General features: G+C 37.8%; 2 protein-coding genes and 1 long non-coding RNA gene across 3 annotated transcripts; 1 reads left to right on the top strand and 2 right to left on the bottom strand.

Moving 5' to 3' along the window:
- Window positions 1-15,496: 15,496 nt before the first annotated feature.
- Window positions 15,497-16,095, bottom strand: LOC122475159 (eukaryotic translation initiation factor 5-like). Its single transcript, XM_043566876.1, has one exon. The coding sequence runs from the start codon at window positions 16,089-16,091 to the stop codon at window positions 15,636-15,638; it is 456 nt and encodes a 151-aa protein (XP_043422811.1). The 5' UTR covers window positions 16,092-16,095; the 3' UTR covers window positions 15,497-15,635.
- Window positions 16,096-19,184: 3,089 nt separating this feature from the next.
- LOC122475158 lies at window positions 19,185-39,935 on the top strand. Its single transcript, XR_006295103.1, has 3 exons — window positions 19,185-19,291; window positions 31,754-31,761; window positions 39,924-39,935. It is a non-coding gene; the product is annotated as an uncharacterized LOC122475158 (long non-coding RNA).
- Window positions 19,506-39,794, bottom strand: TYRP1 (tyrosinase related protein 1). Its single transcript, XM_043566875.1, has 8 exons — window positions 39,617-39,794; window positions 38,722-39,184; window positions 37,295-37,617; window positions 34,016-34,220; window positions 29,979-30,146; window positions 26,944-27,123; window positions 22,066-22,212; window positions 19,506-20,967 (listed from the first exon to the last, which is right to left on the bottom strand). Exons 2-8 carry the CDS (start codon window positions 39,104-39,106, stop codon window positions 20,762-20,764), a joined length of 1,614 nt encoding a protein of 537 aa, XP_043422810.1. The 5' UTR covers window positions 39,107-39,184; window positions 39,617-39,794; the 3' UTR covers window positions 19,506-20,761.
- Window positions 39,936-72,089: the final 32,154 nt, after the last annotated feature.

The raw sequence follows: 72,089 nt of genomic DNA, 5'->3' as shown, positions 1-72,089 counted from the left end.
AATTCTAAGGACATGATTTTTATATACAACCACCTTTCCACCTCTCTACCTTTCCTTTCCTAAAGGTGTTTGTTGTGTTGCTATTTATTGTAGTACACACAACTGGTTGCTCATCTAATTTCTTTTCTCCTCAACAATTTTTTTTTTTTTTTTATTTGCACTCTGTCATCCACCTCAGCCCTATTGCTTCAGGGCTGATATTTTCCTATTCCAGTCCTGAAGTTGAGCCTTGTGGGTTTTAGGATAAATCCACTTTTTATTTCCAGGCATTAATTCAGAAACACTGGTCTCTACTAAAGTATTGATGACTTCTGACCCACCACAGGAAATGGTTCACAAATGGGTATATGAGACATGATAGAGCACTTGCTGGGGCACTCGAAGAGCTGGTTTCCGTTCTGGTTGTTGCTGTGTTTTGATGCGAGGCCCAGAACTGCTGATCTTATCTCTTTGCCAGCCAGAGGACTAAGCAGACCCTTGGAGAAAAGCAGGGCCAAAAGCGTCTCAGAGGAATGGAGCCTTAGCTCTGATTGAACCACAGCTGAATGGTAGATTTTAACCGATTGTGTAAGCTTTAATAACCCACCTAATGTTGTTCTAGCCATTTAAATTGGATGCCCTCTTTTTTTTTTTATTTTTTTATTTTTTTTATTAAATTTTTTTTTTCAACGTTTTTATTTATTTTTGGGACAGAGAGAGACAGAGCATGAACGGGGGAGGGGCAGAGAGAGAGGGAGACACAGGATCGGAAACAGGCTCGAGGCTCCGAGCCATCAGCCCAGAGCCTGACTCGGGGCTCGAACTCACGGACCGCGAGATCGTGACCTGGCTGAAGTCGGACGCTTAACCGACTGCGCCACCCAGGCGCCCCTGGATGCCCTCTTTTGATCAAATTCATCAAGCTGATACTTGATAGAGGAAAAAAAAAAAAAACTACAAATATCTTAAATGCCCATCAATTGAGAACTGATTCAATAAATAATCACAGATTTATTTATTTATACAATAGAATAGTAAGCAGGACTAAAGATGACACTGTAGAAGATGACATAGAACAATATTCATAATATTTTTGTGTATAAATGACTTAGAAAACAGTATACATATGATCAGTCTTGGCTTAACATCTATATTTTCATAGAAAATGAGTGAGGACTTAAAGAGTGCTCAGTACAGTGCTTACAGTACAGCAAATATACAGAAAATGCTACCTACTATTATTTTATTTAACACAATGTTAATAGTCATATTTAGGTGATACAATATGGAAGACATCATTTTCCTATCTTGGCTTGTCTGTACTTTCTAACTTTAACATATTTCATTTTGTAACAGTAAGAAAAAAACACCTCTTTCAAAACGGTTTAGATCTTAGATGCTACTATATTATCATCATCATCTACTTTAAAAAAATTTTTTTAAACATTTATTTTTTTGACAGACAGAGCATGAGTGGGGGAGGGGCAGAGAGAGAGGGAGACACAGAATCGGAAGCGGGCTCCAGGCTCCCAGCTGTCAGCACAGAGCCCGATGTGGGGCTCCAACCCAGGAACCATGAGATCATGACCTGAGACGAAGTTGGACGCTTAACCGACCGAGCCACCCAGGGGCCCTATCATCATCTACTTTTCAAAGATCAATACATCACTGTGACATAAAGAATTCTGATAAAACCCCTGCCTATCTGCTTCTTAAAAGCATTTTCCAGCTGACTTCTCATTCTTCAAGCATTCGCTTCCATTTGAATACTTATTTTCCCTATTCTCTTTTGAAACGTTTATTTCCTTTTCAAGACACAACTAAAATACTGCCTTTTGCATATATAGCCTTTCCAGGCCATGCTGATCAGATGTGGTTCCCTGCTCTTTTGAAAACTATATGAATAGAATTGGCAAGCTGATTTTTTTTTCTTTTGTGTTTTGTGTATATATGTACTTTTTTAACTTGTATAGTTTTCTTTTTTTTAATATGTAGGCAATACCAATTAAATATTGGGAGATTTCCTCATAAGATAAGCATTCTGGATTTTCTTTTGAAAAATAGTGAGACCTGATAGTCTCACACCTGTAGGATGACTACGACAGTCAGCTGAGATGGGACAGCAGCTGCCCTTTGCAAGTTCAAATGCTTCCTGAAGCACCCTTTCCTTTGAGTGACCTCCTGACCCTAACATAGATTGTGGGACTATAGCACCTGCAAGGTTATTTTGGTACTTACTTGCATATCCTAAGCTACTTTGCATGGTTGTTTTTCATACGTAGATATCCTAAGCTGTAAATTTCTTGGGGCCCAAAACCCATGCCTTGCACATATTTGTAAACTTAGTGCTCTTTGCCCAGTGGGCTTGTAATTCATTACTTGCTGAACGAACCAGTGAACAAATAAATGAAACCTTTGCCACATCTTACAAATTCTTTAACTGAAAAAGCTTTTTTGCAGTTACTTTGATTAGTCAACTGGAGAAAGCATATAAGAAAGCCACGTTCGTACACAAATAGGAAAATTGCATCATGGATCGTGATTCCTGAACATGCCTCTTGTATCGCTGAATTTCAACCAAGTGGTTGGTTTTTAAAGGTGATACGTGGGATCTGATCTACCATTGAACTAACAAATATTATTTGCTTACAAAGGTTTGGATGAATTCACTTTTGTTCCTTTGCTGGTAGAAATGTGTTTACCTCCTGGAAAACAAGACAGTGACAGAAATGTCGAAAACTCCAGGATAGCACCATCACTTTTGGAAAATGCCATTAGTTCTGTCAAGCTGGGTTCACAGTGGTGAACTTGGGGAAAGAATCTTAACAGCAGTCAGTTTCAACTTCTATATTTAATTTTGTGAAGGAAGGCAGTGTAGTATCATATTAGGTTCCCTTACAAGATCTCTTATAATTATAGTTGCTTTAAGTTGGGGAGGAAAAGGGTGGAGAGCAAGTGACATAATGTTTGGTTGCGGGGAAAAGTTCATAAAGTAACTCCTGGTTATGATATTTTCTGTGAACACTCAGCTTCCAAAAGCCTAGAATTTGAAACATATTCTTGAAGATCCTTACATATACGAAATCAAGCTTATTAACCTGTGTGGAAGGACAAGGGAGAAAGATCTAGACGTATGGGTAAGAGCTATAAAGTTGAGGTTGCCATTTTAACAAACGGTTCCTTGTTTAGAGTTCCTTTTCTCCGAACTGTCCATAACCTGGCAGCTTTCTGGCCATATGATATGGGACAGGCAGTACATCTTACACTGGACTGTGACATTGATAAAGTCAGTCTTGTCTTGGTCTTATAGTCTGAACTTTAGAGATTATATATATATGTGTGTGTGTGTATACATATATGTATATATATATATGTGTGTGTGTATATATATATATGTATATATATATATGTGTGTGTATATATATATATATACACACACACATATATACATATAGAGAGATACAGATATTATATATATATAATATATATATATATTAGAGATACAGATTTTCATCTGAATACCAGCTCTGCTACTTGATGTTTAATGGCCTCTCTGAGCTTCATTTTATCTGTAAGATGTCAATAAATATCTTAAAAATATGAACTTCATAACGTGGCTGGGAATACTTAAAATCATGGCGTTAGTGTACCGCAGTCTCCCCATTGTCCTGCAGGTTTTGGAACCTTTTTGCTTTCTTTACCTTCGTGTTTTCAAAGTGTGCTCAGTGGGGGAAGGGATCTGATAAGATCACTCATCTTTAGATGCAAATATTTGATAAGGCCTCAAGAGTCATCTGCCCTTGGATGTGTTTACCAGGGGTCAAAGGTTTTAAGTCAAAAGAATGAATCTTAACTGTGGAATTTTAGGAATTAACTACTGATTGAGGGAGATATTCATTGCTCAGATGTTCACTTCCCCATGCTTTTGTGTTCCAATCATGCAAACGGTAGGCAGTCTGCATGCTTCCAGTAGCCATTACCCAAATAATGGGTATGGGACATAAAAAGATATTATATATAAAAAAATACAAAATTAAGGGCACCTGGGTTGAGCATCCAGCTGTGGCTCAGGTCACGATTTCAAGTTTTGGTTGGTGAGTCTGAGCCCCGCATCGGGCTCACTGCTGTCAGCTTGTCAGCCTAGAGCCTGCTTCGGATCCTCTGTCCCCCTCTCTCTGTCCCTCCCTCGTTTGCACTCTCTCAAAAATAAATTTAAAAAAACATAAAAAAAAAGTTTTAAAAAATAAAATAAAAAATTAAAATATTATTGAAAATAATAGTAGCTATTAGTATTAAATATTAAAATATTTTAAAGTATTAAAATGATTTCCTATGTTTCTATTTTAAAGACACTGGGTTTCTTCTGTTCCTTCTATGGTTGCCTGATACTTAAGAAATAAGTATCTAATCTCTGTTGAAGAAAGGCAGAACTCCAAAATAAAATACTATTGGTAACAATGACATTGTTATCAAACATTTTTTTCACTCAACTAGGGGAAGCACCAGAACAGAAATTAAGGCAGCATCTGTAGGATGGAATTTGCCAGGTAAATAAATATACAGAGTAAGCCAAGGGCTTTGTCTCCTTAAAGGGAAAGAACACCTTGAAGGTGGGAGAGATTACTGAATATACAATAAGCTTTATTTTTAAAGCCCATTGAAAGATCCTAAACATTATTTTTTGAATCCAGAATCAGTGGGATCAACATTTTTTTTATTAAAGATTTTTTTAAGTTTATTTTTTTATTATTTGAGAGAAACTGAGACAGTGTGAGTGGGGGAGGGGTTAGAGAGAGGGAGAGAGGGAGAGCGACAGAATCCCAAGCAGATTCTGCCCTTCCAGTGCAGAGCCCATGCGGAGCTTGAACTCACGAACCCAACCATGAAATCATGACGTGACCAAAACCAAGAGTTGGAAGCTCAACCTACTGAGCCACCCAGGCGCCCCGGAATCAGCCTTCTGAACTGAAAGGTGAGGTTTGGACTATGGGGACTAACGGATAGAGCTTTGGGCAAATAGAGCTTTTGCCACATCCTGTATTTCTAGCACTCCTGCTCCACCATTACCATTAGACTTGTAGCTAATTTTGAAGTCAACCCCCCTAACAAGCAAATGAGGCAGAGATTTCCTTAAGATCCATTTTATAGCCGATAAAAATGAGGCCTACATGACTTGTTACACATCAAAAAAGTGGCTAAAATAGATTCCAGCCTAGGCAACCTGCCAAGATGAAAAAGCACTTCGATTCTTTAAACTTGTTAAATTAAAGAAACAAGGAGGCTTCATGTAGCTCAGTAGAGCTATGTGATCTAGATACCCACATTGGTCTAAGCCTGTAAACGCCTCAAGGTTGTGAAATCAAAACACTAAGGACAACCAATCATTAACAGCCAAAGAGGCTTTAAGCTGTAACCAATCAAATAATTTCCTTTCTTTGCTTCCGTACTTTCTTCACTCAGGTCTTTACCCTGGTTCCTGCAGGCAGGGTGCCCCTTGCCACTTTCAGTTTGGCACTCCCTGCTTGCAAATAGATTTTCGGTCAAACTCTTAAAAAATGTTTAATATGTATCAGTTTATCAATTAACGAACATCAAGGCCGCATGAATTTTGTAAATCTCCTCATCTATCTAATTTCCTAAAATCATAATCATCGTATCCTCTGTTTCTTCGCTGTGCCAATACTTTCAGTGTCTTATAGGTTGTGCAATGTTTAATGTTTCCCATCAGAATTTAAAGTTAAGCATTACTGTCCAGTGTTTGTACTTGAGACTGTGAATGTCAGGGAGGTAAAGTTGTACCCAGCAAAGGCTCTTTGCTCATAAGCCCCCTGCAGTCTTTCCATTCTGTTTCTCTAGTTGGGAATACCTTGAATTATCGCAAGAGTGGCCATTCACTGTCATAACTACTCTGAAAACCTTTGGGGGCTAACGCTATCAAAGAAAAAAATATACCAGGTCCTTTCTGTTTAGGTAGATTGGCTATGATAACTGCCCAGTAATTTAATATTTTTTTAAAACTCTGCGTTTGTAAAGATCAAAAAGGAGACACCAAAACTGACGGTCCATATTTTGCTTTGATGTAAGCGGTATCAGTGAGGAGAGTTCCACTCTGCACATGCACAGACACGTGCGGGATCTATACAAATACACTGAACACGGCCCTTGTACTTCCGGGTGTTGGGATTTTTTTTTTTTTTTTTTTTTGTCTCTGTTGAAAATAGAATAGTGCCACCCCGTGGAAGTTAGGAGATGTGCGAGCAGCTCCTTTAAGTTCACTCTGCTCAATTGTGTTCAGTTTAGTATGTATCTACTTGCTTCTACCCTGCGCTAGGTAATCTGCGGAGTACCCGGTCACAAAAAACAAGTAAGACATAGTTTCTGTTCTCAAAGAATATGTAGGATCGCAAGGCTGCTAGCATGGAAACTGCCAAGGATAAGCCTTGGTCAAATTGCGGTGCAGAGTAAGACTGGTCAGGTGCAGAAAAGGTGGAGCAGAGAGAAGAGCATGAACCATAGCCAGAAGCAAGAAAAAACATGCTTTTTTTGAGAAAAGCCAGTGGTTGGTGGTCCTAGAATTTAACCTATGGGAAGAGGGCGAGACAGCTTGCAAAGCTGTCCCAGACTGGTTGCAGAAGGCACCAAAAGGCATGCTAAGGAGATCGCACTTTTACTGACTCTTTTAGGTGGGGCAGGGCATAGTTAAGATTTAGCAGAACAGTTTTGTAGGAAGAGGAAGAAGTGAGAGGGGGGAGGAAACAGTGGTTGGTTAAATTTCAGGTCCTATCAATGAGGGAGAGGCAGGGCAGAGGGAAGTTCTAGGAAGGAGGTGTCATATCGGACTCACATTCACAAAGAACCTCAAACATAGATTAATATCATCTCCAAGTAAAATTATGCATTCAGGTTCAGGTAAACACTGCCAGGTTTGAAAGAATATGTTATGAAGCAGTTTTAAACTTGTGTTCCAATATTAGACATATTTCTTATAATAGAGTCTCAATTTTCAGTAAGTCCTATAATTTTCCCACAAATAGCACAGTGTTACTTGCCCTGAAAGCATTACTCAACCTATGTATTTAATAAATGCTTTATGGTTTGTAACTGATTTGGCTCGTTAACATTCTGAAAGTCTCACTAAATGAAAATATCCAAGTTCCGGAAAAATTCAGCTAGGCAGTGGTAAAAGGATTAAAGAAAGGGCAATGAAAACTATTTTGGGGGACAAATGAGCAGATATGGTGTGGATTAGCTATAAAGATGATTGGTGGCTGGCTAGCAGATGAAGGAGAAAGGAGGAATCCAAAATGGCTCCCAAGGTTCCAAGTGACTTGTAGATGGCAGCACTTTTATGAAGCATTTTTTAGCCCGCAGCTACATATATGAAACTGAAGCTCATGGCAGGGGCTAAGGTTAAATATAGGGATGTGGGCATTAGCCACATTGAGAGGGAAATGAAAAGTAGAAGGGTTGAGACCCCTTGGAGAGTTTGTAGTCTGTAAAGAGCAATGGAATGACGATGCCCCTTGGGACACTTTTTAAGTCTGAAATATATTTTTACAAGGGCAAGTGACTTACCTTTCTTGTGAAACTTGTAATATATAAAGCCATCTTGATTGCATGGAAGTTTAAAGAAAAGGGGGACAAAAAAAAACCCAAGAAACAACTAGGATTAAGAGGAAGAATGTGAACATTTCTGCTATATGGTTAAACCAAAATGTGTATTCTAGAAGTATTAGAAAAGAAACATAGCAGGAAATGAGGAATCCAGGTAGAGAGGAGGGAAAATAATTGGAGAGCAGGAAGCTTCGTGGAAGATTTATGAGGATATAGCAGAAATCCTCAGTCAATTTTCCAGTCTTGATTCAGTGTCCTCTATCATTGCTGAAAGAGAGGCTAAGGATAAAATTTTCATGGCAGTTTAATGAAGAAAAATGTAGAATTTGGAACTGGCTAAATTTTTCTCTATTGGTAACCAGCAAGCCAATTTCTCAAAATGGGCACACAAAGAAAGTATTTATGGTCAGCTGGAAAATGGCCCTCAAAGATATCCAGGTCCTAATCCCTGGAAACTGTGAATGTTACCTCACATGACAAAATGGGTTTCGCAGTCTTGATGAAATTAAGTGTCTCAAGATGGTGACATTATCCTAGGTTATCTAGGTGGTCCTTAAATGCAATCACAGGTATCCCAAGTGGAAGATTTGACAAATAGAAGAGAAGAAGGCCATATAACCAGAGAGAACCCTGCTGGCTTTGGAGACGGAAGAAGGGGCCATAAACTGAGGAATGCAAGGAATAATATTCTCTAGAAGCTCGGGAAGGCCAGGAAAAGGATTCTCCCCTAAAGCCTTGTGAAGGAGCACAATTCTCCCCACACCTTGATTTCAACCCAGTGAAGCTGATTTTGGACATCTGGCCTCCAGAAGCGTAGGAAAATAAATTTGTGTTACTGTAAACCGTCAAGTTTATGGTAATTTGTTACAGTGGCAAGCAGGAAACTGAAACAGTATTTTAAACTTATAACATAGCTTCTCTAGAGATCTCCCGAAATATTCTTCAATAAGAAAAAATCCTTTACTTAAGCAAATATAGAAATATTTTTAAAAGTGTTTTGGCACAGTACAAAATAAAGCCTCAAAAAAAGTGGGCATAGTTCCAATTTAATTCTCTGAAGAACTTTTGTAAATGAACTTTAACCTTCAGCTATAAGAATGACATGATCAGTAGAGTTGGCCAAAGGGCTGTGGAAGCAAATTGAATAACTGAAGATTTGGTGTCCAGGATAGGGTAATAATTTTTCAGCCATTCAAACAGACAAATTAATAAATATATATTAATTTCTTTAGTAGACAGTGTCACTTCCATCACTTTCATTTATTTCCTCCCTCTCTCCCTTCCTTTCCTTCCTTCCTCCTTCCTTCCTTCCTTCCTTCCTTCCCTCCCTCCCTCCCTTCCTCCCTCCCTCTTTCCTTCCTTCCTTCCTTCCTTCCTTCCTTCCTTCCTTCCTTCCTTCTTTCCTTCTCTTCTTCCTCTTTTTCTTCCTCTTCTCCTTCCTCTTCTCTTCCTCCTCCCTTCCATCTCCCTCCCCTCCTCTTTTCCTTCTTTATTTTTTTCCTGAAATTTCTGTCACTGGGGCGCCTGGGTGACTCAGTGGGTTAAACGTCCACCTTCAGTTCAGGTCATGATCTCACGGTCCGTGAGTTTGAGGCCTGCTTCGGGCTCTGTGCTGACAACTCAGAGCCTGGAGCCTACTTCAGATTCTGGGTCTCCCTCTCTCTCTGCCCTTCCCCCCACTCACACTCTGTCTCTCTGTCTAATGAATAAATGTTAAAAAAAAATTTTTTTTTGAAATTTTTGTTACATTTGATCAGAGAGGGAACACTTTACATTTTGCTGTAGATGAAAGGAGTTGTCTGTGATGTCATTAGAACCACCTTTCTAAATTTTCCAGTGATGTCTTCCAGACCCTTATAGTTCGGTAACCCAGGCCATCTAGCTTTCTCCGTAATTGTCTCCCTCCTCAGATGATAAGATAATGTTAGTGATGTAAGACATGAAGTGCCTGGCTGTTTGGAGGAGACCGTGGTTGTGCGAACTCTGGAAGAGATCCTGTCATCTTCTTGTTTCCTGACTGCCTTGTGTGTCATTATCTGCCTGATTCAGATCTTCAGCTATTTTTTGGGGGGGGGAGGGGGGCAGCTACAAATCATACCACTGCAATTGGACACATACATCATACATGCAGACTTCCTGTGTCATGTGGTCTCAGAAATGGGCTGAAGATGAAATGTGCGTCAGTAGCCATGGTTTTGCTTTTCCAATCATCTGAGGACTTGATGTTTTTTCAAATAAAGTTTGGAGAAAAATTAAGAGGTAAGCTCTAGTGGATTTCTGAAATGCACTAGATCTGTAAGTTTAGAGATGTCACTCTTACTTCTCTGGTTTGATCCTTGGGAGGCATCCAGAGGACAGATACAGCCGACCGAGAAACTTAATTTGGAGAGAAGAGGAAACAAAAAATGACCTGACTAAAGGAATGGGAGCTTTCGTAGAGAGCATGCTTTGATACGTATCAAATACATACTCTTCCGAATCACTGTATGTGGCTGTATTACTTTTTTTGAATGTAAAATATTTTTATTTACTTTTTTAATTTTTTTATGTTAATTCCAGCAGAGTTACCACACAGCGCTATGTTAGCTTCTGGGGTAGAGCTTAGTGATTCAAAAGTTCCCCGTATTACTTGATGCTCATCAAGATAAGGGTACTCTTAATCCCCTTCACCTTGCATTACGTTTTAAACTCTGTGTTAGTCTCATTAAACAAATCTGTGCTGTTGGTGAGAAAGATGTAATTCAAGACTCCATGCTGATGGGCTTGTTGAATTGAGTCCGATTACTGTAATAGATAGCAATAATGACCTCAGATAAGGTTTAGTGAGTTTCTAAAACATTATGTGTCTGGAAAGGAGAAGATAATTTATGATGCCTAAGAATGAATGATAGGGCCTTACAATGCCAAAAAAGGTATGGAAAATAATGTGTGTTTGCAAAAATGTATCATTGCCACATTTTGTTCCTTCTAGTACAAAATCCATTCTGTCATCTGCAGATGAACATTCACGGTTGCAATTTTAGCTCAGTTTTCAAAAGAAAAATCCTTCAAATGTATAAATAGTATAGACTGGCATAAACATATTTATTTTACTGTGCTCTTTTTCCATTAGCACTAAAGTTTGCAAGTTCTGGGACTATACTGACACCTAGAGGAAGTCAGTCTTAAGCAACACTGGCAGTGGCTTTCACAGTCCCTTGTAGGTAAATTTCCCACCCTTGGGGCTCATGTTTAATGATTTATGTTTTTCCTTCTTTTCTAAGAAAACTTTGAGTTTGGTTTCTGTAGAAGCATCTCATATCATAAAGTACAGTATAAGACAGCGAGAAGAGAGGGGCAAAATGAAGAAACCTGAACTATTTATTAATGGAATAAAAATTTATACCAAAATTAAACCGCATTCTTGTTACTTAGTAACGCACTATTGCAGATTCCACAGTGCTTTGGGAAGTTAGTAATTTGAAGATAATTTAAAAAATTCGAATCAAGTTAGTTTTACTTTTTAAGTATCTGTTATGCAGCATAGTTAGAAGCATAAAGTTTGTAATAGAACAAAATTATAGTATTATACATGTATGCCTAACAGTTTAGGATTTTGTGTCGACACGTGCTTTAAGCATTTATTTATGTATTTTATTTTATTTTATTTTATTTTATTTATTTATTTTTTCAACGTTTTTTATTTATTTTTGGGACAGAGAGAAACAGAGCATGAACGGGGGAGGGGCAGAGAGAGAGGGAGACACAGAATCGGAAACAGGCTCCAGGCTCTGAGCCATCAGCCCAGAGCCCGATGCGGGGCTCGAACTCCCGGACCGCGAGATCGTGACCTGGCTGAAGTCGGACGCCTAACCGACTGCGCCACCCAGGCGCCCCAATTTATGTATTTTAAAACTCAATGGGGGAGTCAGTTAAGGAAATGCGTTTCCCCTTAGTTTGGTATGTGTAGTCTGATTCTGTCTTAAATAGATGTTCTTTTGGAGTTTCCACTGTACAGGGTGTATTAAATGTACTGAGAAGAGTTTCAGCTTTTCCGTGGCAAAGGGACATAAATACAACAAGAGTAGGGGAAAGATCTATTTTGAGGTTGCCTCACAAAGCTGTGAAGGCACAAAAGAGGCAGACGGTGCCGCCACAAATGAGGCTTCTGAAAGGAAATGTTGCCAAACCCAGGAGCTCCCATAGCTATTTGCATAAGTGCTAGCAAAGTTCCTCAGCCGATCTGGTCCTGCACCCCAGACGCAGGAAAGCAGATGAGGCAGCAGATGACCGTTTACATTGCCAGAGTGTGTGAACCTGCGAACATCCCCCACATTACTCACTAAGTAATGAGGAGGGGCCTCAGATATGTTCCACAATTCAGATGGGCCTGCCAGTTGGCCCCTGGGCTTCATTCTGTGTGATCCATACACAGCAGAGACACTCAGGAGGCAATGCAAATGAATCAACAGACAGCACGGAGGTCCCAGCAGCAGCAGGCAAGGTACCGCCTATGCAACAGGGCGCGATGACAGATAATTAGCTGTGACATGCCCCTCGATGGCAGTGGGATGAGAGCGTTCATTTGGAAACCAGTGTGCAGCATGGCATCGTGAATCACGAGATTTAAGTTTCGGGTGTAAATTCCTTTTTTTTTTGGCCAGGGCTTTTTTTATGGAAGTTGTTGGAAAAAGTGAAGTTTTCATGATTCTAGGGAGGGAAGTGAAATTTTATTAAGCACATACTACTTTCCAGGCATCAGGAGATGTACTTGCCATGCACTGCGCTTTTAGTGTTCTAAAAACCCCTGTTTTGTAAGAACTGCTCTTCTTTTACCGACAAGACAACTGAGGCTTCTAGAAGCAATTGGACTTGTTCAATGACATATTGCTAATAAAGAGACATGAAACCAACCCAGGACTGTTTGGGTGCAAACTTGGTTGGTTCTCTCATGTTGCCCGTCACATACAGATGTTGACTACCTCTTCTTCTCCTTCTTCTCCTTCTCCTTCTTCAAGAGAATTCCATAGAAAGTCCTCATCTTTCTCTTTTACCCACCTCTTTGGATTTTATTGGCTTTATCCAACTCGAGTGGTATGTTTTTCTTTCTTATGTTTTTGGCATTTTTATGTCATGCTATTTTTATTTCTTCTTGAAAAAGTTGAAGCAGTTATGTTTTTTTTAAAAAAAATCACTGTAGAGGACTCTATTGGAACTATCGGACCAACTTAATAGGGACTATATATTAGAAAATTGTACTGTACCATGTTAATTTTCCTGAATTTGACAGCTTGTTGCAGTTGACAATTTGTTGCGGTTATTTAAGAGAATGCCATTATTCTTAAGAGATACATGGAAATACAGGACAAGGGGTCCTGATAACTGCTACTTTCAATTTGTTCAGAAAAAAGAAAAAATATATATACAACATATAGGTATATATGGAAATAAAGTGACAAGGAAAACATGCAGAATATTGACAATCGGTAAATTTAGGTGCAGTGTATGTGGCCGTTTATTGTATTCTTGTAACTGTTCCATAAATGGGAATTTTTTCAGAGTAAGTTAAAAATGAGTTGTAATATTTTTTGTAGCCTTCTATTAGACCATTTTTTTTAAAACATTAGGTGTACATTTACAGAGTTAACCGTGATTTTCATTATTTGTAGTCTCAGTGGCTGAATGGAGCTGATTCCCATAGCTGCCTAGCCCTTTCACCCTTGTCACAAATGATCAGTGTCTTTGGTGCTGGCATACTAATCGATTGTATGCGAAACCATTTGGGTGACATGCCACTCACTCTTCATTTTGTGGCCTGGAAGGGCCTAATGATAAGTGATCATGATGAAGGAGGATAATGTATACAGGAGAATTCTAGTCAATAAGAAGACACATTCTGGTCATTAGGATTTGGTTGAGACTTTCAGCCGTGTGCAAACTACTAACCTCGCAAGCCATTTTTTTCCAACAAAATGAAAAAAATTGCATTTATTCTGCTTTCAAAGATCACATGAACATTTTTTAAACCAGAAGAGGAATGGCAGATGTCTCACTGTTCATTTCAGTTGGAGGCATTTTGATGTTCATAATCAACATTTTCAAATACGTTCAAAGCTGCCATCTTGTGGTAATGTTGTATTCAATTTTTAGCAGCTATATTGATAAATGTCTGGCTAAATCTGAATACCAAAAGGAAAGCTCATTGCAGAAATATATTTTAGGACATGTCAGAAACCTGTATTTTGAAGCCTACACACCGAGACCACAAGAGTGTATTTTCATGTGTAATTTATTTAATCCAATTGATTAATAAGGGACTTACTCATTTTGTGAACAGTTTCTATTTGAAGACTATGACAGATTTGATTCATTGTCCTTTCTTACCCTCTCCCCAAAGTTAAAGTTCTAAAATTTCCTATTTTGTACAGGAAAAAAAACTTTAAGAATAAACTTTTGCTGAATGATGTCAATTTTGACTCAGTCATTCTTTACTGAGATTTCCAGAAGAATCACTCTCTTCTTTTTGCCCTTCAGTGAGCACCTGGGTGGCTCAGTCAGTCAAGCGACCAACCCTTGATTTCATTATCCTAGGGTGGTGGGGTCGAGCCCTGTGTCGGGCTCCGTGCAGAGTGTAGAAACTGCTTAAATTTTATTCTCTCTCTCCCTCTGCCCTTCTGTCCCACTCACATGCTCTCTCTCTCTCTTAAAAAACAAAAATGAACAAATTAAAAACCTCCTTTCAAAAAGTCAAGATTCACGAAGAACCACAAAGGTGCTCTGCTGCCCCAATCCATGCCCCACGCAACTCACACTTTCTGGATATAATAATTTGCATCTTAAGTTGCTGCTTCTGTTTTTGCCTCCATATTTCTAAATAGTATGTTAAAGTTTCTATTTCTAATTTTTAAAAAATATTAGAGGAACATGTTTTGACATTCCACTGTGGATAATGAGGACATAGCTTTTATCCTAGCCCTGTTTGGTTAACTTTTCCAGCAGTGTTCTTGTCCTATCATTCAGCTCGACTTCACTTATTCAGCTAATCTTCCAATTCATTTGTTTAAATTAAATAGCTTCCACCGGAGGTTTTTGTTTGTTTGTTTGTTTTCATTTTGTTTTATTTTGTTTTTATAAGGAAAACACACTGTGTGTTTCTTTCATACTGCTATAATTTTTGTCTTGATTTTTTGCTCGTTTATTTGTTGTGGCAATACTCCAAGTTGCCACAATCCCAAATATATTCTCTCTTATCCCTTACTATTAGAATTCTGACTTTATTCAGGATAGTAACCAGCTAACAAACAACAACAACAAAAACAAACAAACAACACCCCCCCCCCAAAAAAAAAGAGGAGTTCCTAGATGGCTCAGTTGGTTGAGTGTCCAACTCTTGATTTTGGCTCAGGTTATAATCTCAAGGTTCGTGAGTTGGAACCCTGCACTGACAATGCAGAGCCTGCTTGGGGTTTTCTCTCCCTCTCTCTCTCTCTCCTCTCCTTCACACATCCATTCTCTCTCTCTCAAAATACATAAATAAACTTTAAAAACAAAAAAAACCGTTAATTTTCTATACTCCCTTTCCATGTAATAAACTTCTAATGAGATATAGGCAGAATTCTTGGGTGGATATCCACTTTTGAACAAATGGAAAATTTCCGTGTGGAGTAGATACAAAACCTGGTGATGTAACATCCATATTGCAGCCCCAACAGTATAAATAAAATGATGGAGACCACATAAAAAAAATTTTTTTTTTAAGAATGACCAAAATCAAATCTTTATTTTTTAACTGTATAAATGTGATCTAAATGTGTCCACCACTAATTTTTCAAAAAGAAACATGCTATAAATAAGCAAACTATATCTGCTCACTGATAGGTGTATGGACTCCCTAGATGTCTTGTTGGGCTTAATTACAGACCACTCACAGCAATACATTTTTAGTAGAAAGTGTAGCATGATGTTAAGCCATTTTAGCTTTTGCACATACATGTTGCACTTCTGGCTGATGATGCAGAAAGATTTGCAGCATTACACTGTTAAGCTGGGCTGCACCCACCCCTTTAAATGGCATCAATATCAATGTCATCATCCTTGTTGTCAGACTTCACAGCTTCAACTTTAGGTACACTGGCAGTCTTCGAATACACCACCTCAATATTCTCATCTTCATCATCTTCTTCACCACCAGAAGATTCCTCCTCTGCTTCCTTCAACCATTTTATAAATGGTTCCGCTTTGACACGAATCTCTTTGGCAAGGTCTTTTGAAACATATTTCTTAGATGCCTTTTCTGACCAGCTGATGATGACTTCTTCTTCCAACAGATCTGCATCATACATCTCCTTCAAGATATGGGGAATCTTGGAAATGAGCTGAGCTTGATGCATTGCTACCACACACTCCAAACCGTGAAGAAGGTACCATTGAGCTTTTTTGTTGTTGTGACAAAATCGTAGGAAATGGCGCCTGTATTTCTTAATTTTTTCTCTAATCTTCTCATTAAAAAGAACTCTCATTAAAAAGAACTTCTCATTAAAAAGAATGGGAAAAAGATAGAAAGAGCTTGAGTCCTTGAAAGTACCATTGTGCTTAACTACCTTGAACTCTGTACCTTTTAAATTTATTTTGTGAGGAAATAATGTATTCCTAACAAAGTACATTGGTTTTGTCCTTCTTTCCCATTAGGTACTAAGCTCTACGAAGTCAGGGACACTGTGAAACTTGTTTATCCTTGTAGTTCTAGATCACATTTTCTTGACCTCAGTACTATTGACACTGGGATTGGTTAATTTTTCAACGTGTTGGCAATGTATGATGTTTTGCAGCACCCCTGGGTTGACCCAATAGATACCAGTAGCAATCCCAGCCCCAAAGAACTCCTGGGGGTAAATAGCCTTCCAATTGAGAATCACTACTATAGATCATGGGTTTAGTGCTCAGTTTACAGTGGTCAATGCATATTGACTGTATTAACAAAATTAGTAATTAATTGGATATGAAGATTGAGATAGTTGGTAGAATTTAAGTGTGACTTCAAAGTTTCTCTCTTAGGCCTGTAATCGTATCATTGTATCACATGGAAGGTGAATAAGCAACAGTGTGTCAATGTTTCCCTTAAACAGTTGCTCTAAAGTTAAATAAATACTCCAGATGTGATTCTTAACACTACAGATTTCTGTTTCTGTATTAATGAAGTACAATATATCAATATCTGCACACTACTTTCCCCCACTTTCATAGCATAGCATTTTGTCCCTATTTTGGTCTCATTGCCCTATTGGTTTCTATTGAATTTGAAATACACTAAAAGCTCCTGGTTATTTTGCAAGGAATCCTGACAGTTCCTGTCTTCCTTCATCCTTTAATTTTGCACTTGTGCTTTAGAAGTACCGGATTTTAGGGGTGCCTGGGTGGCGCAGTCGGTTAAGCGTCCGACTTCAGCCAGCTCACGATCTCGCGGTCCGGGAGTTCGAGCCCCGCGTCAGGCTCTGGGCTGATGGCTCAGAGCCTGGAGCCTGTTAACGATTCTGTGTCTCCCTCTCTCTCTGCCCCTCCCCCGTTCATGCTCTGTCTCTCTCTGTCCCAAAAATAAATAAATGTTGAAAAAAAAAAAAAAGAAGTACCGGATTTTGCACTTTTCCTTTTAAAATTGTATCTCTTTTATATCAGGTCCTGTTCTTGGTTTGTTAATATATTTATTTTTTGTTGTTGTTCTTTTTCTATTTCATATTAGCTCTCTCAGCCCAACATGATGTTCCATCGGTTGGTTGGTTAATAAAAATTTTGATTAGGCTAAGGACAAAATACATAAAATAGCTGTGTACTCATGGGCTGAACTTAGCACAACTGTCTTATAACCTAATCTTGAAACAGATATTTTAAAAGTCCAAATCTTTTCCCCTGCATCCAATTTTAAAGATTACACGTAGCTGTCAGTAGGCACTGTGTCTGAAATTTGCTTCTGGGAATGAAGACAGTATGTAACTTCAGAGGGGCACAAAAACAATAGCTTTACATTTTTGATTGTATAGGAATGTTCAATTGGGCATTCTTACTCTGTTGAGACTATAATGCTTAGCTCAGTTGGTGGCACTGGCATATAATGGGGGTCTATGCACCAAGACAGAATCTGTTTAAGTGGTGTGAAATATGCTTTCCAGTAAGTGCATAATAACTTCATTGACTACGTTTTATAAGGGAAATAAAGGACTGAGAGCAGTAGAAAATATCCAAGATTGCAAATGACTATTTGAAGTGAATAATATGATATATTACAGGAAGAGTAATGGTCACCTGATCAAGATACACACACACACACACACATACACACATATATATACACACACATATATATATATATACATATACATATATACATATATATACTAACCTAAAATATATATACATTTACATAAATATGTATATAAAATCTGCATATATTTATTGTATACATATATATGTATGTGTATATATATATGTATACACACACACACACACATATATATATGTATACACACACACACACACACACACACAAACTAAACAGAAGTCCTTGAGTACAAGAAAAATAAAGCAACATGTTTAGGGAGAAATAATGAAAGATACATTTATAATATAATGGGTTCTCTTATAATTAGTTTTTTTCCTCCTCTGTCCCACGAACTATTTGATATTAACTAGTCTCTTAGCTTCTATTTTAACCATTCCAAATTATTCTTAATAGACATTATTTACAAACATCATCATTATTATCTTTGTAAAAACATACTTTATTGTCTTTCCTGCTCCCTCTTACCTGTAGAATGAACTCCAGATTTCTTAGGATTGCATAGAGGACACTCTGATTTTATTCCTGATTTATCTTTCTACTCCTCTCCATGAAAAGGTGATGTAGCATCCATATTGCTCTATGCTCTAACCACACTGACCTACTTTATGTTTTTGAATGTTCCATGTCACTTAAACTTCTGCTACTTTGTCCCTGCTGTCATTTCTGCATGGAGTGCCCTTCTCTACTCTTGTGTTTGGTAAATCCATTAGCATTCTTTGAAGGCCAAGTCAAAAATGACCATCTCAGTTTTCTATTCCTTCCCTTCCCTTCCCCAATTCCACAGTTTCGGAGTATGTCTGAAATCTAGGTGTGCTTAGTAAATGTTTACAAGGGGCAACTGGGTGGCTCAATTGGTTGAGCGTCCTACTCTTGATTTCAGCTCAGATCATGATCCCGGGGTCATAGGGTCAAACCCAGCATTAGGCTCCATGCTGAGCGTGCAGCCTGCTCAAGAATCTCTCTCTCTGTGTTTCTCTCTCCCTCTGCCCCACTTGTACACTATCTCAAATAAAAATAAATAAATAAATATCAGTAAAGAAATAAACATTTATGCAATGAGTACTTAGTAAATCTCCAAAAATATGATGTGGCAGACTTAGTTTTATTAATGTTTAAATAAATCTTACATTATATTATAATATATCTGAAAAGCAATGAGTATATAATATTTTAATAAAAGGTAGTCAAAAATCAATTCAGGAATGGTATTTGAAAGTTAAAAAGATACTATTATTATATGCATTCTCTTTTACTAACACATTTTGCCTGTTTTTCTTGTGTTCATAGCCTTAAGATTGCTTAATATGGGGAAACCCATAACCAATTGTGTACATAACTTTAATCTTGTTTTTTGAGTTGGGAATATCAGACTCCCCACTTTCTATAGTGTATAATTACTATTGTTCATATTTCTTTTCACCGATTTTGCCAAAAATGTTTGTTCCCAGTGACCGGCCTTTCAAGTTCTTCGTTGGGAATATTATTTCAGTAACCCAAGATCAAAAACAGTAAAAATATTTTAGGTTAGAAGATAGGCGGAAGAAAAATTAATGACAGCCTCACACCACTGCGTCATGAAAGCCTCACACAACTGATGATATAATATTATTATTATTATTTTATTTTGAAAACATATGAAAGGCCAGTAAGTGATACTAGAAGGCTACTTGAAACACGATGAATCGAATGGTGTTTGTAGAGCACGGTATTGCGTATTCTCCACTTTATGCCTTGCTTTGGGTCTCTAAGATATTGGAAGAGGAATGGGGACATGAAATGTATGAATGGGTTGTTGGCTTCCAGTCCACTGACAGGTAGAACATGGTGGCAAATAGAGTATCAACTGTTTTTTAAACACAGTGAAGTCTTTACCTCTACAGAGTGTGACAAAGATCAGGATTTTTTTGCGACGTTGAACCTCAGACTAAACCTTAAACTAAACTAAACTTTGGTGCCTAAGGGGAATTCTAGTCCGAAAAACTTAATTGGGATCCCATTTGTAGCTCCACCTAATGGATTTTAATTAATAAATGTGGCTTCCTATATATCTGTTGTTCGATGTCAGTGAACGGAAATGTGTTTGCATTTTCACATTGTAGAGATGCCTACTGATGTATTTTAATCAGAGATTTACTATTATGATTTTTCTTTATACATAAACAAAGCACAACAGCTTATTTACATTGTCATATAGTTGGTCTTTAAAACACGCCCAAATCTTCACATTCTCTGCTTAAATATCATAGAGTTGGTCCAAACTACCATTTTATTTTCCTTTACTCTTTTTTTAAATCTCTACCTTCAACACCAATTTCCAGAAATCCCACCAATTCTTAAGTGTTTGGAGTCTTCTCCAGGCTAACTAGGCTGTTTCTCAGCGTTTCTTATCATGTGTTCAGGAGGCCACATTCTCAGATTCAGGGTTAGGGTTAGTATATGTGTCTGGTGTTTTGCAGTTCAGAGACCTCTCCAGAGGGTTAGGGTTAGGGTTGGGAATTAGGGTTAGAGGACAGGGGTATATGCCTCCAACCTACCATTTTATTTTGTTTTGTTTTGTTTTATTTTATTTTATTTTATTTTATTTTATTTTAATTTTTTTAATGTTTCAAGTTTTTATTTAAATTCTAGTTTGTTAACATACAACCTACCATTTGAAATAGAGTTGGGAAAAAGAACGTATTAAAAAGACTGCGACTCTTCTGTGCTCTAGCAAATAATATGTAGAGCTCTAATTCCAACATGGGCGTGCATAAGAAAGAAAGTAATGGAGGAAAAGAACATACAGTAATTTCATCTGTTATGTTTCAACCAGGTGTTCTTGTGATGCTAATGTATCAGAAAATTGGTCGTTTGTCATTAGACCATAGACTGATTAGGATTGTGCATTTTTTCATATTCTTCAGCATAGTGTTGATATTGATCAGTGAGAAGAGGCTGATGTGCTTCATCCATGTTGCTTCTGGCACGAATCATACAAGAAGCACCCGCAAAAATGACCGCGACCAGTGATAAAGCAGCAACTACTCCTATAGTAACAAGTTCAGAAATACTAAAATTCCGACCTGTGAAAAACAAAAGGAGAACAAAAAATAAACAGTATAATAGTTGCCACCAAAAATCAGCTACCCTAAACTTAGGCATTGTGGCAGGAATTTTACCAAAATCTTCATATATAATTTTTTAAGTTTATTTATTTATTTATTTATTTTGAGAGAGAGAGAGAGAGAGAGAGAGAGAGAGAGAGAATCCCAAGCAGGCTCTGTGCTGTCAGCACAGAGCCTACAGGGCCTGCTGTCAGCACAGAGCCTGCAGGGCTCAATCTCTCGGTTCCTGAGATCATGACCTGAGCTGAAATCAAGAGTTAGACGCTTAAACAACCGAGCCACCCAGGTGCCCCCATATAGAACTTTTTTATTGTCCACATTGCTGATGAAAGCACCTGTCATGTTGAAGACACTTACCAAATTTCTCCTACTAAGCGGACCCTATTGGGATAGCTATTATTATTTCTGTTCTAAAGGTGAGGAAATGATGCCATAGAGTTTGAGCCACTTGTCCAAGGTCACTTGGCCAGTAGGCACCAGAGTTGGTTTAGGGGCCCAAGTCTTTCAAAACCCACATGTTGTGCTCTTCACTATACCCTGCTGCCTTTGTTGGGAAGGGATTGAAAAGAAAATAAGAATGTTTGCATTTCAAGATCTCAGAAAAAGCAGCACAGAGTATCTCACTCCATTTTTTCTTTTTCGAATAAAGATGCGAAGGCACCATTATGTAGTAGAAAAATTGGGGCGTATTACATGAACTTAAGCTCAAAACTCATTATCTCTGCCTACTAGAAATATGACCTGTGACAATTACCCTTTCTCAGCTACTCATAGCTAGCCTCATCTTCCTTATTTGTAAAATGAGGTTTACAACACTTAGCTCAGAGGGTTGTATGGATTCAGTGAGATAATATGCTATAGAATCAGCTTAATTCCAGATCAGAGTGGGCTCTCAACAAATGTTATGTTCAATCTCTTTATCCCAAAATAAAAATCCAAATAAAACCTCCTAAATCTAAGTGGAAAATATAGGCCTCAGAATACTGTGATTACCTTAAAAGGTAGCAAATGTAGTTTTGGTAATTTCCACAGAAAAGATACATTTGCAATACTCACTTGGCCATTGAACTTCGTAAGTATATCCCAGATTGTCTGGAGCAGTAACAAACATTTCTATGTTGGTAACTGGAGGCCAGAATGGCACCATATTGTATTGCCTATTATGTCCAATTGGGGCATTTTCCAATGGAAATGTGGATACATCTAAAATATGCCAAAGACATCTTGTTAATAACATAATAAAGTTAGTATTAATAGATTATTATGTCCTGAAGGTGACCTAAAATATTCTAGGATAACATAAAAATGTTTTTTTTTAATTTTTTACTGGATAAAAACATAAAAATAGTTTTACTGTATATAGCAGAATAGGGAAAATTGCATAAAACAGAGTTCAAATGTTTTGAACACAGCACTAACATAACATCCAATAGATCAAGAACGTTTAAAAGCAGGGAAGTTTTAGTATTTTATCATCTATGTTGATCATTAGTTGTTTTACTTTTAAATTACAGAAACTTATTTGAAAAAAATTCACTAAACTTCTCTTTCAAGGCTAAAAAAAAAGATGGACGTATAGTTTGCTGAAGCTTCATCTATAAATTTGAGAGGTGCCATATCTAATGGAGGTTTGTCCTTGAATATGAATATGTCTGTTTAGTATTCTTCATTTTTTTCTGTTTACTTCCCGCGATATAAATATGAACTTATCCCCTATATTTTACTCTGTTAGAAAAAACACTTAAATTTTTAAATCAAGTTTCTGGGATATTATTTCCTTCCTGCCACTTCTCCTCTTTCAACTTAAATACAAGTTACAGTCATTTATATTATTAGTGAGTTTCTGTCATCAGGGATAAAAAGAGTGATAGGTTCTTTGTGGCAGAAGATTGGTTTTTTTTTAATTTTTTAAAAAAATGTTTATTCATTTTTGACAGAGACAGAGCACGAGCAGGGAGGGTGAGAGAGAGGGAGACACATCATCCGAAGCAGGCTCCAGGCTCTGAGCTGTCAGCACAGAGCCGGATGCGGGGCTGGAACTCATGGACTGTGAGATCATGACCTGAGCCGAAGTCGGATGCTCAACCGACAACCCAAGATTGTTCTTTTCTATTATTGTTGTTCTACATTTATGTTGATACAACTAAATGAGGTGGGATATCACAAAACCAGAGTTGGAATTGGGCTTGGGCTGGACACGAGTGGACAACTATGTAGAAGAGCTAGAATATGTGAGAAAGTTAGCGGAGTATTACATTATCTGTTTGCAAGAAATATATCACCTGGACAGTCCCTGTGATCCTGGGAAGCACAGAAAAGTATTTTAGCGTCTACTTTGTAAAACAACTGATCATAGCATGGCATGTAGTGTTTATATTTTTGTGACTTTAGATTTACTATGTATTCATGCTAATTTAATATTTATTGCTTCAAATCTGTTGAGCTCTTACTAACGTAAGACACTGGTCTCGGCATGGAGGCTACAGCACTGCACAGAACAGACAGAACGCCTGGCCCAAGGAACCCACGTTTTGGTGTATTCTCGTTAATTATTTATTAAAGTTAATAATGTAGATAAACTTTTTTTTTTTAACTTTCTATTTCACCTTTCCACTACAGCCTGACTCGAACAGCCTCAACCCCATTCAGCATCAGTATGGTGATAAAGTTACATCGATTCAACTGAATGGAGGAATAATTGTGAAAATAGCAAACAAGAACAGTAGAATCGTCATGAAACTTCCCTATGCAAGACCCTTCCCATCTCAGAGTTATAGCCAACAGCCTTCAGGATCTTTCCCCTGTTACCTCTCTGACCTTGTTATTTCCCACCATTTTCTCCCCACTCTCTGCTCTGCTCTGGCCACAGTGGGTTCCTTTGTTCATCCCAGGATGATTTTCCTCCATGTATTTATGTAGTACTCACCATCCCCTTTCCTGATTTTCTTAGCTTGCAAACACTTTCTCCCATCTAACATACTTTATATTTATTTACTTATTTTTACTGCCATTTCAACTAACAACTAGGGGAGTTCCAGGAGGGAAAATATTTTTGTGTGTTTTGTACGCTACTGTATTTCTGGTACCTAAAATACTATGTAGGAAATAGTAGGCACTCAAATAGTATTATTTTCCAGCTTTACTGAGGTACAATTGACAAAAAATTGTATGTATTTAAGGTATATGACATGATGATTTACAAATGGCCACCTGGTCTGTGAAAAGGTATTCAATATCACTAATTCGGAAATGCCAATTAGAACCATCCTGAGAGATTACCTCACACCTGTAAGGATGGCTGTGGTCAAAAAGAAAAGAGATTACAAGCGTTGGGAAAAGCGTGGAGAGAAGAGAGCTGTTGTGCCCTGTTGGTGGGAATTGGTGCAGCCAGTATGGAAACAGTATGGATGTTCCTCAAAAAATTAAAAATAGAACTACCATATGATCCAGCAATCCCACTTCTGGGTATATCTCTAAAAGACATGAAATCAGTATCTCGAAGAGATATTTGCACCCATGTTCATTGCAGCATTATTCATAAGAGCAAAGATATGGAATCAGATACTGTTTGTGAAAGGCTTTGAGTGTGTGCGTAATTAGTTCATTTCTCTCAGGGCAGGATAAGTAGGGTCTGGTCTGCGAAACGTATACACTGCTTCTTCCGAAAAGCTCACTATATTTAGTGCTATATATAAAACTTCATTCACATGACTCGCATTTGGGAAAAATAGAAAATTCAATTAAATGTGCCCATGGATACAAAATGTTAGTGAATAAAACTTAACATCATATTGAATAAAGTTTGCGTGCTCTATATTATACCACCTCATGTCTAATGAGACATCACATTATATGCGATGACTCTCATTTCCTTCAGCTGTAAAATGCAATTCTTATTCCATTTGGACCGTAATGATTTTATAATCCTATGATTTTTGAAGATACTTCCTTATTATAAAACCTTTCAACACATTTTGAAAACTAATTCCATCCTCCACTCATAGACTTATTTGCAACAAAGACTTCTGCTGTATGCATCATTTTAGACATTTTTCTAATCTTTTTTATTTTCTTCCTATGTAGTCGTTCTATGACATTGTTTTTCCAAGGGACGTTTGCAGGGACATGGAATATTTAAGCAGAAGGTTAATCGTTAGTGTTCACTGTTCCTGCAATTTGTAAGTGTTTACATTAACTTGTCTTATAATTTTATGGCCACATTTTGTCAAAAATATGCTTTAGGCTCCCTACTTTTTGCTCATGGTACTTTTCCCTCTACTGCTATCCAAGTAACTGAGAGCTATTATGCAATTTATATAGTACAAGCAAAGGAAGTGGGGAGAAAATAACAAAGGTATTTATCTGATTCATCGATGACCATTAACAACTTGTTATAGATGTCAAATAATGATCTTTTCAAACAGGATATGTAAGGCAAAGGAATACTTGTTTGCATAGTTGAAAGAAAGCTCCAGATTACCCAAGATTTTCCACCTCCTTTTACTTCTTAAGTAAGTCCTAAGTAAGAACAACTTACTAACAGCCATGGCCTTGTGAATGGCTGAATAACTACAGCTTGTGCATTGTTGCCTAGTTCTGAGAAGTGCGTGTTTAACAAGTTTTTGTTCATTCCTAAACCTATGACCTCCACTTGACTTGCTATTGTCATAAGAAGTAATATAGCTAAACATATGCAAAACGATAATTATGATTTCTAAAGGAGAGGGATGTTGTTTTATATTAAATGTATGAATGTCTAAGAAAGGTTTGCTAAAGGAGAATGCCTGAGATATTGGTAAAGAATTAGAAGTGAGCGATAGGATTGTAAACATAAGGTAGTCAATATGAAAACCTAGACGCATACTGGACTCAGATTGCATCTCAAGGGTTGTTAATTTCTTGTTTCTCGTTAAAGAAACAGACATTGTAAATTGTAGATAATTCATTATGACTGTAGGTATGCTTGTGAATACATCTGAAATAAGGTGGCACTCCAATTAGTGAATTCATAGCAGATGGATGAGTGAATAGTTATATGTGAGTTATTTGTTTCTTGAATGATTTTCTGATGGAACATATGATTTTGACCAACGTATCTGTGAATGGTCGTAATCAGGTGGGATTAGAGGCTTCTCCTGTACATACACACCAAGAAATAAGAGACTGGCTGAATTGGGTAGATAAGTCAATAGATAGTTTATACCCAATATTATGTTTATGTGCGGGATAAAGTAAAGGCACAGAAGCCAAAATTTACAAACTTTTGAAGTATGAACATGTATGATGCTTTAACAAATAGAAGTATTTCATTGTTTGCAAAGTGACTTGAGCCTCTCAGCCAAGTAGAAGTGAAGAGAAAGTGGCCTTCTAAATAATATTTTTAAAAACCCATTAAAATGAAGTTGAAAAAGATTTTCTATGCTGTGCTCTCTATAAAAACCAACATTAACTTTTCAAGTTGAAGAGAATTTCCATTTGTAAGAGGCCAGCAGTAATAAAAATCAAAACTGTGGATTATGAGCATAATTTTTTCTGTCTTTTAGGTATCGAAGAAGAGATCAGTGAAATTTTTTTTTATTCACGAGAATGTTCCAAAAAAAGAAAAAAAGACAAAAAAAGACATGCAAATGTTCATTGGAACAAGGAAGAAAAATTTGGGAAACATGACAGTCATCTTTTCAAACTAAAAAATGAGAAGGGATTACGTGCTTACTCTGATAATAATATAATACTGTCTCGTAACTATTTTTATAACTTTTTATCTGCATTTTCAAAGTCGTTTGGGACATGTGGAAACAGCTAGATACCACAGCTCTTTTCTCCTTATTTTGAAGTGTAGTTCACATGTGTTAAGTGCGTAGTGTGTAGTGATAACCATACCACCTGAACGGTCTCCTTGCTGAGCCCGCAAAAAAGCATAGGAGAATGTCTCACCAGCATTATATCTCCTCAGCCATTCATCAAAGACTGCGTCAGTGAAAGTGTGCAGGAGGACAAAAATAGGATCGTTTGGAGATAAATGGGTTTGTCCCCCTGTTCCATTCAGGAATAGATGAGCCAAATTGTGAAGGCTTCGAATAGCAGGGTCATACTTTCCTGTGGGATCGCTGTAACCTAGATATAAAAAGAGGGGTGAGAAGAATGAAAACCATTGCCAATATCTTGCTTTTCAAATCAACAGCAGCGATTATATCGGGAAACAGTTTCTCCGCAGTTTGTCAGGCCAATTTTTGCCCTGATATAATAGCATTGCTTCTCCGTACCTATGGTTGGTGACATTTCTTGCTATACCCAGAGCTAGGTTAGCTTTAAGCCAGTGGCACGACATTCTAAATGTAGCCTCAAGGTTAAAAATAATGACCTGCAAAGATGCCAGCCAAAATATATAGAGCACTCTATTTTGACAAGGCAAACATTGGTTCAGTGGAAATAAAGACAGTGGAAATCTCCTTCTCCTAAAAACTAACACAGTTGGGAGGACATCACTCTGATTGTCCTGGACCTTAAATTGCCAGATATTACTTCAGTTTCCTACCTCATTCCTTTTCACTGTCACCATGTTTATTTCGGGAAAGTTATCTTATGTTTGTGGAAAAGTCACAATTTCCCAGAGCATGCTTATCATGTCTGTACTAGTTTTAAACATCTGGAAAGCCTATTGTCAAAACATTTATATAATATTTAATAATTTCCTATGTATCCTCTCTCTATTTCCCATATTCTATATGATGTATATGATATCCCTATATGATATATATATTTCCTACATTTCATGTATTATGTATTTATTATACTGTATGTCTCCCATATTATATATTGCATATATTTTCCATATATATTTCCAAATGATATTTATTAGGTATATATATTAGGCAGAAGGTAAGGATAGATCACAAAAACGGAGGGTCTGTGATGTAGGATGGAGTTATAAGTGTACCTGGTTGGCTTTAAGAATCAGAGGTGGAAGAACAGGGAAATATTACATATTATTAAATAAAATTAGAATTTAAAACACACTAACCCAAGGGTGCCTGGGTCAATCAGCTGAGTGTCTGACTCTTGATCCCAGCTCAGGTCTTGATCTCAGGATCGTGAGTTTAAGCCCTGCACTGGGCTCCACACTGGGTGTAGAGCTGTGTTTTTTTTTTTTTTTTTTTTTTTAAGATGATAAAATATATTAACCCATTTGTACAATTACACTCATTTATTTAGTCATTTTGTATACATTTATTCCATTATTATTTTTTTTATTTACGGAATGTTTAAAGACTGCAACGTACACGGCATGTTGGTGGGCACTTGTCCTTTCAGACCTTCTGTCAGGAAATCAGTATAATTTGTCCTTTGATTGGTCATCATTAAGATGCAACCTACATATTCTTGTAGAAATTAGTGCTTATGGCCAATAGCCAGATTATGGAAAGAGCCCAAACATCCATTGACTAATGAATGTATAAAGAAGATGTGGTATATATATATGTGTATGTGTGCACACATATACACACACACACACTGGAATATTACACAGTGATCAAAAAGAATGAACTCTTGCCATTTGCAACAATGCAGATGGAACTAGAGTGTATTATGCTAAGTGAAATAAATCAGTCAGAGAAAGACAAATATCATATGACTTCACTCATATGTGGAATTTAATAAGAAACACAACAGAAGAACATAGGGGAAGGGAAGGAAAAATAAGATAAAAACAGAGAGGGAGGCAAATCATAAGAGACTCTTAAATTCAGAGAACAAACTGAGGGTTGCTGGAGGGGAGGTGTGTGTGGGGGGCTGTGCCAAATTGGTGATGGGCATTAAGGAGGGCACTTGTTGGGGTGAGCACTGGGTATTATATGGAAGTGATGAATCACTGGGTCCTACTGAAGCCAATACTGCACTATGTGTTAACTAACTTGAATTTTAAAAAGTAAATAAAAAAAAAAGGATATAATGTTTATGGCCTTAGTTTATATACACCAGTTTAGTCAAAACATAGTGATTATTTATTGAATAATCTCCAAATCAGTGCATTCATATTTAGTTATTAATATTAACATAAAGACAGAATAGAATCGCATCCAGTTTTGATGATAAAAGGGGAGAGAAAGGAAAATAATGATTAGATTTCTATGTCAAGTATCTCAGATCATGGAGACAGAGAGATGTATTCCTATTTTTTTTTCCTCAGGGGGAGGAGCCTAACATGTTTAATGCTATATTTAATGTACATTGTGACAATAAGAAGTTTATAATAGGTTAAATGTGATTCTGTTGTTTCAAAACTTTAAATATGTATCGGTGATGATTTAGAGATATTAAAATGTATTGTATAAAGACAATGGACTTCAAAATTTTTGATTTGAAATTGTGTTCTGTTACAAACTATCTTGGGAAATTCATTTCACTTCTTTGGTCTTTAGTTTCCTCACCTTTAAAATACTTTGAATGAAATAAGGAGAATCACATGGAATATCATTAGATAGTAGTTTGAATTTTTATAGTCCTTTAAAAACATTCATAGGATAATATAAACCTAAATGAAATATATGCCCCAGCCAGGCATTATTGGATGTCAACTAATTGTTTAGAAACTTTATTGTTATTTTTTAAGAAAAAAATTTAGGCTCTCAAAGTCTTGAAAATTATTTGCCTCTACCAGAATTTGATAGAGTTATAATGATTAGCCACCTCACAGATTTGAGTTAATACTTTTCAGGTATTTTAGAGATTGAAGACTAATTTCCCAAGGATTCTACTATGATAATTTAAAAGAGTTTCATGGCCTGACACTTTTCTTTAAGAAGTTCTTTTTTGAGCAGGGAATTGTGACTACATCATCATAGGAGGCAACATTCACATAAATTCATAAGATCAATATGGCTTCCAAAGATTTTTCAAGATCTGAATGTGAATAGTTCAGTTTACTGTGACAACTACATAAAATCAAAACACTGACTTCTTTTACTTACCTTCTACTGTATTTCGGAAACTGTTTGTAGAATTGGAATAAAAAGGAGGGGTGTCAAATAAACCAACTTCCAAGCACTGGGCGACATCCTGTGGTTCAGGAAGACGTTGTACCATTGGCCTCGCCACATTTCCAGCTGGATTTCTCCTAATTGGCCCCCCCTCAGTGCCTGGAAAAAAAATACAGGGTATAGGAACACTTACAGAATATTTACAGATCTCTTTGCTCTTCCATTTTTATGTAGAGCATGATCACTGAAAGATAGGTTCTCCCTGGTAGAAGAGAACATTTTAAAAAGGCAGACTTAGGGGCATTACAGTGAGAAGATTTAAGTTATCACATTCATATCATTGTGATACATCTGTGAGCAGAGTTAGATGTGTGATACATAAAATCATTGGAAGAAAAAAATGATCACAATAACAGACAGAGGTCCTGTTATTTGTTTAATCAACGTATACCTCATTACTGAAAATATATTAACATCAAAAGTCCATGGAAAATTGAATTTTGCCAAAATAGTCTCATAAACCTAAATCCCACACTAAATCTATATTTCACACATGTGTGAAATTTTATATTCAATTACTGTTTGTTTCAAGCCTTCAGAGAAATAAAGAAAAACAATCTACAATTTCTTTGGGAACTGGTCTATATTTCAATCGATACATATTTTTCAGCAATTAATGTGAGAAATAATTAAACTTGCTAAAAGGCACGTGTTAAAAGGCACTAAGACAAACAGGCAAGCAAAGGGCTGTGATACTAGGGATAATAGAATGGGTGCCTTGAGGGAGGGAGGGAGAGAAGGAAGAAGGAAGGGAGGGAAGGAGAGAAAGAGAAAGAGAGAGAGTGGAAAGGAGAAGGGGAGAGACAGAAAGACAGAGATTGAGAAAGAATATCAATCCTTTCCAGGTGTGTGGTTTCAGAAAGATGTCATTAAAGAAAAGAGATTTGCAGGAGCGCCTTGGTGGCTCAATTGGTTAAGCAACTGACTTCGGTTTAGGTCATCATCTCATGGTTCATGGGTTCAAGCTCTGCATTGGGCTCTGTGCTGACAGCTCAGAGTCTGGAACCTGCTTCTGATTCTGTGTCTCCCTCTCTCTTTGTGCCCCGCCCCCCACCACTTGTGCTCTGTCTCTGTCTCTCAAAAACAAATAAATGTTAGAGAGAGAGAGAGAGAGAGAGGAGAGAGAGAAAGAGAGATATTGCAAAGAACCCTGATTCTCTGAGAAGAATTTTCAGGGTAAATAGGGGAAACGTTACAAGTCAAACATTTTCGACAGAGGTAATAAGAACGATGATATGCTTTCTCCTATCTATGAGATAAGCTCCCTCAGAACAAGAACTTTTTCTATTCTCGCTCACCAGTATATCCCTTAATCTTGGTACAGGGCCTGGCAAATAGTAGATGCCAAATAGTTGTCTGGTGTATGTTGATATATGGAAAGATCGTTTGAGCTGTAAAGAGGGCTGGTTGGGGAATAACTTGCTTGGAGTACAGGACAATGCAAGAGGATAAGGGACGGTGGGAACAATGTAAAGCTAGACCAGATTCATATTGTGGAGAAATTATGTTTAATTCAATAGGAAATGAAGAGAAGTCTTAGGTAGGTGGGAAAAGAGGAGATCGGTTAGGAATATTTTGCATTTTCTGTTCCAATGATCTCGAGAGAAGCATGTGTGTGTCCTAAGAGGATATGCAGAATAATCCACTGGGGTGGGAGAGGTGATATTACAATCTCAATTTGTATTCATTTTACCTCATTCATAAAGCTTACTATGTTGTAATGTTTATAATTAATGTAACGATTAGTACCTGATGAATTAGCATAGCAACTTTATATAATATAAAAATAAAACATATGCCACTCTTGAGGTTGGGAAGGAGATAGCACACTGTTTTAGGTATGCATTATTATTAAAACTTTCAGACTCCACCGGCTAAAACTATCAATCCAAGCTTGTGTTTTAAGGATTATTGTTCAGGAGCTATCAATACATTCCAAGAAAAACATGATAGATTACATGGGTTTTGAAAACATCACACCCTAATCTGCCCTCATGGAGTTTCACAGTGGAAAATTCTGATAGTAAAGAAACTAGTTTAAACGAGTTAAATTTAACCTGGGTCTTTTTAGATTTGTTTGCACATGGACAGCCTCTGCCAATGCACCTGACTTAACCTCATATGGATTGGAGTCCTGTGGAGTTTCCATGCAGGAATGAATGAAAAGTTCTGAGTGTATGAAGGAGAAAATAGATTTAAGAAATACTGTGTAGAAGGAACAACATGCTTCATATGATGAATCCAAGATGATATTTTAGTGGCTAGGAGAGTCTTGGGTGTCAATAACTCATTCTTGCAATGTACCAAGTTTGGCGCTTTAATGGGACGCTGGAGAGGCATTGTGCAACAAACACATGAAAATACAGGATTGGGATATGTAAGGAAGGTTTGTTCTAAAAATGTACGTGCATGGCTGTCCAGTAAAAGATGATCAATGAAACCACAGGAATGGATAATTTCATCCAAGAACAGAATTAGGAGAATTAAATAAGATATATGAAAGCATTTGGTACCATATCAGGCATGTAGTATGTGTTCAATAAACTGTTAGTTTCCTTTCATCTTTCACTGGCCTAATAAAGAAAATTCTTGGTGTTTATATCACGAACTAAGAAAAGAAGTATTCCTCAAATGTGTTTCCCTAAAATACACAATCTTCAATTTTTCATCAAACTACGTGTCTTGGTTATGAGACCTCTTGACAAGAACAAGTGATGAAAATAGAATCTTCTCTCCTCTGCCATAATTTTATTTACCCACTTAAACTGTGCTATATTTTGGCATCCAGTCACCAGTATCGTTAGAAAAGGTCTGGAAAAAAATTCCTAGGACAAAATACAATAGCCTGCTCAGAAAGGGATTAATGTTTTCGTATCTAAAGATATATTGATTCTCAACGTCATTTCAAGGTGGGATCACTCACTCAGCTTGCTAAACAAATACAAAATGTATTCTAATTTTTAAACTTCAACCGAAAAAAAAAAAATCCATACACTATCACTTCTCTTTTTCCTATATGCAGCTAAAAAATCTTGTAATGCTGAAAAAAATCTACTGAATTGTTCTATTTAGAATATTCTTTTTGAAGGATATTCTTTTTTTTAAGGTTGATATAGGAATTTCATATTTTCAGCTGAAAAGTATATATGGAAATAAATATATTTTGAAGACGTTAACAAAATAAATTCCCATGAGTCCAGTTTTTACATTGAAGAACAAGTTTAAAATAACCAAACATGCCTGAAGAAGAAAAGTGGATGGGGTAGGTGACTAATAATTAAGACCTTGTGTTGGTGCCACAGAGAGAGGTAATAATGTGATCCTAGGAAGAGAACAACACACTCAGGAACAGATCCACATATCACAGAACCTTGATCTAAGGCAGCAGTGGCCTATACATCACTGGAGAAAGGACGCCGGGGCAGCTGGCTTAGCATTCCCTTTTTGTGTTCGCTTTGACAGAGGTGCAAAGCAGTTAGCTGGAAGAATCTTGCATAAGGTATCTTCCTTTTCTTAAAGATACCCTGCATATCACCTTTTGCTTTTGACCCTCTGACTAGAACTTTACTCTCAGGTCACTTCAAACTCTTTTGGCGTATTTCAAATTTCCTAGGGAAACAATTTGCTCTGAAATTTCAACTCAAGACACATGACTACTCAGGAGTGCTGTATGTGCTAAGAGGATTAATCTTATATAACCATATGTTTCCAAAGTAAGAAAGTGAGCAAGGCACTGGCCAAATTTCTCAAGAAAACCAGTGTAAAAATGTATAGACACTTTCTGTTCCCCCCGGGAACCTTATAGAGTGCCTTGAGTAGCGTAGGTGTTCAATGAACGTCTGTACATCGATTCTCTCTAATAAAATATTTTATTCTGAAGTCCTTAGTAGAATGAGGGCTTTCAGACAGCACATTTAATCTCTTTAGGTAATAGGGAATTCTGAATCCTAGATGGGTTTGGAACTTACTATTACAAAGTGTTCCCAGGGTATCATAATCCTCCAAGGATTCGCAGACCACTCGCCATTGAGAAAAGACAGAGTTCAGGCTTATAAGAGTGGGGTCAAAGTTGCTTCTCGATCCCATGAGGTCATCGGAGCAAATGTCACAGATGTTCTTCCCGGTTGCAAAATTCCAGTAAGGAAGGGAGAATGAAGGATCCTGCAACATTTCCTAGATCAAAGAAACTCTGTTAGCGTTCTCTGCTTTTGTTTAAAATTCTCCCTCTTTGCTTGGTTTTCTCCCTGGCTGTCTGTTTCTATCAACTCTCTTTTGGTAATTAGAACCAGTCAGTGTATCAGTGGTGTCTGAGTAGCCAGAGGAATTAAATATCTTACTTAACAAAGCTTATCACATACTATGAAGAGTCATTGAGGCACTAAAGAGAATGAAACTCAACTCATCATACAGAAGTTTCTACAAATGCTATTTTTGGGGAAAGAAGTCTCCCCCCCACTTTTTTTTTTCAGGTAGGTAATTCAAGTTCTATTGGTGATACCAAAATATATATATATATATATATATCTATATATATATATCTATATATATCTCAATAATAGCTTTCGCTCCTTGACATTTTACCTCCTGTTTTCATATCTCTAATTCAAGCATCATGGAGTCTTGGTCTGGAGCCAGATCCAGTCTTTAAATATACTATGTAGAGCAGTGCTTTTTGTTTTCTTTCTTTCTTTCTTTCTTTCTTTCTTTCTTTCTTTCTTTCCGTTTAACATGAATGACTTCCGGCATTTAGATTCTGGTTTTTAAAATTTATTTGTGGGTTAGCAAGGGTAGTGGAAGAAGCCCATGTGAATTCCAGGTTTTCCAAATATGGGCTATATGGATTCGACTTTTCACAGGCTACACAGACAATCTCTTTCACATCACCGTATCTGCCTGGATACTGAAGGCGTTTTACTTAAAGACCCCTGCTTCAGAATCTAAACTGTTAAGACTTGGGTTTCTGCTTAAAAACTAATACCAACGGGAAATGTGAAATGAAGCAGAGTATTTCTTTGTGCACGCAGTTCTTTAGACCAGGGACATAGTTTCCTTCCAGAGCTGATCTCAACAATTTTAAAAGTACTGGATTCAGGGGATGCCTAGGTGGCTCAGTGGTTTCAGTGTCCTACTCTTGATCTTGGCTCAGGTCGTGATTTCACGGTTCGTAAGATCAAGCCCCACTTCAGCTCTGCGCTGACAACGTGGGGATCTCTTTCTCTCTCAAAAAACAAAATAATACAAAACAAACAAACAAAAACCTTAAAAGAAAAAGTAATGGACTCAAGATCACATGCTTATTTTATTGAGTTCCTTAAAACATACTTTTATTTTATTTGTTCTCATTCCTTTAGACCTTTGGGGAGTTATGTTTAGGGAGTGAGATTTAAGGGTAGAGATTGCCATCATTGTGCCTCACCTCCTAAGCATTTAGTACATTTCTGCTTTTTCGCTTTAAACCCTTTAGGAAGCATTTCCTGGTCCCCAGGGCATTTTAGAGGACCAAAAGCTTTCCAAAGCATCCTCCTTTATTGATCTCCAGGGGTTTAGAGTCCTTGTTTAGAAGCCATTGTTCTGGTTCACAAAAATTAGTGACAGCTTCCAAGGGATCATTAAGAGTCGGTTTGTGGTTCAGAATTGACATTTGGGAGTTGGAGAATATTCATGTGGCATTTCAACTGTGCATTACATTTAGACTGTAATTCGTTGGATCCCTTGTGCTGTTGGGTTTTAAAAATATAAGGCATAGAGGTTGAAGTTTACACAGGCAAAATCGAAGCTTTTAGATACTTTCCACCTGCCCTTTCATTTTGGTGTGCCCATGAGAAAATGACTTGGAGGCATGGAGATCTGGAGTTGATTACAAATGACAGATTTATCTACTCCTAATCTACTAAATGTCTTACTTGTAATAAGAGCTATAAAATATGAAGTTCAGAGTATCAGATGAATTAACTTAATCACTCTCAAACTGAATATGGATGGACCACTTTTATACCAATGCTTTATTCTGTATTTTAGTGCATTAATTCTCTCTCGCCTCACCATTTATTTTCTTGTGATAGTGCTGGACACAAGCATACTGCAAATCAATAAATGAATCTAAACACCTTTTTTACCCTCAGATATTTTTAGATTAACTTTTACATTTTAATTTGAGGGAAGGAATCCATTTACCTAGAAAACACGTTCATTTTGTGGATTTCCTAGTTGAGATCTAGTAATTTAAAATTTCATTTTATTTTTTAATGTTTATTTATTTTGTGTGTGTGAGAGAGAGAGAGAGAGAGTGAGTGAGCAAGTGTGTGTGGGGGGGGAGGTGAGAGAGAGAGAATCTCAAGCAATCTCTGTGCTGACAGCACAGAGCCTGATGTGGGGCTTGAACTCATGAATGCTGAGATCATGGCCTAAGCCAAAACCAAGAGGCAAACACTTAACCAACTGAGCCATCCAGGCGCCCCTCAAATTTCATTTTAAAATTACAATACTCTTCTCAAGAAAAGCAATTGGTAAAATAAATGATAAAAAAGTATCTATGTTAACATACTTTAATGTGGTTTGAGGTTCTCCGCTTAAAAGATAAGCAGGCAATACTTATGTTTGGGCTGAGGTCTACCATATGCCCCAAAAGTTGATGCCTTTTAAGTAAAAATGAGACCTGAATGGTGTGATACTTTTAGTAGGTTTCTGAGGTAGGAGGCATGGAAACAAAACAGAGTTCAATCAACATATGACAATATAAAGGATATTGTTTTTCATAATTTATACATTGTGCCATAGACTCAGAATCATTTGCTGGCATAGCAAAGTGTATATTTGGGACTTGGTAGACTGAGAACTGTATGCACACTTTTTTTTTTTTTTATACAAACCAGGAGGAGGGGATATCGATTTACATTTGGGAAGGCCGGCCCATCAACTGAGATTCTTTTGTTGCAAGCTATATGAAGATCATTTTTTCAATTATGCTGCAGCATATGTCCATCACATTACATCACACCTAGAGATGTCTCAACTGGCTCCCTCACCATTGATATTACTTTCTTTTCCCTTCACAAAAGATGAAGACTAACTAATGAGTAAGTAATTTACTAACAGGGAGAAATTTAGAATGTCAAAGACAGATCAATATCATGAAATCGCTTTGCCATCACATGTTTCGATCGCTCAGAACGTAGTGGATGAAAACGGCTTCCAAACGATCCACCTTGTCTGTCGGGGACCTGAAAAGTGCGACATGTCACACATACCTGCATGTCTCTCTCCAATTGCAGAAGGTGGTACCTGTGCCATGTGAGAAAAGCCGGTCCCTCGTGAGAGAAATCCACTTCGCCAAAGCTTTCCTGTCCCGGCCCAAGGAAAGTCTTTTTGACCGAATAGTAGTGTGTCCAAACAAAGTAGTTGTAAATGGAAATGTTCTCAAATTGTGGCGTGTTGCCATCTGGCCCCAATATTTCCTCTGATCTCCTGGTGGCGATGACAAACTGAGGGTGCATTGTCCGCTTGGCCAGATGCAGGGCCTGGACAAAGTGGTTCTTTTCTTCTGCACTCAAGTCCAGAAGATTTCTCCTGACTTCAAGGATACAACATTCAAACGTGAAAATGCGCCACGTGAGCGTCATCGTAACACTGCGTCCCATGTACCCATTAATGTAATTTGCATATATGCTTAAATAAGTTTATACTCCTTTAAAATTCCCCTCACCCGAATCTCTTCTTTAGGCCTGTTTTCTGCCTTCCCCCGCCCCCTGCCCGCCAACTTACTCTAGGGTTTTCATTAGTTTTCGTTATTATGACTGTGGACTTTATGATTCTGTGATCTCGTATTTATTCCTGCTCATCATTGGTATATTTTTCTGGAACTTTCTATCTTTTCAAAATCATAAGCCTCGTAAAAAACATGGCATAGTGGTTAATACCAGGGACTTACTCTGTGACTCTGTACACGTGTTTCTAAGTCTCACCTTCTCATCTGAAAGGGTGTACATAAAAATAATACCTGCTTCATAGAGTCGTAAAGGTTAAAGAATACACACATAAAAAGCAATTATATCAGAGCGTGGCTCATAAAATAGACTCAATAAACATTCTGTTAGACCCTTGGCCCAATGCTTGGCACATAGAAAACAACGATGCGTCGCTGGATTTACTATTTAAAGCTTTATTATTTATTGCCACTTAGTAGAGTGAAGGCCAGGCTCGTCACCTGAAATGGCTGAACTTGATCATCACAAGGGGAAGTTTCTTTGTGGGTTAGCAAGTGTAGTAGAAGTAGATCATGGTTTAGAGCTAGCCTGACCTCACTGGCAAATTCCAGGTTTTTCAAGTACCAGCTGTAAGGATTTGACCTTTCTGAACCTCACTTACTACAATTAGCATAACTACCTTGAGAAGTCACTGAAGGGTCTAGTCATGAACACCTACCATGGTTCCCTGCATGGAGCAGTTGCTCCATAAATGTTTTGGAAGGAGATCTTGTCAGTCAGAGGATCTGAGCCTTAACCTCAACTCTTTAAATACACTTACTAGCCTCTCTGAGCCTCAGTTTCCTCAACTGTGAAGAGGGAAGAGTGAGTTGTATGATTTTCAGATGTGCTTCCAGCTCAACTGATTTAGGTTCCTATTAAATGCATAGAGTCTCATGAAGAACTGTATATACACACAGATCCCCACTTACCTATGAGAACTCTCTGGTCACAAGCAGCTCCTTTCCATCCAGGACGGCAAGTCCCACAGTTGTGTCCTGAGAAATTGCCATTGCATCGGCATGTCCTGTTGAAGAACCTCGTGGGCCAAGCCTCCCGATCATCTCTGCCATCATGCGGGTAATGGGGGCTGTGGGGTCGTGAGTCTGCAGTCACTGCCTCACACCTGCCCCGCCCTGACGAGGAGCCACAGCGGTCAGTCCCAGGCCCAGACAGTGGGGACAGGTCTGGGCAACACACACCATTTCTCAGAGCCTCAACGGTGGCACACTGTCTTGGGAATTGAGCCCAGGTCTGTTGAGAACACAGCAGGGGCAAGACGATGTATCCCAGAGAGAGGAATTTATGGGCTTTCATTCTGCTCGAAGCAAGAGTGAAGAACAGATCTCTGGTTTGCAGCCCTTTGTGTAGAGACTGAAACACATAAAAATCAGGCTGAAAAGGAGAAAGCAAAATGGCATTAGTGCAAGTTTTCTTTTTGTGCTGTTATAAACAGGCAGGAGCCCTCCCCAGCCGCCCGCAAAATGCTTTTCATATCTGTGAAATGACATTTCTCGCAAATAGTAAAAATAGTAATTTACCTGGAAAAACTTGACATGGATAATAACTACATAATTAAATCCCCTGCCCTAGCATTTAGTTTTCTTTATTTTAAATTTCTATTTATGAAAAAAAAAATACTTATCATAGATGTCTCTTATCCAAAGCATTCGTTAGCAGGTCATGGCCATTAATTACATTTAGCCATGAAGCTGAAAGAATTGGAAGCAGATTTCCTGCTAGTTAATTTCCGTGACTTAAAATCTCCCATCCTAATGGAGTTTTGGCGGGCATCCACCTGCTCCCCATAGAGCTTCCCTCCAGTACCTTAAACTCCTGAGCGGGTTCTCTGATGAACCCCTCTCAGAGCTGAGTGTTTTATATTTGCTTGTCCCCTGATGTCAGAGCTGTTAATTGCATGTGAGTTTCTGCTTGATAACTAATCCCAAATCTGCTCACCCAAACTGGGAGGGGCTGGTCCTCTTCCCCACCCTTTACTAATCCCCTTTCACTTCAGTGCGTTTTTCTGCCCTTTAAGTACTTTGTTAGCACATGATTCCCTTCCCACTGATTTCCTTGTGATGCTTAAAGTTTTAAGAAAAGGTCAGAGGCACTAATTTGGAACACAAGTCAGAGAAACTAGAGAGCTTTTGTTTGCATTGTAGAGATTTAGGTGCTTTTTTTTTTTTTTTTCCCTTTGACTTATATCTTTAGAAGATGAATGAGATTACTTACATTTCCTTAGTGATACAAGGGCTAGACTAGTACTTGTATCTGATGGTAGCTTTGAGTTGTGTTTGGTCTTGAAAACAGATGTTGCCATTCTTATAATTTCTATAGGGGATAACTGAAGTAGAAAAGCCATCAGATACAACTTCCCCGAGTTACATGGCATTGGCCTTCATGGCGCCCGCTGGTGTTGAGAGTTGGGTACTCCAGTTCCTTTACCTCCACTGGGGTAGTGTCATCTACGTGGCCAAGCATCACAGGCTCACCACTAATACTTCTGTTGTTTAGAAGATGACCGCTGAATGGCTTCTTCTTTCCTTGTGCCAATGGCACACTAATTTTAAATTTTAATATGTTGTCATAGTGTTAATGGCTTCGTACAATCATTAATCGATATCTCAAGGTTTCATATCCATTCAGGGCAAATTTAATTGTGAAAAATAACGCATATAAAATGATATTTAGATAGTCTTTTTGGTCGTTTTGCTTCTTTTAGTCCGACCTCTTACTGGATCAAAGTAGATTATCATTTTTCTCTCTGGAATAAAGGTAGTAGTAATGTAACATTGGTGGGTTTCTTCATTTTGACAAAGGTACTAAAGGCATGGATGTTAACATCTGTGTAACTTTTCTGTATATCTAAAATTATTACAAAATAAAATATGTATTTTAAAAAACTATTTAAAACACAGTTTTAAATTATCCATCCATATTCATATATCATAAGTTATTCATCCATATTCATATATATATTCATGTATGCAGATATAAGTATACCACAGTGTGTTATATTACGTTGAAAGAAAAAAAAATGAGGCTTTGCCCATTACACCTCTTTGTTATATAATTTTTACAGTTACCTCAGGGTACCCTGAGTGCAGTGTGATACATAACTGACTGATAGGCACAATGTGGGGGCATCTGTATCAAATCACCTAATATTAATTAAATGTAAGAATAAATGTAAAATGATGCTCTGATATTTTCTTTCCGGACCCCTTAGGAGATTGTGAGAATCCCACCCTGGAGATCACTGCTAAGGGTGATCTCATCCTACCACGTGGAATTCATCTATGGGCTAGAGAATCTCAAGTCAGTAGCTCTAATAACACTGTCTCCCCAGAGGTCCTGACTTCTATATCTAACTGCCTACTCGCTAAGTCCATTTAGACGCCTAGGAGATTCATCAGACATTTATAAAATGTGTTCCTCTGTCTTTCACATCTCAGTAAACGGAATCACTGTTCAGCCCATTGCTTAGGAAAAAACCAACACGCCAAAGTCATTGTTTTTTCTTCTTTGTTTCACAGAGACTGCGCTCATCAATTGGACCGACAGGGTCTAATTGGAAGCCGTCCTTAGCTCACACCTGCCCTGTGGCCATGACCTCATTTATCTCTTCACCTTCCATGCTTCACCACACAGGAATGTATTCTCCAGGGAAGATTTTATTCTCCGCTTAGCATTGTGAAAGAACTTTTACTACTGATACCCGATCACCACTGCTCTCAACAAAACCCTTCAATGTCTTCCAAATACACATAGAATAAAATCCAAATGCTTACAGGAGCCTATATGATCAGGCCCCTCCTATCTCTTACAACGTGCTAGCATCCTCCTCGTTACTCCTTTGTTCAATGGCCAACTTATTACCCCATTGGCCTTGTCCCCAAGTCTTTGTGCAACTTTCTATTTCACTTCATTCAGGTTTCTATTCCAATGTTATTTCTTCAGAGTGGCCTTGCCTGATGATCCCACCTGTCAGCTCCTAACCCCATCATTTATTACTTCCTTTTTAGGATTTAGTCTTTAAAGTACCAAACACTGACTATAATTTTTGTTCCATATTAATTTTTCACTTATTGTTTCTCTCACTCATCATAAGGCAAGTTTTTGTCTTTCTTTTTCAATACTGACCTGAGAAATCATTAGAGAATCACATAGCCATTAATTTTTTTTTTTTTTTTTTTTTCTTCTGGGGCGTCTGGGTGGCTCAGTCAGTTAAGCGTCTGACTTCAGCTCAGGTCATGATCTCGCTGTCCGTGAGTTCCAGCCCCCTGTCGAGCTCTGTGCTGACAGCTCAGAGCCTGGAGCCTGTTTCCGATTCTGTGTCTCCCTCTCTCTCTGCCCCTCCCCCACTCATGCTCTGTCTCTCTGTCTCTGTCTCTCTCTAAAATATATAAGCATTAAAAAAATTATTTTAGAGAGAGAGTGTACAAGTAGGGGATAGGGTGAGGAGGGAGAGAGAATCGGAGTCAGATGTGGGGCTCGATCCCAGGACTCTGGGATCATGACCTGAGCCGAAATCAGGAGTCGGACACTCAGTCGACTAAGCCAGCCAGGCCAGGCATCCCTAGCCATTTTTTTTGTTTGTTTGTTTTCAGTGAAGTTGGGCTAGACATCTGACTTACCCCTAGTCTAAAGATTCATCAGTATTCCCACTAAAAGAAAAAATACAACCTACCTTCAGTATTTTTATTAGTTACTATTAATGAACATTTATAATTTCCTAAATGTTATACATACACTATATACCCTTCTTCAAAAATATTATTAAAATATTACTTTTATGTCTGTGTTGCAGATGAAGACACAGAAGTTTATGGAGATTAAAAATTCTTTAAAATTCATGTAATTTTCAGTTTCAGGTTTTGAACTCAACTTAGTTTGTTTCCAAGACTAACTGTGCTTTGCAAGTACTGCTCCCATTCTAAAAAAGGAAAACCGGAGAATGGAAAAAGTGCTGTATTTTGAGTCATAAAATATACCAGCTTCGCCTTGGTAAACAAGTGCCTTCATTTCTCTGAGTCTCAGTCCCTCATCTGTAAGTCATATGTAATAAAGAGATATTGTTGGGGCGAAAAACTCAAATAAAAATAGCCAGCAGAATGCAGACTGTCAATCAATAGTAGTATGGGGCACCTGGGTGGCTCAGTCTGTTGAGCATCCGACTTCGGCTCAGGTCATGATCTCGCGGTCCATGAGTTCGAGCCCCACGTCGGGCTCTGTGCTGACAGCTCAGAGCCTGGAGCCTGTTTCCGATTCTGTGTCTCCCTCTCTCTGCCCCTCCCCCCGTTCATGCCCTGTCTCTCTCTGTCTCAAAAATAAATAAACGTTAAAAATTAAAAAAAAAAAATAGTAGTGTAGTAAGTAAATGAATAAAAGAAATCTTAAAGTAGATGAAAAATACTGAAATTAAAACCATATTCATAACTAACTTCATAGCCTAGAATGCATTGTATGCCGTGTCTTTATTATTACTAAATATCCAATCAGTTCTACGAGGAGTCCTGTGGAGCAAGAATTTTAAACACTGAAGAGAGGAGAAAAGCTGAAATGGCAGTGTCTACGATTTGTAAAAACCTGGAAGTAGATGACAAGTAGTATATTGTACCACATACGCTGACATCATTTCTTAGCTTTCTCGTGTGTTCTAATGTGGGAGGTTGGTGCAAAGCGTAAAAAGAAAAATGTACTTACGCCTTTCCTCTTTCACTGAACACTGTGGACTGGTTAGCATGCCATAATCCGGCAAAGTTATTCACAGCATAGTTCAGAAATGAATTTTAAAACACATATGCAATAGACACACGTTGGCAGCATAAGAAGACTTGTCAGGAATCACCGTTGGGGTGTGAGATACATTCAAACCGGATGTGAAAATCACCTCTTGGGGAAAAGGAATCGATCCCTACTTCCTATTTTGTCCTTTCAAGACTTATCAACATCATTTATAAAAGAAGTTACCAGAAATCTAAATGATAAGGACCAGGAATTAAGGTCAAATTGAGGAGAAAAAAAAGTTTCAGGAGCATCTTAATTTTGTCAGAAGACTTATTAATGAATATTAATGTCTTTGGTGATCATTTGTGGCAAATGACACTGAACGTATTCATTGTCCAATTGGTTCACATGTTATTAAATTATGTGCTTACTTGTACTAAGCTTAGATTAATGGCTAGAATTCCAAAGGCATTAAGGCAACTCAAAGTCGTCTGTTGAGCCAGTCATGTGCTTTTACCTCATGGAGAAGCTTAAATTCAGTGAAAGCAATGGGGAAGAATGTTAGGCCTGTGTTTTTGTGTCACTAAGCAGAGTTTCAGTGAAACATAACGTTTCTGTTTTAGGGCAGAATATTTGAAGTTGAGGTCTCAGGTTGAAGTTGAAGTCTCTGACGAGACTTGCCATTAATTTCTTATTTGAGTTTTCAGATCTTTACACGACATCGCAAATACTGGTATGGGACAGTTAGCAATAATTTGATTTCTGTCTAGTGAAATTCTTTCTGGCTAAGTTAATTTTAAAGCAATTAGGGGCGCCTGGGTGACTCAGTCGGTTAAACGTCCGCCTTCGGCTCAGGTCACGATCTCACAGTTGGTGAGTTTGAGCCCCGCATCGGGCTCTGTGCTGACAGCTCAGAGCCTGGAGCCTGCTTCGGATTCTGTGTCTCCCTCTCTTTCTGCCCCTCTCCCATTCTCTCTCTCTCTCTCTCTCTCTCTCTCAAAAATAAATAAACAGTAAAAAAAAAAGTTTTAAAGCAATTAAAGAATTTCTTTTTACTGATGATTTACATTCTTCTTGTTTCAGCCAATGATATTATAAGATTTCCCTGCAGAAAAATTTCTAAATACTCATGTTAGGCATCAAAGTCAAAACAAGCAGATGTACTTATGTCTGGAATCAAATTACGTAGCGCGTTTGTTCTGTAGTTACGATTAGAATGCTCGTTTCCAAAGATTATGTCTGCACGACAATATTGGTAAAATATACAGTCTCTGTGGTCTTGACATTTCTAAACCTATTTCTTCTGTGGTCAAAATAGTCACCTTCCTCTTATTCAACGTCTACTGTGTGCAAGGGGCTGAACCAAGGCTGAGGCTTTGAAAATGATGGGCAGTCTAGTCATGATACGTCAAGTGCTTATAAAGTAGTTAATTAACTGTACATCTGTGTAATGTTGTGTAAGAACACACACACACATATATATGTGTAGAGAGAGAGAGCATGCACGTGCGCAAGAGCAAGCGAGCGAGAGCACACATTGGCTCATTTATTCCTTTTTAACCATATTTTGAAATTATGTGGGAAAGAGCAAAATATCAAGCTTATATAATCTATATCAACATTGCTGACACTTGTTTCTGCTTTAACTTCTATTATATTATTCATAATATAAGGTAAAGGGATAGTGATAAATTTTACTAGTGAAAGAAATATTTAAGAAGGCACATAGTGAAAAAGATGTCAATGTATACATAATGAACACTGAACCATTTTTTTCTTGCTCACTACTTCAAAAATCGAATGTATATGTATGTTATAATTTTGAGATATATATATGTATGTATACACACACAGCGTACTATTTATAATAGTTTCACATATAGATGTCTGTTACATAATATCTATGTATAATATAACATGCAGGATATAAATATATGTGTACATATATAATTAGTGGAAGTGACTGCTCTGGAAATGAGTCTCATATGTAATTTGAGGCACATGTAAAATGGACATTGAGGCTTTTTCCGAGATATATCTTACATAACAGAGCACCGTAACATCTGTGATACACAAATCTGGCACCGTGGACGAGGGTGAGGCTGGAGGTGACATTTCTTCTTTCTCTTCTTTCAATGGGATTACTTGTGCAACATATTTTTTCTAATTCCAGTTATAGTTACAGACAAATTTCAGACACTCAGTAGTCTATCACAATTTCCTCCTCATGCGAAGTGTGAAATGGATGGTCCTAATCACAGTGGTTCCCCTTTAAGTGAGAGAACTTCTATTCCTTCCAGGTGTGAGTCTTCCGTCTTCAACACAATGGCTTCAAAGATCACCATGGATATTGGCATCCATATAGTGAAAAGGGAAGGAATATGGACTATCATATGGGAGATTTTTTTTATGGGCAAGACCTGAAAGGAGCCTCACCACTTCCTGCAAAATCCTGTTGGTTAGAAATTAGTCATTAGTCAGTGGCCCAGTAGCACAAAGAAGGTTGGGGAATGTAGTCAAGCTATATGCCAATGAAAAAGAGGAAATACCCATAGCTAGTGGTCTCCATTACACTGAACAGCCATGAAGTATTTTTAAGGCTCCAAAATAGACAGCGTAACAATTATAAATACATATTTATTAAGCTGCTGATTCATATTTTTGAAATGTTTGATCACTTTTTTCTTTGACCTATGCTCATGCTACTCATTAGAAGTTGTCTGACAGAATTTCTAAATAGGTGGATTTATCTCATGGGTAAAATTCTTCATATACCAGCCAATGTCTCAACCATAAAAGAAAAGTAGGGACTGGCCCTCTTCATCAATGAGCTTACATCTAGCTGAGAGAATTACGGTCCCCAAAATACATTTGCTGAAATACCTGATAATTACTCATGAGAAGTGGAAATTTGGCAAACAGTAAGATCATTATGGATTGATGCATGGTGGGCATTCTTTTTCTGGGCAGAGTCTGAAGAAAACAGTACTGATGCCTGGGGATTGTAGTGCTGCTGTCGTGCCAAGATAATATTCTCTGCTTATATTGCTGTTACTTAAATAGAATGGATATCATGTACTTGTAACATCGTCTGGTAGCACGCTACATTAATGGCTCTGTGATAACCGTCCCCACTGAAGAAGCAGCCCAGGGAGAAGTGAGGAACTCAGTGACCCATTGGACAAATGGATGTTGACTAAAAAATGGAAATTCAAATGCTGGTCTAGTCTGTAAAATTGGGGTGGTGGGTTGGATTACATGGGCTAGAGAAACCAGGGACATTATCTACTGTGAGAAATCAATTATCATCTCTTAGTTACCCCTACCAAACCAGGAAGCCCGGAGATGGATGAGACTTCTCAGTGGTGACAAAAATCACTTTCCTACTTCAGAATACTCCTGGTCCCCATTCACAAATAATGCAGTGACAAGCATTAAAAGATATGCAAAAGGTTGTGGTTGTTCTCTTGGGAACATTGACCAGACTAGGGCATTGATTTTTAGAAGTATCTTCAATAAAATGCAATAAAGTCAGTACTACCAGAAATTAAATTCTGCTACCCAAAGGAGACATCCAAAGTTTTGGATTCAACTCCTCCTCCCTATTGCCCATTTGAAGGACAATTGGTTATTTATTTATTTATTTATTTATTTACGGGACTTTTGTAGAAACATCCCTTCTGCTAAAGGACATCAGAGAATTCTGAGGCCGGAAAAAACTATGAGCTTTGGGAACTGTCAGACAAACATTCAAACAGAGAGGGAGCAGCTCAGAATTTACTGATAAAGTGAAAGTAGTTTACTCATGAGTAGGTAACAAGGAAGAATTTGGAGTGGGGAGTTCACTGCCTTTAGGGACGGGCTGTTTACTGCCTGTTGGCCAAAAGACAACCCTCCTTTGAAAAAAGTCTTTGAAATCCTGTAAGAGGTTAAATTATTTTTTTTAAAGTCATACCCTTAAAAATTAAACTTCAACTTTGAAATATGCGGATGCAGAAGTGAGCTGTGGAAAGGTTTATCATAATCAGTGTCCAATTTACTAAGGACATAGGATGAAATCCATATACAGTAATGAAGTGAGGAGGATCAAACTAGCTTCTCTGCATTTGAAATAAAATTTTTCATTGAATTAACATTATAATTTTCCTATTTATAGAATGGGAAAATGAAACATGTAAAAAGTTAAGATTAGGGGATTCAGAGAGATACATGAAAAGCATTGTCAACATCGAGGGATTTGTGTGCATGTGTGATTATTGCTTCTTATAAGTCGTTTCGATATGTTTTGAAGGGTTATCACTCCTCCTTTTCTCCCTTTCTACACACCACACACACACACACACACACACACACACACACACTTTTCTTACCCTGAAACTTATATGGTCTGAGGGGACTTTAATGACGTAAATCAAATTTAGATAAGAAGACAGGTTTCTGTTATTTTGTTTTTTACTATAAAAAGTTTGAAAGAGACAGCTAATATTTGCTTAATACTCACATTAAAGAAATTCCTTCAATTTTTAGATAATTTTGATGATGAGGTTTTGAAATGGTGGGGGTTCAGAGCTGACAGCCAAGAAAGAATTCTTGAGGCATCTTTGGTGCAGAATTTTATTAAAGCACGGGGACAGGACCCAGGGGGGTAGAAAGAGATGCACTGGGGTTGTGAAGAGCGACTGGTTATATACTATGGAGTTGTGGGAGGGGGGTAAAGTCAAAAGGGTGGCCTCCAGAAGGACTTCGAGATACTAAAGAGGACTCCTAAGATACCTGAGGCCTTGCTATTGTCAAGCTAAGGCTTTTTTCCTCCAGTAAGGCATTAACATTGGGATAGTAGGGGGTCCCTGGACAAATGTTACACTCTATATTTGCCTCAAGTATCTGTCAATGGGATTCAGGTTATAAAGAAATTTAATTTTACCTGTTATTTGTCTTTGTTCCCCATATCACTATGGAGGGGAAGGTGATGTTGGGGCTCCAGGAAACTGAGTCTATAGGTTTCTAGACATTAGACTAATTGATATGATTGCTTTTTTTTCCTCATAATTTACTAAGATATTGGTAAACTGATGAAGACTCTATCAGGCCAGGAGTACATGAGGAATATCGTACATATCCCATCTTGGGGTGGGGGGTGTGCTAGCTTGTACTTTGCCTGCAGCTTCCCTTATGTCATGTCAGACAATGGTGGAGACTCCCCTGCCCTTTCTACTTCTCCAGAATGAAAAATACCCTCTTTCCCCTCCATACTCCCTCTGATAATCCACCACAGAGGCTGGACCTCAGAAGTTAACACCACAAGGGGAGGGAATGAAAAAGTTGGCCACGCTGGAGTACTGGGGTCAGACTAGAGGGCTGCAGGGGAAGGGTGTTTAAGGTTCTGCATGGTGACCTTGGAGAACTGAGTCCACCTCCACCTTGGAGGTGAGGGTCCTCCGTGTATAGTGATGGGGCTGAGACACACGTTGTACCCTGGAGAAGGCATTGGCAATTCTTGCCACCCCGCGGACTTTGTGTGGTTGAGAAACATCACGTAAATTTGGATTAAGCAGGCGGTTAAAATGACTTGTGTCTAAAACCGAGTGAGTTTTATCAGTTAAAGCCTCTGTGTGGGGAGTGCTCTACCACGCTGTCCTTACCAATTAGAGTCACGGCAGAGTTATGATTGCTATCGCCAACTCAAAAGAATTTCTGCACTTGGTTGTTCTCCTGGAATGTTCGGTGTGAAGGGGTGGGTAGGCAATCGTAATCCTCAGGCAGAAATGCGCACAATCGAGAAAAGTAGAAGAAAAAACCCAAACGTGTTGGTTTTCTTATGGGTCCCAGAGAGAAAGTGAGGCGGATTGTGGTAGATTGCTTACTGTAAATATCATGCCTGTTTATTCACATGTATGGTTTCCAATATCTAGAAATTCTTGAGATTTACAAGAATGTTTTGTTGATGCCAATGATGACTTCTCACATTTTTAAAAATTTTAAACATTTCTAAGTTGATTCTAAGAAAAGTGCTTATAGAGACTGTATAGGGAAAGGCCTTTAATCTTTATCTGGAAATGACCCATTAACACTGCTTATTTCATATTCTAGATCTTACAAGGGATCATTAATTTCCATTTTTATATTTGCCTTTTGTTATTCCATCATTTAATTCTTTTTTTTTAAGTTTATTTATTTTGACAGAGAAAGAGAGAGAGAGAGAGAGAGAGAGAGAGAGAGAGAGAACGAGCAGGGGAGGGGCAGAGAGAGAAGGGAGAGAAAGGATCCCAAGCAGGCTCTGCACTGGCAGCTGGTCTTGATCCCATCAACTGAGAGATGAGCTGAACCGAAATCAAGAGTTGGTCACTCAACTGACTGAGCCACCTAGGTGCCCCCATAATTTAACTCTTGGTCTGGGATGTTAGTAAAGATATGTCTAGCTTAAGCATTCATTATTAGCCCTTTTGTTTCTGTGGACATCAGTCGGGATGAGAAACTCACACTCAAACAGTACTTTGCAATCCTGGGGACAAATTTATAACCCATTTTACATTTGATCCTCACGTAACTCTATAAACTACATATTCTTACCCATAGAAGTTCATAAAACTAAAATGATTTGCTTCAGTTTGGATGCCAGTAAATAAGCAATCTGGGATTGAACGTGTTTTCTTAGTCCCATTTCCAGCAATATTTCCATAACATTACAGCTGATTGTATTTGTGTTATTATATAGTTTGAAATAAACAGGACAATTGTGACAGGATACGGGGATGAAGGAGGCACAGAGGGAATTATAAAAAGCAGTCTAAGGGACTAAGAAACTGGTTGATAGGATGTGTTTTTTATTTATGAGCTTATAAGACTATAAAAGCTTATAAAACTATAGCCATTTAATATCAAACTCCTTGCCTACCGGTGGGATGGTGATCCAAATGCTATTTGAGTCTCCTGTCAGTGGTCATTATTAAATGTTTTCCTGTATTTTGAAATGAGCTCTACCAGTAGATTATTATCTTATGCAAAATGAGAAGTAGGTCAATAAAAATAGAGCTCTGTATTCTTTCTGAAGTGCTCAATGATTTTCCTCCAACTTGCATGAAAGGTTTAAACGAGAAAAACAGGAACTTGATGAGAAGGAAAATTAAGCCCAGATACTAATCAGTAGGAAAGTTCAAATGGAAGCAAACAAAAGTTTTCTTTTGAATAAATGAAGCATAGTAGTCTAGTTACAAAATAATTTATATTCTTTATTCATGGAAGTATATATTAAATATTCTGATCATTATCTTAATCCCTCCATTTGAAAAAAGGGTCCTTAAAACATTAGACACAGCTGTCATTGCAGTTTACTATTATTTTTGAAACATAATGTGGTAAACTAAATACTTTCATCTGGCTAATAGATTAACAAATTTAGCCTAAAATTGGTCAAAACTAGTAAGTTTTTTTTTTTTCCCCCGGCTAGAAATTTTCCACATTGGGACACCTGGGTGGCTCAGTCGGCTAAGCCTTGGGGATTCTTGATTTGGGCTCAGGTCATGATGTCACGGTTAGGAGCCACCAAGCTTGGGATTCTCTCTCTCTCTCTCTGCTCCTCCCTGCGCGCTCTCTCTCTCTCTCAAAATAAATAAATACACATTAAAACATTAAAAAAAGCAAAAAAAGAAATTTTCTACATAAAAATTATTTTTTCAAAATAAAAGCGGGACACACACACAGCAACCTGAACAAAAAGCAAAAGGAAAGGCATTAAATATCCACCTTCCCGCCCCCACCTCTGTTCCTCTATCACCTCTATCACCTTGGGAAGGTTAACTTCTAAAAATTAAAAAGAAAACTCTACTTAACTGATTATACACTGATTTTTTTCTGAAGCATTTTTAGCCTTTAAAGCGGTCTATTATTTTTTCAGTTACTTGTTTATTTTTAATTCTTTTTTTTTTCTAATTAAAAAAATAATGGGGCGCCTGGGTGGCTCAGTTGGTTAAGCGTCCGACTTCGGCTCAGGTCATGATCTCATGGTCCCTGAGTTCGAGCCCCGCGTGGGGCTCCGTGCTGACAGCTCAGAGCCTGGAGCCTGCTTCAGATTCTGTGTCTCCCTCTCTCTCTGACCCTCCCCTGTTCATGCTTTGTCTCTCTCTCTGTCTCAAAAATAAACAAACATTAAATTTTTTTTAAATAAAAAAATAATATTTATTTTTGAGAGAGAGAGAGTGTGTGGGGGAGGGGTGGGGGGTGGAGGAGAGAGATCTGAATGAAGCAGGCTCCACACTGACAGCAGTGAGCCCATGAGGGGCTCAAATTCACCAGCTTTGAGATCATGACCTGCGATGAAGTTGGACCCTCAACCGACTGAGCCACCCAGGAGCCCCTTATTATTTTTTTTTTAATGTTTATTTATTTTTGAGAGAGTGGCATGAGTGGAGGAGGGGCAGAGAGAGAGGGGAACAGAAGATCCTAAGCGGGCTCTGTGCTGTCAGCAGAGAGCCTGATGTGGGGGTTCGAACTCAGGAACTTGGAGATCATGACCTCAGCCAAAGGCGGACCCTCAACTGACTGAGCCACCCAGGTGCCCCTATTCTTCATTCTTAAAATAATGATGCCTTCTCAATTTGTACCTTATTTTCTAGAACTGTTTTTATTTGTAATAGAATGCAAACATTACCAGTGATATCCACAGAGTGGAGCCAATTTTAGGAATTATAAGGAAATAGATTTTCATTCAATAAGTGCAACAAAGAAGAAAATCTTTAATAATGAGCCGTGATCCTGCTTGTCACTGGAGGCACTCAAATAAAGGTTAGATGAAGCGCGGGTGACATCTTGGACAAGGAGCTTAGATCACTGGGTGTTCATCTAACTTACAGATTCTATTATTGCTTTTAACGCTGTTACCGGTGAGAGAGTCTACATTGCCTGAATAGAAGTCGTGGTTCCTGGATTCCCCCCTGAAGATTTACAAGGCCATTCGCACTCGAATAAGGCTAGCCAGAAGGAACGAAGCAAGTGCAAAGCAACTTATTAAAGCCGAAGCACTCTCTGCGTGGGAGAGGGTGGAAGTTCTGCAGGGTGGACGTAGCCCGTAGCCCTCGTTGTTCGGGGATTGGATAGTATTGTGTCTCTTTGGGCTGGGAGGAGCTGGGACATCCAGCGGAGTCATCTCTAAAGCAGGCTGCTTCTAATCCTTTGGAGAAACTCCTCCCACAGTTTTGGGAGGGGAGTTTTTGATCCTACAAGTTTGGCACAGGAATCCTCCTGACAGCTTCTCTCCTTCAGGGGGTGCTGTTCCCCTAAAGCGAATGACTTATAATCAGTTTAGGGATTACCCTGGGGCAGACGTGGAAGGAAGCAGGATCTGTACCTGTGGCTCCTGATCTGTCATCCCTAAGGTCTTGGAAGCCACAAGATCAGAATATTGAGCATCTAGACGTTCGATTTGTAGTTTATTTATCACTGTCGTTGTCTCCAGCTCCTGTCTCTATCATTCCCCTTCAGGGACTTGGGACTCTGCCTCAGGGCATTCTTTCCACTGCTCTTGTCCAGCTTCTACCAATACCGGGATAAATATTGTGGTGAAGGCTTGTAGGGCTCACCCACACTTGTTACCTTTTTCCCCAGGCATGGGGATTAGATTAAGGGGTTCCCTTACAGCTAAGTAGGCCTGTGTGAGGAGTTTTGTCTCTAGATTGTGTATGGAAGTGAAGCATATCGCTTCCAGGCCGAGGCATTGAATTACTGGCACAATCCCTACGTCTTTCTTGTTTGTGCTGACGGAAGGAGGCTCCATGCTGAAATGGCAGGGCTATAAGATCCAGGCAGTGAGGACCACGCAGCCTACATGGAATCCAACGTGGTACGACAGGCAGAAGGCGTAAACTCTTTTTGTGTGAAGAGAGTGAGATCTGGACACTGCGCAATACGTGCTTCACCTTATCGTGGCTAATTCTATGCCTTTACAGGGAAAGGTATATTTAAGTTTCCTTCTGCCCTGGGATCCCCACCAACAAACACAACAGAGTCCCAATAAAGCATCTCAAAAACCAGGCAAGGTAAATTTGTTCAGTCTAATTTTCCAGGTAAGTAAGGATCAGAGAGGTCATAAATATCTGTCAAAAGGTTGTCAGTTGAGAAATTGGAATTTGAACTTAGGGTAAGTTTGCTGGGTGAAACACAGGGCTCTTAGATAAATTTGAATTTCAAATAAACAATATATAAATATTTTTAGTGTAAATATGTTGCATGGGGCATACTTATGCTAAAAAATGTGGTGTGTTGATATGAAAATTTACCCAGAAATCCCATAACTTTATTTTTTTTAAATCTGGCAACCCTAACTTAGAGTCTTCAATGCACACACTGTGTCTACAATGCCATATTACGAAGAACAGAGTGATTTTTTTTTTAAAGCAAAAGGCAAAAAAGGTATTGCTGTTTACCCTTCCACATTATTGTCCAACAAAGAAGGTGGATAATTTGATATGAATAAAACTGCTATTCTCATTTCTCCTCAACTGAAGTGCAAAGCAGCGAGTATAGCACTTGACCTAGACCAGCATGTGGTCACAGCAGTGGGCAAAGCGCGGGACCCCTCTCCCTGCCCCCATTCACCTCCATGGAGGACTGTCACCAATTCATCACATTCATTGTCGTGGATGCTCCATTGTTGTCAAATTGCGAAAAAAATGTAACATCAGCCTTCTACGTGTCCCACTAAAGCCTTAAAGGAGGAAGCCAAGTTTCCTTTTTGGTTCTCTGAGGTGCAGCCGATTCAAGCTTAATTTGTAAGTTACTTAGGCTGATCGATTCCCCAGCTTTCCAGATGTCGGGAGAGAAAAAGAATTAGGTCATGGTATTATTTCTTTGTCTCGGAATACAGAAGTACTTAAACTTGGCCAGCAATGTTTGTGGTGTGTCCGTACTTGTTGCTGGAGTTTTCATACGACTTTCCAGTCAGAGTGTGCTTTCAGGCATCAAAATAGTTTTCATTCCTTTCTTCTTTTTTCATTGTAACTCATATGATCCTGGAATAAGCCCAGCGTTTGGAGACTGAGATCCAGTCTCCGAGTAGTTAAGTATGTCAGCGGCCGGCCAAATAATCATGTCTTTGTTGCAGGAAAGTACTAGAAGCAGCTTTCTCTGTCTTCTGTTCTCCGTTGAGGTAACGTTTAGAAACTGTCTATGGGCTTGTCACTGGGTAATGGAACGGCACATAAAGAAATGAGGTGTGCCTGCTCTTCCCCAGGAGCTCAAATCGTTCCGAAGTGGCACAAAATATTAATTGATAAATGGATGTGAATGACCAAAGAAAAAGAAATATGGAGTATGGAGTGATTAATTTTGGCTAATGATCTAGGATCATCATTTTATTCAACAAATTATTGACATATATGTGCCAGGCACTGTGAAAACAAAGGGAATGCCGATTTTTACACTGCAAAAGTGGCCCTTGTCTCAAGAAGCTTGTATTCTAGTAAAAGAACCCGTGCAAATACACACACACACACACACACACACACACACAACACACACACACGCATGCACTCACACACGCACGTGTGCACACAGATCAAGTAAAAAATAAGTCCCAAGCCCTGACAGTTAAACAAAGAGATGCATTAATTAAAAACATTGCAAGTTAAGGGGCGCTTGGGTGGCTCAGTCAGTTGAGCGTCCGACTTCCTCTGAGGTCATGATCTCCCAGTTCATGCATGAGTTTGAGTCCTGCGTCAGGCTCTGTGCTGACAGATCAGAGCCCGGAGCCCGTTTGGGATTCTGTGTGTGTGTGTGTGTGTGTGTGTGTGTGTGTGTGTGTCTGCCCCTCCCTAGCTCTCTCTCTCTCTCTCTCTCAAAAATAAATAAACATTAACAAAATTAAAAAAAAAATAAAAACATTGCAAGTTGTGTTCTGCATTATGAAGGAGACAGACGCAAGGATGGGAGAGAAGCTAACTGGAGGCTTGGGAAGCTTATTTCATTTTTAATGAGGAGATCAGGAAGGTCTTTGTGAAGAGCTGGCATTTAATATAAAACTGTTAAAATGCTGCTCACACCGAATTTAAAATTATAGCCTTCGTACATCCTCGGGAACATAGGTAATTAATTTCATTTTTCTGTTTTCACTACAGAAAGCAGGAACCCTTGAATTTACTTGACCCAACTTCCCTAGCTCACAGCATGGTATTTGTGAGGTGACACACGGGGCTAACAGCTGCTACACACCTGTAGATTTGTTGTTGCCGAGGCATTGAAACACTTCTCCATCGATGGGCAAAAACATCCCAGAGCCCAGTCCCATTAACGTCCTCTCTCAGGACCCTTCATACCTTCTCGGCATCCAACAAGCACTGGGTCAAAGCCAGAGGCTACAGGACTCTGTTCTTCACATCTGTCCGACCGATCAGTGAATCTCTCTTACTGCTAGTAACTATTTTGAACATTACTTTTAGTTTCACCTAATCATTGTTAAAAAGAATTGATCTAGAATGGGATGCTCTGGTTGATCCATTTACAGAAGGCCCCTGGAATATTCAAAGAGCCACAGATACTGATTGTATGGTCATATAATCAGAGACTGAAGGCAGAAATTGCAAATTCACAGTGAATCTTCTCTAAAACTCAGAAACATCAGGATTTTCCATTCACTACTTTACGTGTGAATAGATTTATTCCTTCTGCTCCTTGGTCCTAAAAGCGGTCTGTATTTTTTTATACTTTCTTCACTAATTTGCCAATATATATATTTTACTTAATATTTTACATTTTTCTTAACTAAATGACATTTATAATAAAAATGAATTGGATAGGAATAAAATCCAGAAGGCAGTATTTCTGATTGGTCCATGACTTGCTGCCACAATTTTCACATGATTTTTAGAATAAAACCATATTTTCAAACAAATGCTTTGTAAAAGATACAATAATGTTACCAAAGTAATAGTTTTTATTTGATCTTTATTTCTCTATTTCTTCAAATTTGAGTAAGCCAGGCTTTGGAAATCTTTGCCTGAAGAGTAAGAATAGCCTGAAACAGACTGTGTTTCAGAAAGTCAGAGCCGATTAAAGCGATTGCATTTGATTTACTGGCAATAGAGGACAGGGAAGGTATCTTTAAGAGACTTATGGAGAAGCTATATTAGGTAAGGGTATGAGGTAGGTGGGGGGTGGGATGCTCCCTGGCAGAGAAACAATGAGGGTGGCAGGGTAGCAATGTATGTCCAGGGAGGTAGGACTTGGACCACAGGATCCTAATTCTTCCCATACCCAATGTGTAGCAATGAACGGAAAGCCACACAAATTTGAGTTGTCATTCTGAACTAAGAAAATGAGGATGCCAGCAGTGACATGTATTTAGTGTGTGTGTGTATGTGTGTGTATAAACATATCGATACATAAATGTATATGTGTATATATATTATATATAGAAAAATGATTTAAACAACAAACTAACAAGACTAAAGAGTAAAGACATCAGAATAGAAGATCAAGATGGAGAAATTAAGAATGCATATGCTTATATGTGTATATCAGAAATTTTTTTTAATGTTTATTTATTTTTGAGAGAGAGAGAGAGAGAGGCAGAGTGCGAGTGGGGGAGGGGCAGAGAGAGGGAGATACAGAATCCCAAGCAGGCTCCAGGCTCTGAGTGGTGAGCCCAGAGCCGGACACGGGGCTCAAACTCACAGACAGTGAGATTGTGACCTGAGTGGAAGTTGGACACTTAACCGACTGAGCCACCCAGGCGCCCCTGTGTCTCAGAGATTTCTAAAAAGTTGACAGCATTATAGGGTGATTGATTATTTTAAAGGCAAAAGAGAGATCACGTGGGGCGCCTGGGTGGCTCAGTCGGTTGAGCGTCCGACTTCGGCTCAGGGCATGATCTCGAGGTCCGTGAGTTCAAGCCCCGCGTCGGGCTCTGTGCTGACAGCTCAGAGCCTGGAGTCTGCTTGGGACTCTGTGTCTCCCTCTCTCTCTGCCCCAACCCACTCGCATTCTGTCTCTGTCTCTCAAAATGAATGAACATTAATTTTTTTTTTTAAAGAGAGATCATGCTATCCCCTGTTGAGAATCTTAAATGATTCCTCCTAACACATGGAATCAAATCCTAATTATGTCTTTTTACCGACCATGTGGCCACTGCCTCTTCCTGCCCATGTCTCTGACTCACCTGGTTACATACTAATTCCAGCCACTTCTGCAGTCTCCTCCTTCGCCTCCCTTTTTCCATTCGGAGTTTATTTACATTGTTGCCCTCCCTGGGGCTTTCATTCTTGGCGGTTTGCTTTGTTCAGGCAATCTGATCCCAGGGCTTTGGCAGTTGCCCTGAATTAATCAGGGATCGATTCTTACCGAAAATGCCAGATTCTCAGGATGTCTGGGTGGCTCAGTTCATTAAGCGTCCAACTCTTGATTTTGTCTCAGGTCATGAGCTCCTGGTTGGTGAATGGGAGCCTCTCATGGGGCTCTGCACCCACGCTGTGGACCCTGCTTGGGATTCTTTCTCTCTCTCCCTCTCTTTGCCCCTCCCCTGCTCTCTCTCTCTCTCTCTCAAAATAAATAAATAAAACAATAAATAAATAAATAAAATGCCAGATTCTCTCCATCATGCCAACTTACTTAATTTCCTTCAGAACATTCTCTATACTGAAATTATTTTTCTCGTATGTCTCTTTACTTGTTTCATCTTTCTGCTTTGCATGTCCACAAACAATGGACGTTGCAAGAGAATGTTCCTTGCCTGTCATTTTCACTGCTGCATTTCCAGTACCTACAACAGAACAGTTTCTGAACTGTATTGGACATTTATAATAAATTGATATTGAGGAAATAAGTGAGGGATTGAGTGAATTCTGAATTTGCAAGCGATAGAAGGGAAAAAGGGGTATGATTAGTTACAGACTTTTTATTGTCCAATAAAGAAATGTTCCTCCGATGAAGAATCAGTTTTCCTGTCAATAGTAATGAAGACATTTCTCTGATGGGGCTTCACAAAGGGACAAAAACATAATACGTGACAATGTTCTTAAAAATATGCTGGAGGCATTCTTAAAAAACTGTTTTTTTTTTAGTTATCCAACCAGTGCTTGAGCTAATCAGATACAGGCAATGAAGCAGGATTATTTTCCTCCCTTATCCTAGGTACAGTGTTTAGAGTTCATCCGTAGAAATAGTCTCTTGGTAACAACTGCTCCATGGTCATGTACAGCATCACAAAGGATGAGACCAGTTTGATCTGGGATGGCATTATAGCTGTCACTTGCCCTCACCTAACCCCTGCATTCTTTCTTCTCCATGATTATTACATGATTATATATACATACATACATATTTTTTTAACCATTTAATTTCCAAGACTATGCTTGTTTCTTTTGATATCTATCCAACATTCTCCCTCAGGCCAATGTACTGTTTAAATTGTGGTACCCAGGGTTGTATCCAGGATTTCACCCCACCATAGAATCACTTGGGACTTCTGTCACCATTTTTTGTATCCTGTTCGTATTGATTGATTGACTGATTGATTGAAATTATTAGATTTCTTCTAGTTAAAAATGCTTTTATTTGTTTTTAAAGATTATTTAATTTGAGAGAGGAAGATAAAGAGGGAGAGGGAGAGAGACCGAGCAGGAGGGGGTAGAGAGAGAGAGATAGAGAGAGAGAGAGAGAGAGAGAGAGAATCCCAAGCAGGCTCCATGCTGTCAGTGCAGAGCCGGACGTGAGGCTTGACTCATGAACCGTGAGATCATGACCTGAGCCAAAATCAAGAGTCAGACGCTTAACCGACTGAGCCACCCAGGTGCCCCTTGTATCCTAGTCTTTAATTAAAGTAAATCCTAAGATTGTGTTGTTCTTGTAGCAGCCTTATCATCCAAACCTCAATTCTTTACATCTGTAGTTGGTAAGAGCAATCTCTTTGCTCAAATTTCTTTTACCTTCCAATTCTGCTTTTGGTGTTTGATTGTTCCTGTTATATTTCTCTTGCTTAATGTGGCCAGTTTTTATGGCCCGATAAGATCCCTTTGAAGTTATTATTTTCTAGATTTATATTCAGTTCTATGTCACTTGTACACTTGGTTCCCATGCCTACTTTCTCTTTTTTCAAAACTTTGACACAATTTTCATAGTTAAAGAATTATTCTTCCGTGTGGGCTTTGCTTGGTTGTAATGACTCATTGAATAATCATTCAGCTGCTGGAAAACTACTTAACATTTATCCAGCACTCATTATTTTAGGTTTTGCATGATGGAACGAGACTATCAAAAGGGCTTACGCAAAATCAGCCACACTATGCCTGTAACATTCTAGTAGTCCCACAATGAAGATGTAGAGAGTAAAATACAGAGTTGGTAAATGCTTATGGAAATTGTGTATATAAGGAATTTTATGACGGTTGAATAAAGTTTAACTAAAAAATAATGATACAGATGATATATCTGTAGCTTCTGTTTCCAAAAAAGATACTTTATAGGATACAATGCCCTCCCAGATAGTAGTACTCGATTAAAAGCATCCCCCCCCCCAATGTGACGGAAGGCTAGGAATCATTACAATAATAAGTCACAGAGCACACACCATATGATAGGTAATATGAAAGCATTTGCAAACGTATCTTTTCAATCTTTCCCACAATCTTATGAGCTTGAGTTTATTAATGTCATTATTTTCCATCTGAAGATACTCAAGGATTAGATGATTTAAATAAATTAGCTATGAATAAATGCAAGTAAATAAAAAACAAACAAACCTGAATTTACCTTCAGGTCGTTAATGTGACCTGCAATGCCAACATCTTTTATCATCTACAAATTATGGCATGTTAGATGGGGATCAGATCTCAGAATCATGGAATCCATGGAAGCCATTTAATATGGAGAAGCTGAGGTGTCAAGGACATGAAAGGACTGCATTGGCCAAGTCAAATCGGAGAAATTCCAAAGTAGGAAAATTAAAACCATTCTACGTTTTCAAAATTGAGGGAAATGCCAAGGGGATATATGCAAAAGGAAATATCTGAGTGAACTGCACAAATGAAGTTCTCATGGATGTTTTGATAACTTGGCATTGTTCATTGAGCCCAATGACGTCAGTTATGTACGCATGCATATATGCGCGTAACCCATGACCTGCAGGAGAAAGAATAAAATATTGTGTTTCCCTCACAAGACTGAAAGTCCTTCGCCAGTTTAAACTGTGAAAATGTTCTGTTCTCACAAGTCCAACAGCATCGTATTTTCTCTTTTCTAATTAAGTTTGTCATGCCTCAGTCAGGCACCCAGTCACAGCCCTTTTCATGTGTAGTTATCTGAGATTTAAAGGCATTAATAAGAAAGTAGCACCTTGAAATAAGTGCAAATAGTTGGAGAAACAGATTATTGATTTTAAAGACATTTTGCCAACTACTTAACCAACTCCTCGCCTTCATATTAGTTCATTAATTATACATTCACAGCAATTAACTTCTGGGGAATAATTAATGTGAAGGAACAACCGAAAGAAGTACAGATCACATTAGTTATGATAAAACTATTACTTTTTAAGAAAAATAGACCCATTCCATGTAACTTCAGACTGGAAATGTGACACTATTGAGTACAGGGCTGTAAATAAATAAGTGAGTAAGTAAATGAAACAAAAACCAAATATTACATTGGTATGGAAAGGCAGATAGAAAATCTGTGCTGGGCGTTACTAGGTCTTATTTGGTGTCTGTTTGGTTCTGCATTAACGAGATACCTTTTCAAAAAAGGAAGAGAGCGGGGCGCCTGGGTGGCTCAGTCGGTTAAGCGTCCGGCTTCGGCTCAGGTCACGATCTCGCGGTCCGTGAGTTCGAGCCCCGCGTTGGGCTCTGGGCTGATGGCTCAGAGCCTGGAGCCTGCTTCCGATTCTGTGTTTCCCTCTCTCTCTGCCCCTCCCCCGTTCATGCTGTGTCTCTGTCTCAAAAATAAATAAACGTCAAAAAAAATAATAACAAAAAAGAAAGAGAGAAACCTTCTGACTCAATGTAAACAAAAATGTTATATAATCACATAACTGTATTTATGGTTGTTGCTTACCTGAGGCTACACTTCGCACCATACAAGATAATATTGCACCTATTTTTAAATAACAGCAATTCTTTCAGCATGGAAGTTTCGTTGGAATCCAAACGTGCTTCTTAGTATTTGATGAGAGATTTGGGCACCCTGATAAACTTAACCTTTACGATTATTAAAAACCTGTAGGAAAAGTTAGGATATTCCTAGTCCCAGTTGTGTTCTGTCCTAGAAACAGATTGTGTAGATTTTCACTAATCCACCAAATATTTTCAGACACCTTTCGACTATTGATAACATTTCTCATCTATAAATAGCAAGATGTACTTAAGTTCAAACAGTGATTTAAGACCAATGACAATCATCAGCATTCTAAATTGTACTAGACATAGAGAAACGCTGAATTCTTTCAAATGTATTGCATGAAGCTCTAAAATCTACTCATCCCCAAACCTTGCAAAGATAGCATATAAAAACAAAATTATAGACTGATCTCAGGTAGGAATGTAGGTACAAAATTCAAAATAAAATACCAGTAAATAAATTCCAGTAGGTTGTGAAAAGATAAGAAATTTTAATCCAGAATTTATTTGGAAATACAAATGGAAAGTTAATTGTAAGAAAATTAACAATAGATTCTTTAATACGTAAAAGTAAGAGACATCATGGAGTTCTTAGTAAATGCTTAAAAGACATTTAAGAAAATGTAGTTCTTGTTACTGATATGAATGAAATCTTGATGTCTGAATAACAAAATAATATTTCTTTAACTTTATTTAAGGTGCATATTTAAGTCAACAGCTAATATTGCAGTGAAAAGGGGAAGGAAGGCTGTGGTCATTTTTATTAGAATCAAGATGTGTCCAGCATGATTCCTATCACTATTATTATGAACATTGTTTTAGAAGTTCTATGTAATACAGTGAGACATGAAGTAGGAAAAATATATATACTTACTGGAAATAAAGAGATAAGTTTATGATGCTGGTAACTCTGCTGGTGGGAACTTATAGGGAAGGAAATCAAGTTAGATATTTCTCTTATACATTGTATCAGTACGATAAGTAGATTAAATGGTTTAAAGTAGTTAGTGTAAAAATATAAATCTCTGTAAAAAAGAGGTAAATAATTGACATAAGCAGGAAACTATTTTCTAGCACACAGCCTTTTTATGAAAAGGAAAATACTTATGAAAATTACAAACTAAACTACAAAATTCACTTATAAATCTATTAAAGGTATCATAAATGTTTTGCACAGGAAGTTTAAAGAAGAGAAACACATGGGACATCTGGGTGGCTCAGTCGGTTAAGCATCCGACTTAGGTCCAGGACGTGATCCCACGCTTCATGGGTTCGAGCCCTGCGTTCGGCTCTGTGCTGACAGCTCAGAACCTGGAGCCTGCTTTGGATTCTGTGTCTCCCTCTGTCTCTGCCCCTCCCCCATTCTGTCTCTGTGTCTCCTCTCTCTGCCCCTCCCCCACTCTGACTCTCTGTCTCCCCAAAATAAATAAACATTAAAAAAATTAATAGAAACACATATTACCAATGAATTTAAGAAAATGTATGCAATATTATAATCAATAAAATTGATTAACAATTTTAGATATTTTTTTACTGTTAAATTGGCAACGACTTTTAAAAAACGTCCTTTATATCCGTGAGTGTGTAATGCTGTCCACATTTATACACAGCAAGTGGGCACGTGGATACTTATGAAATTCTTCTTTAAAGAAATTTTGTGTTACATATCGAAAATATAAACTGCACATGCTTATTTGTGACATGACATTTCAAGGACTGTATCATTAGGTGATAATCAAGCATATGATGACATATTTAAATAAGGCTTCCATTGCACTTTTTTATTCTAGGATAAACAATAACTAGGTGTTCAAAAGTGGTGAATTCAAGAATTAATTATGGTGAAACCATACGAGCCGCTGCAAGATCCCTGAAAACAAGATTCTCATCTGCCTGTTCCCTGCTGTATCACCTGCGTCTAGAATGGTGTCCTGAGCATAGTATGCCCTGAATAACCATTTGTTGAATGAATGGATTAGAATAATATAAAAGTATTTAACATTTGTGCTTGTGAAGATTTTTGGGGAAAATAACTATGACCATGGTGTTCGTTCATTGACTGAATGAACCAGCTTTGATTCTGATGATTGTATTTCAGAATCAACTTCTTTAGGCCAGAATACCTTTCGAATAAATACCTTATAATGAATTTATTATTTAAATTATTTAAATTTATTATTTAAATTATAATAAATTTAATTTGCCAACTCAAATTAAATATTAAACTAATATTGGTTTTATTTACATCATTCCTTCAAATGTTATGTCAACTTAATTTTGTGGGATCTTGAATTATTCTTGAAATTTGATCTTGAAATATTGGATGATTAACAAATAGGCTTCTTTAGGAGGAATGGTTTCATTCCTTTCATGAGCAGGAATCTCCTTGGGTCTTCCACAATGCTTGCTATAACAATATTTTTCTGTTGTAGTAATTATCATCAAATCTGTCAATCACTCTGGCTTCTGTGTATCCAACTATCTGCTTTTTAACTTTTTCAAAGCCCGAGACCTTCATTGCAAAAGGGACTACATGTTATTTGTCTTTTTATCCCACGTGCCTGTAGCACACAATGGGCTTGGCTTTTGTCGTTTTCATTACCACAAAGCAGTCAGCATTTTTCTAACCTATCAACAAATTCTATCAGTAACTATTACATCCTTAATATAATATTAATTATTCCATCAATAACTTATGTAACTCCACAAGGGAGGAAATACTGATGTATATGCAAGATTAGCAAACAATACAGGTGTGAATAAGTGTTAAATGGTGTGGAATAGACCACGAGTGTCACTGAAGATAAGAGGAATTGGTGATCAAGGAGGCTGGGGTTCATCAGGGCTGGCATCAGAACAGAGGTAAACAGAAGTAGAAGTTGACGTCTACTTGCTGGGCTCCAAGTATTATTACAGGCTGGGATATTGATCTGTTAAAGAAATCAAGTGTTTCATTCACTTTCTAAAATGAAATATTAATTAGAGTTCGCAAATATCCTTTTAGTGGGTAGATGCTAAAATGTTCATTACATCACTAGTGTTGAATTTTAATCAGTACTTCAGAAATAATATGTGAATTTTCTGATGAAATGTTAATGAAGCATTACTTTCTTGCAGTGTCCTCGGATTCCTCTGATATTGTAGTTGATACTGGAGTTCTAGCACGCGTGGCAAAAATTAGAGAGTAAACCACTCTCTTGTGGATCCCTTCCACCTGTAGTAAATTACCTCCTCTGGGGAACCGTGAACTGACATTATTGGGTGTGCTACGTCTGGTACACCTCCTTAGGATCTCCCAGTGCCTCACTCTTCAAACATTTTTTTAAAATATGCTTGAATAAATGAGAAACTGATGGAAAGCACTTTTCCTTTAGAACTACATATTTAATTTTTGATTGATAATTTATGTTAATATAGGAAATTATTTTCAATGACACCATATTCTTTAATCAGGCACTGTCAGTCTTTTCAATGGAAATAATCCAGATGCCATTAGTGACTTACAAGTAAACCTATCACAAATGATGGAACTTTGAAGTCTAGTAATGTTACATACGGTTTAAATGTTTGAAATATGTAAAGCTGTGTGTATACAATATGAATGAACTATTTTCTTTGGACTGCTAGGGATAGGGCTTATGGTAGATTTTTTTTTTTTTGTCTCTTGTTATTTTATAATGGGTCAGAGGTTATTTAGTCCTCATATGCATATTTCTGAAAGGGCAGCATGCATTGAAAAAATGTCACTGCATTAATGTGTGCCATTCTTGGCTTCCGTGGCCATGCCCACTTGTCACAATTATTGCCAAAGCAGTGGCATTGTGTGTCCTGTGATTCTCTGCCCATGCAATTTAGACCAACCCATTTTCATGTTCTTAAGGTAATTATGTCCCTCCAAATGTCAGCTAAATGACTTTGACATTCAAGATTTGTAACAGCTCTTGAACACCATATTATCTGTGCTATTTGTAATTCATATTCATGCAAATCCCCAGCCCCAGACACATGACACCATCCCATCTGCTAAGAAGGTTCCTACTCCTTCTGCCTTTGAATTGTAGCTGGCTAGAGACACTATCTACCTTTTGAAAATGCTTTTAAGGTATTTATTGTCTTCATAAGGTTCTACTACAGGTAAGATACGCTGACCATTGCAAATGAGGACACTCCAATATATTTATGTAATGTGAAAATTCTTTTTTAAAAATGTAGCAATTCGTTGTCCTGTGGAAACACATACTATTTCCTTTCTTTGGCCAGTAGCAATAACTTTCCTAGATTAGTTTTTGGCTTAGTTTATCTTTGGTTTATTAGTAAAATAAATAAATGTGTACTTGTAGAAAATCTCAATAGAAGGAAAATATGTGGAAATATGTCAAAACAGGGGGATCACGTCTGCATTCTTATAGAACATATATAAAGTAAGTGTCTTTGGAAGATACACACACACACGCACGACAACTTTCTCAATGTAAACTGGAGAGTTAGTGAAATTATGTGGATAATCTAGGCAAGCTATTGTGGTTGTTGTAAGATCTCTGTGCTACATATTGTTTAAAGTCCACTTAAAATTTTGTTTTTAAAGAGCAGTCATTGTATGGTGTTAAAAAGTGACCCAGCAGCACAGAGTCATGTTCAGAGATGGCTAAACCCATGAGAATAAATCTTTTTCCTATAGCACAAATATAAACCTCTCAACTCTTTTATTAGCCATTTGAATTTATGTTTGATTAACTGACGTCTGCAGCCATTCCCAAGGAAAATAATTATCCCCTGTCATACAATGAATATATTCCTGATTCTACTCGCCAGAGAAACATACTGCACAGAGTTGCTCATGTGAGCAGCAGGTTAATCACAAATCAATGCTAGTAATTTTGTGTCCGTTCCCATGAATTACAATGTAAGGCTCATATTGGAATCATGCCATTTACTTCTGATTGGGAAATATAAGAGCCTCTCCCTATTCCTTGGTTTTACTTTTAATGTTAATTGTCCTATCTCTTGTAGATGTAATGTTCCCTTGCCCTAGATCCATGCAAAGAAACCATAGTTTATGCCTAGAAGTAATTATAATAGAAAACAGATAGAATCTTAGTAATGGCTTGAGAACATCAGTCTCTTACTCACAAATTCATTTGAAAGGATTGAATTATCTAATCCAGTTTGACTGTCACCACTCCTAAACTATTTGGAAGTATTTTCTATTATATATTTGAACTATTGTTGTTTAACCATATTTATTTTTTAGAAAGGTGAAAAATCAACAGTTATACCCCATATATTATTGCATTGCAATGATTAAAATCGATCATCTGGCTCACCTTTAATGAAAAGCTCATCATTGTTCAAGCTTTTGCTATTTGACCACTAACACAGCAATTCTGTTATACCTTTGAATTATACTTTACAAGGAATTCATATTATTAAAAGGGATTATAAATACTTACCGCAGTGCATTTCTCACAGAGAATTCCGCTATAGAATGAAAGAAGAAGTGTGCTGTAAATCCTGCCATGTTAAGCATACAATTAGCTGGTGTTGGCTAGGAAAATAGTATGTATTTTTAAAAACGTGCCATTTCTCTGCACTGTACTAAGTTATATATTCATAATCAGTGTTATAACATTTATTCCTCACAATCACCTTGTATGTTTATTGTTGTTTATATACTACATTGTCAGGCAACAAGTTAGATACCAAGGATACAACAATAGGATATTAAGATCTGGTCTTTATTCTCATGTAGTGAATAGTCAAGAATTGAAAGCATAGGAACTCACCTATGTAACTACCTAGAGGCATCTCTAGAACATTTCCAGCAGACTTTGAAGGCTCCTGCATGCCTCCGTCCAGTTAATATGCCTCTCCAGATAAAGATTATTCTAAACCCTTTCACTGAGCAAACGTCTTTGAGATTCATCCATGTTGCTTTGTGCAGCAGAAGTTGCATTCTTGGTTATTTCTATATTTGATAAATAATTATATACAAATACATTCCACAATTTATTAGTCAATGGGCATGTGTATTGTTTCCAGTTTGAGGGTATTACAAATATAGTACTATGAATGAACATTTTGCGTATTATATTTGATGCACATTACTATACACTTCTCTTGGGTATATACTACAAAGTGCAATTGATCAGTTACAGATTATGTGCATATACAGCGTTAATAATTATTGCTAAACTGTTTTCCTAGGAGAATGTACAAATTTATTTCTTTTTATTTATTCATTTATTATTTGAGTCGAGCCAACATACAATGTTGCATTAGCTTCAGGTGTACAACCTAGTGATTCAACTGGTTTATACATTACACTGTGTTCACCACAAGTATAGCTACACTCTGTTCTGATATATCGCCATTACAATGTCATGAATTATATTCCTTATGTTATGCTTTTTATTCTGGTGACTCATTCATTCCATCACTGGAAGCCTATGTCTGTCACTCCCCTTCACCCATTTTGGCTGTGCCCCACCTGCTTCCCCTCTGAAAACCATCAGTTTGTTCTCTGTTTTTATAGACCTGATTGTGTTTTTTGTTTCTTCTTCTTCTTCTCCTCCTCCTCCTGCTCCTCCTTCTTCTCTCTCTCTCTCTCTTTTTTTTTAGATTCTGCTTATGAGTAAAATAATACAGCATTTGTCTTTCTCAGTCTGTTTTATTTCATTTAGCATAATATACTCTAGGTCCCTTCATGTTGTCTCAAATGGCATGATCTCATTCTTTTTTATGGCTGTGTAATATTTCATTGTATATATCTTCCTAATTAGAGAATGTACAAATTTAGACTGATACAAGCGTTATATGGAACTTATCCCTTGCTATACACTTTCCACTTATTTAGGTCTTCTATTTTTCTGTGTTTGTGATTATTCATTTAATAACCTTATGTATCTTTCATTATTTATCTTTTTTTCATTATTTGTCTTGATAAATATTTTATATGTAATGATGGGCTTTTCAATGACATTTTAAAATTCCTTCTTCATGTTTTGTCTTCAGTATATAGAAATGCAATTTATTTTTTATATAGATTGACATTGAATTCAGCCCCCCTCTATGAAATTTGCTTATTAATTCTAAATGGGTTTTTGTGTGTGTGAATGTGTGTGGACTCTGCATATTTTCTGTGAATGCAGTCAAGTCATCCATGTACAAAGTCAATTTTAGTTCTTTTATCAGACTCCTTACCTTTTATTTATTTTTCCAGCCTTGGTGCATTGATAAGCTCCTCCAATACAGTGTTGACTACAAGTGATGACACTAGGCATTTTGTCTTGTTCTTGCATGCAGGTGGAAACATTCACCTGTTTAACTAATAATTAAAATGTTACTTGTAAATTTTTTAATAGGTATCCTTCATCATATTAGGGGAATCCTTTTTAATTACTTACTGACTGAGATTGTTAAGACCGTAAAAGGAAATTGAATCTATTTAAATCTCTTAAGATTATCATATGGTTTTCGCATTTATTCTGTTAATGTGAACTACACTGATTCGTGTTCTAAAGCTGAATCAACTTTGCTTTTATGAGAGAAACTAATCATGTATTTACTTATTATATACCAGTGAATTCCTTCTGCTAATATTTGTTTGACATTTTTGCATAAATGTCCACAAGAGAGGGTTACCTATTATTTTCTTTTATTGTAATATCCTTGTTGGGTCTTTTTTTAGTATTATAGTGGCCTCATAAAATGGGCTTCATAGTGACCCCTCTCTTTCTGCTGTCTTAAGAAAGTTGCTGGGGGGGGCGCCTGGGTGGCTCAGTCGGTTAAATGTCTGACTTCGGCTCAGGTCATGATCTTGTGGTTCACAAGTTCGAGCCCCGCGTTGGGCTCTGTGCTGACAGCTCGGAGCCTGGAACCTGCTTCTGATTCTGTGTATCCCTCTCTCTCTGACCCTCCCCCCATTCATGCTCTGTCTCTCTCTGTCTCAAAAATAAATAAACGTTAAAAAAATTTTTAAAGAAAGTTGCTGGGATATATTAAAATTCACTGGTGAAGCAACTTGAGGGTTAGATTTTTCTTGTGGAAGATCTTTAATTATAAATTGAGTTTTTAAAAAACCTATCGTACTACTCAGATTTTCTATTTTTTTTGTCACTTTTTAAAGTTGTATTTTTCATTTTCTCCAATTAATCTAAATCCAAATATTTTCACCTATCCTTGTGGTCATAAGACATGCTCTGCATAAGACATACTCTGTATGCTTTTGGTCTTATAAAATTCGTTTAGGCCTGATTTATGACCCTGGATACATTTTGATTTCCAGTAAATTTCCACATGAATTTGAAGAGAATTTTTAATCTGCACTTTGTTGTGGAATATCTGATAAATGTCAGATATTAATTGGCAAATATTAAGTCTTCTGTATCTTTTCTGATTTTTTAAAACTACTTTTCAAACTATGCAAGAAACTATACAATAATTTTTTAATGTTTATTTATATTTGAGAGAGAGAGAGAGAGAGAGAAAGAGAGAGAGAGAGAGACAGAGTGTGAGCAGGAGAGGGACAGAGAGAGAAGGAGACAAAGAATCTGAAACAGGCTGCAGGCTCTGAGCTGACAGCACAGAGCCCGATGCGGGGCTCAAACTCACAAACAGGGAGATCATGACCTGAGCTGAAGTCGGACACTTAATAGACTGAGCCACCTAGGGACCCCTACAATAATTTAATTTTTTTTTCCTTCTCACATATTTTGGTCTTATTGTCTTATATTCAATTCTATGCCTATTTTAGACTTCATTTTTACATTTCATTACCTATGATATGAAATCCGAGATTTTCATTTTCTTCCAGCATTTTGCATATGTAATTCCATTATGCTTGGCTTCTAGTTTCTGTGAATGAGTCAGTTGTAAGTTTATTGCCCATATTTTGAAGGTATTGTGTTGAGAAATATGGTGTGGATTTGATTCTTTTACCTTTTCTTTCTCTCAAAATATTTGGAAGTTTCTCTTTATTTTGGATTCTTGAAATTTCACTATCTTTATTTAGGTTTCATATTATATATCCTGTTTGGCAATTTTTAAAAATTTTTTAGAACTTTTTTTGTATTTTTTAAAAAAGTTTTAAGTAGGCTCCATGACCAACAGGGGCTTGAACTCATGACCTGAAGATGAAGAATCATACTCTTTACCAACTGAGCCAGTGAGCAAGGCTTGCCCTCTGCTTGGCAATTTTTAAATATCTATTTTTTTCCCCATCTTTTCAGATGTTACTTTCTCTACTTTGCTTAATTTTGGGAATTTCTGAGTTAATATCTTTTTTTAGATATTTCTTCCTCTTCTTTATTTTATTTTCCTCTTTTGTACAGATTTTGACACTTCTGTTTCTACCCACCTGTGTCTTGACTTGACATTATAATATCTTTATCCTTTCCTGATACTTTCTGGGAAATTTCTCTATCTCATCTTCCAGCTCATTCCATTATTAAACACTCTTTTTCAATGCTTTATAAAATGAACGTATTTGGATACCCTGAATTTCCAACTGTCTTCTTTTGAACGCTTATGCATCAGTCATGTTATCATTCTCTCTTACTTTTGAGAACATTTAGTGTCGTTGTAATTCTTCCATTTGGAAGGAGAATTTGGCTTTATTTTGTATATGTTTTCCCAGGATGATTATATTCTTTTGTAATATTGTACTCTGTAGATGTCAGAAGTCTTTTCATATTCCCCTGAGAGCTCATAATTCTCTATCGGTATCAGTGACATAGTATTGTCCTCCCAAAGGGCTAAGTTGAGGTCTTAGCTTTGCCAGAGGCTGGAGGGTGAAAAGTGGGAGAGAATGGACCTTCCGAGTGGAGTGTCTGACGGTATAATCAGAGGTGGTTGTTTTCCAACAAGCTAGGTCTTCAGAGACGCTAGCCCTAGATAATGCCCATTTTTAAGAGTTTACTAAGACCTGGGTTTGTATGAGTAGAAGTGGAGGAGGGAGTCTTGAGGGCCATTAGACATACTTGTACCTCTTATTTACTCACCACCCAGCAGGAATTGTCACCCAAGATTACGCCCCCATCTGTCATTACAGCATGGTTACCACAGGTGTTTTCAGCCTTTTCTGTTGCAAGGGACAGGTGATGATCCTCGCAGAGAAAATGTGCATAAAAGAAAAAAGTGAGACCAAAAGTATTTTTTCAAGGTAAGCTTCCGAGTGTTGCCCACCACTCTTCCACTCTGGGTAGGCCTCTCCTGGGATGAAATCCAAATAAATTTTCCCTCCTTGGAGATTCTTACTGGGTTTGCACTAACTTTTCCCATTTGTAAACTTTTCATCACATTTTGAAGACTTCACTGGAACGGGGGGATTAGACAGGAAGCCAGCGGCTCTTGTCAGTCTGCCATTTTTTCCTCAGTAGCATTTGCGTGTTTATACTCTTCATTCTTGCTCTACTGAACATGATAGCTCTGATCAAACCATAAAACACATGTAATTCCTTCAACAGTCATAGTCC

This window comes from Prionailurus bengalensis, chromosome D4 (genome assembly GCF_016509475.1).
Source record: "Prionailurus bengalensis isolate Pbe53 chromosome D4, Fcat_Pben_1.1_paternal_pri, whole genome shotgun sequence".
NCBI lineage: Eukaryota > Metazoa > Chordata > Mammalia > Carnivora > Felidae > Prionailurus > Prionailurus bengalensis.
The sequence above is the reverse complement of the archived record's forward strand: the minus strand, read 5'-3'. Positions and strand labels throughout refer to the sequence as shown.

What these genes read in the sequence shown, in the direction of transcription:
- LOC122475159 (XM_043566876.1), bottom strand. Translation starts at nt 16,091, where the DNA reads ATGAGAGTTCTTTTTAATGAGAAGATTAGAGAAAAAATTAAGAAATAC.
- TYRP1 (XM_043566875.1), bottom strand. Translation starts at nt 39,106, where the DNA reads ATGAAAGCCCATAAATTCCTCTCTCTGGGATACATCGTCTTGCCCCTG. An exon ending in AATTGGAGAGAGACATGCAG is followed by an intron (nt 34,221 to 37,294) that starts GTATGTGTGACA and finishes TCTTTGATCTAG; the next exon opens with GAAATGTTGCAGGATCCTTC. An exon ending in GCTGAGGAGATATAATGCTG is followed by an intron (nt 22,213 to 26,943) that starts GTGAGACATTCT and finishes GGCATATTTTAG; the next exon opens with ATGTATCCACATTTCCATTG.